The following is a 60,948-nucleotide window of genomic DNA, read 5'->3' on the forward strand; positions in this document are numbered from 1 at the left end:
CTGATTTCAGTGGTAAGTGCTTTGACAGTTCCACCCTGCTGTAAGATAGAGAGTGATGTGGGAGAGACTGTAGCAGCTATTTTCTACATGAAAAGGAAAGGGAAGATAAAGGCAAATTTTGGCTCAAATTCCAGGGGAAATTGAAGTGGGCAATGTGAGTGTAGCATTGGATAACTCAGGTCAATAAGGGCACTGTACAAGTCTCTGAATTATTTTTCCCACATTGTTAAATATGCAAGTCCAATTAAAACCTGCAGTTATCAAGGCTTGGCCATGTTAAAATGTGACTTGATTCAACCCCGTGTCTTCAGTAGAAGTTGTGTACCAGACTATGTAAGAAATGTTCATTTAAATGCTTTCTACCACCTCACAGCACAACACATGTGAATTAAGGACATAACCTGTGTTTTCAGGAATGCTTTTAATTCTCCTAAATATCTCTCATTATGAAGGAAGGGGCTCTATCTCACCTGTGGCTGAAACAGTTTCTCTGGTATCTTTTTATACATGCAGTAATAGATCTGAGCTTAAATATGTTCACTTTTGGATCAGACAAATTTTTCCCTAGAAGCTAGTATCTTTCCTTGAAGTATAAACAGAGCTAGAGTAAATGGTTCCAATGTGGATGTATATATTTCGTGGGACTGTATCTGATTATATGAAATGATGTCCCAGTTGTGTCCCATAAAAGTAGACCTCTGTTTCTTTGTTTTCTGAAGATCTTTCAAAAAGATGTAATGAGGTTGCTATTTTTCATGAAAAATGAATCATTTCAGCTTCCTTTTAAAACTAGAAATCCTTACAAGGTTTTGTACCTATAACTGGCAAAACCAGCTTGTTTGTACATCATTTATTCATTTTACATCCTGCCTATGACAATACAATATCTACAGGCTATTTAGAAACAAAATGTGAATGGGAACCTAAGTTTCTACTGAATATAAATATAGCAGTTGGACTCAATGATCTTAAAGGCCTTTTCCAACCAAAATGGTTCTATGATTCTATAACTTCATTTCCAAAATCATTCCCTATACTTAAATATAGGAAAAGTGACTAAATATGAAATCAGGAACTTAACAAGCTTCCAAATACTGTACAGTCTTAACCTTGTGACTACAGAATAGGTCCACACAGTCAAAAGAGGCAGTTCTGTCACTTTTTTGTTACATTACTTTAACCTGGCAGTGCAGAGGCTGTATGCTGAAGAAAATAATGCCTGATTGCTGTAATCATAAAAACCCAAATGATCTGATGATCAGGGGAATGGAACATCTTTCATACAAGGAAAGGCTGTGGGAACTGGGGCTGTTTAGTCTGGAGAAGAGGAGATTGAGGGAAGATCTTATTAATATGTACGAATATCTAAAGGGTGGGTGTCAGGAGGTTGAGACATCCCTTTTTCTATAGTAGCTAGCATCAGGACAAGGGGTGATGGGATGAAGCTGGAACACAAAAAGTTCCACTTAAATATAAGAAAAACTATTTCACTGTTTCAGTGAGGGAGCCCTGGCACAGGCTGCCCAGAGGGGTTGTGGAGGCTCCTTCCTTGGAGGTCTTCAACACCCACCTGGACATGTTCCTATGCAACCTGATCTAGGTGAACCTGCTTCTGCAGGGGGGTTGGACTAGATGATCTCTAAAGGTCCCCTCCAACCCCTACCATTCTATGATTCTATGATCCTCATCTGCCCACCCCACAGCTCATTCAGTGCTTCTTCACCCAAAGCCTAGGGAACACACAGCTCCCTTCCCTGCTGTCCGCTCCAACAGCTGCCATGGGACATGGTTAGGATGATGCCTTCTGTGGGAGAAAACAAGTGGGCAGCTCAAAGCACTGCCACTCATTTCAAACCATGCTCAGGATCACAGCCCACTGGTGTCCAGGGCTTAGATTTGCACTGGGGCCCTACCAGCACAATTCTCCCTGCTCCACTGACAGCGCCCTGGCTCACCCCTCTTCCCGGGTTTCCCGTAGCACATCTGGCAGCACCTTCTCGCCACACATTGGGAGGTTACTCCCATAGTCACGTGTTCTTGCTTTTATTGAGCCTGAAGTATTCCTGGGTTTATTAAGTGTGCTGCACTCTTTATGAGTCTAGATAAAATATGTGCTCATTAAATGTAACATGTCAGGAAAGGGTAAAATGGTATTTGTAACTAGGCTACTGAGCAGTCCTTAAAGAGTAAAACATTGAGTTACAGTGTTGTGGCTTTACAAATGACACAGTGTCTGAACAAAGAAATCAATGTGTCACAATTCTGAATTATCTGGCACCCTTTAATTTTCAGAGATCATCTTGCTTCAGATCTTGACGTGCATCACTGGGTCGGACACAAAACAGGCCCCGTGACGGCCACTGGTTCCTGCCTCACACGGCTCAGTACACCACATGCAAATATCCTGTACAGCAGTTCTTTCAGATACCTGCCACTGTGTGTTATTCATCCACAGCTAGATGCTAACTTGCCACGGAAACAGAAACATTCAATTCAGTGCTGATAATTTGGTTTTCAGAGGTTGAGAGAGAGAGCTAGTTCCAACTTCTCCAGTGTGGGCTGGATTTGTGGTCTCAGTCTCATCTGTAGTGGAAAGATATGGGGTTTTTTTACTTTGTTTTTTTCCCCCCAAAATTGTTCTGCCATGTACAATACTGAAGAGTGAGTCACACAAGAAGGAAAAAAGCAGTGCAGAGGCTGAAGCAGCATCTCTCCCAGAGGAAGATCAAAGCAGCGTGGTTTAGGGCAGCAGCGAGAGGTGCTGCTGCATCTCCTTGCTGCCGTCTGTGTGACCTGCTGGTCAGCTGTCAGCGGGCTTCATTCAGTTTTCACCACCACACCCAACAGTTATCAATAAAATATTACTTCTTAAATTCTCAATTTGCTTTTAAGCACAGCCAAACATCTGGAAAGCCTGAATACATTTTCTCCAGCTGCAGGTTTGAAGTGATGGTTCCTTGCTTTAGAATTGCCTTTTGCACGTGCTCAGCTGTTCGGTCAAATGCATACTCATGCAATATGCAAACACACCATTAAAGGAGAAGGATTTTAAAGGCTGGTATTTAAAATGAACATCTCTCCAGCATATGATAATGGTACTTTAAGCATCAGCATTCCCCTCTGTTGAAAGTGCTTTCATCCTCCCTCTCCTTAGCCCTTGGGGCTCCACAGGCCCTTGCCTGCCAGTGGGCTGTCCCCTACAGCTGAGCACCTTCTTGCTGCCCAGGGCTTCTGTCCTCCCCCACTCACTCCTGCTCTCCCCTTTGGGTCCTCCTCCCAAACACTGATACATTTTTAGATTCCTTCAGATCCTATGGCATGCCAAGACTGCTGTATAAAGAAGACTCATAAATGCTGTATGTAAATCACACATTTATAAGCTTAGACTGTACAGCTGGACTTGTTAGCTTTGGAGTCCTTCTAACAGCTCCTCACATAGTGGGTCTCTAAATAAATACTATGGGTGTTACAGCTCTCAAGGTTAAAAATAAGGTTAATCAATCTGTAAGATGAAAATGAGCAGGTGCTGCAGAAGTCTCACCTGGGAGCTAGGTACTGAACTGAAAATAATGCTAAATATAAGTGCATGTATTGATCCCTTCTATTCAGATGGCACTCACCTTTCCTAGGCTATGTTTGGTTCTCCCCTTTGCTAGACCTCAGTTCTCTCCTGCCCAGCCTTTGAAAGCACTGGATGATAATAAACCAAAATGTGCTTTCTCTGGAGGCACAGTAATTGAGGAGACAAATACATAAGTGGCTATTGTAAGAGAGATTCTTAGCTTAGCCAGCACATAGATTTTGCGACAATGGCAGTATATTTGCAGAGCCTAATGAAAGTGAGTCAGAAGTGTAATATGATCAGCAAGGCCTGTCACTGAGGCACAGGATATCAGCATATTTACTGACATGGAGAAGGCAACATTTAAAATAATTGTTATTTTTAATTAATGTGTGAATGACAATTATCCTTTGTGACTGCAGCAGGACAGTAATGCTGCTGTGCTGGCTGAGGTGGCTCTCTCAAACACTGGCACGAATCCTGCTGAGCTTTGGCCCATTTTTGACTCCAGTCTACGACTGGTATCATTCAGAGAGAAAACTACTTCAGAATGGATGAAAAAATAAAAGATATTTCAGTCACCTCAGTTCACAGAATCACAGAATCTTAAGGGTTGGAAGCCTTCCCAAAGACCTGTGTATCTTGCTAGCTCTTGAAGTACTTCTCTTTGGAGGTAAAGGTTTTTAATTCCAGTTTATAAATAGCTCAAGATGTTACTGTACAAACAGAAATAAAATGTCTGTAGATCACAGAATGTCAAGGGCTGGAAGGGACCTCAAGTGCTCATCCAGTCCAACCCCCCTGCCAGCGCAGGACCACCTAGGTCACACAGGAACTCGTCCAGGTGGGTTTTGAATGTCTCCAGAGGAGACGCCACAGCCCATCTGAGGAGCCCCTTCCAATGTGCTGTGATCCCAAGAAGCCAGTTTGGAGCCACCACCCTGGATCCAAATCAAAAAGTAATCTTCCCGTCTAATAATTAGGCCCTCATACAACAGTTCCTCTTTCGAGGTCCCTTCCAACCCTGTGATTTCTTCTTCCAAGTAATCCCTGCTGTTTGCTTACATCATCTATTTATTTGTTTTCTGTGGCTCTGATTTCCCACAGGCCTAAACAACGCTGGCCGGCCACTGCAGCCCGTCATGTGTATCACTGAGAACGGCTCTGAACTCCACTATGGCCCTTCAGTTATAGGCTGAGTATTTTACATGCAGACTTCAACAAACATGTGATCCCAAATCGGATTTTTTCTGCAGCTAAGCAGCTGGACACACTGTGGCACGCTCACTGATGGTAAGAAATGTTTAGCTTGACGTAATTACCTCAACCATTGACCGTAGTGCCTGATGAGAACCCTTGCAGTACGTGACATCCTGGAGGAATATTCCCCCTTCAGCTGTGCAGGCATTTTAAGAACCGCTGGGAGCTGCACTGTCAGTCTGCATCCTGATCTACGACAAGTAAATGTTGCTTGAACAGCTTTTGTTAACCCTGATTTACTTGCTTTGTTTGTTTGCTTGGCGGTTTTAATACTAGTATTAAAAGTCTTTGCTCCCGATGTCTTTGACACTGTGCCATTGGTCCATTAGGATTCGGCTGAGTGTTGTGCATTATTTTTAATTTGCATTCACAGTATGCTCTGTAATAACTCACACTGAGTTCTAGCAATGGATGCTGTGAATTTGTATTAACAGCAGCGCTGATTTGTGTGATGTGTAGTAAAATTCTCTGCAAAAGAATACTCAACCGCCTCATGTCCTTTAGCACAGGAGGCCGGAGTTTCCAAATAACACAGACTTTGCTTAGCAAATTATTCCTGGGCTAATCATAATGGGACAGATTTTGTTTTGGATGGAAAACATTGACAGAAGCTGCCATTGATGCCAAAGGTTTACATGATTTCAAAAAGCAATTAGACACAGCGATGAAAGAAAAATCCATGCAAAGCAGCTAAACACATAGATAGCTCTGCTTCAGCAGTTTCCTGGGAGCTGATTGCTGGACGCTGAGAAAGGATCCTGGGGAAGGATCACTGCACAGGTCTTCCCCAGGAGTCTGCTGCTGGGCACTGCCTGAAGAACACACTGTTCTAGTCTGACCCAGTATGGCCTTTCTTATGGTGTCACGTTAAGAAGTCACGCTGAGAGCATTTAGGAAGAAGAGTGAACGGAAGCAAATAATCTCTCCCTTTGGGTTAACAACTTGCAATTTTTTTTTTCAGGGTTTCTGCATTAAAAGCCTCTTTTGTATCTAATTAGAATTCAGATGCTCTTTCCCCCCTCAGCTTCCCCAGGCAGCACACACACCAGCCTGTGCTGCAATCAGGGGCACTGCAATGCCCACCGGGCCCTTAATTGGATGAAGCCCTGCGCGGTGCCTGGCGGCACAGCACTGATTGGCAGGAGACACTGGCCTCCAGCTTGCTTAATGCCACAAGATGCATTTTTGGCAACGAAAGTTTCTCTGCCATAGGGCAGGATCACAATACCTAAAGCAGAGAAGCTGGTTACCAGGTGAAACTAAACAGAGGAATATGGTGAAGCACACACAATGCATTACTCTGGCAAATAGAAATCAATTTTGTGCACAGGAGGTGAGTCCTACTCTAAGTGTGACATCTTGAAGACTCCTCCATGTGCCCTGATTTTTCCACCTAGACCTTCTCCAGAGATTAAACAGTGCCTTACAGGATGAGTTGTCACTGACACACTGGATAAACATCTCAAAACTGGGGTACACGTAACTGCTTTTGAACACCTAATACTTCAGTTAGTTTTATATAGTCCCCAACAGACTGTTTGCTGGCTGAATTTAGATATTCCATTATTTTGATCAAACCTAATTTGTAAGTTATAGGACACAAAATCCTGCAATGAAAAACGTTAAGGTAAGATTGTAAAAGCATAGATAGCACAACAGCCACACAAGGTGATTGCTGGGTTTGGCTTTGACTTCTTTTTTATTTTAATAGAGCATAGGAATGCACTGGTTTCTGCTATTTTTCTTTTGTCAAATGATCTGGACAATTTAATGTCTTGGAGTTTGGCACAGAGCACCTCAGTTCTTGCTGTTTATCATTATTTAAACCACATTGCCCAAGTCTGCGGGTGGAAATAAATGAAGAGGTTGTGAAACGCAACGAGCCACTGACTTTCTCCCAGTTTGAAACATATATGCTTCACTTTTGGAGGTCTGATGGATTTTATTTTTTCCCCAAAAGCACTCACATCAATGACTACACCAAAAATACCAAAACAGCGGTCTGACACCACCACCTCACTCTGGGGACTCTCACACTTTGCCACAACATGGGCCTCCAGTTTCACTGAATATCTTTAGCACCTTTTTCTTCTTCCTAATTGCACCAGCCGTCTCCCTTCCTATTTGCAATAACTAATATCTCTATGACAGTCATTGCTTAGACGAGAAGGCAGCATTAGGAAAGCATTTAATGAACATTAATTGCTCCTTAATATGATTTAGCTGCTGGAAATAAGAAGGCTAAGCTAGCTCCGTGTGACCAGCAGCCCTGCAGGCACCATCAGCAAGCTCCTTTCAAGATACAATCGTGCCAACCTGGGGGGCTGCAGCCATTCAGGGATGATACCCAAGGCTACATTCCACTTTTCCCCATTGGCAGCTAAGTAGGGTTGTAGGAACTCAGCAACAAAGCCATCGTGACAGCACCTGGCTGATTAGTGATCTCTTCCTTCTGTGTGAGCCAGCAACTATCAGCTCCCGCTGACTTCAGAAGCTAATGGGAATCAGAAGCCTGGGGGATGCTGCCAAGACACAGCACCTTCCAGCTGTCAGGAGGAAGGGTGGGACAGGACACTGTCTCCTTGTATGCTGTTTGGTCCTTGTCTTTTCCTCAGTGGCATCTTTGGCACCTGTACCTTTATCATTTTGTCCCTCTCCATTGTTACCTGACAGCATCGCTTCTGACATGGCAACACAATGGCAAGAGAAGCTTGATCTTTGAATCCAGCATTCCTAAATTTGAATCCTGATTTACCATCGATTCTCATCTCACCCTTTAGTTAGGTCACTTAGCCTCTCTACTAAGCTCCTCTGCCAGGAAATTAAGGCTCAGAACACCTAGTAATACTGTGATCTTTATCAATAAGAACAGTCAATAAATGTTTGTAAAGTTGCAGGTAAAAAACAAGTACCAAATGCCAAGTGTAATTTAAACAGATATGGTTTATAATTTTCTTTGCAAGAACTTTAAGATTAACCTCTTGATCTGGGAACAAAACCTCTACTGATATAGACTGGTGTTGGCAGCAGACCCCTAACTTAAAATACAGTTTCCTCACTAACATCACTAAATTTCCCATGGATTAGACGACAGTGATACTTTGGGACTCATGGAAAAAACTGTATTGCAGAAAGAACAGTGAGGGAAAAGCCCAAATAGTTTTCTGGGCTGTAACTCTTAGTCTTCTTTCATTCTGAGCTGAAACAGAATGCTTTCTAAAAATCAAAGATTTATTGTTTTATACAGAGTATTTAATGGAGGTTATCAAAGAGTTGACAGCATTTACTAACGTAAGCAGGAGCCTTCCAGATTTACAGAGGTAACAGTGGGACTGAAATTTCTACTCAGTGAACATACATGTACTAAGGTACAGAAGCTTGACTGTTAGCTCCTACACGTTCATACACAATGTCAACAGGATTTATAGGATAGGGCTGAAAGTATGTGTTTTGGAAACGGTGATGAAACACCTTCATGTCCAAGACATTCAAGATTCTTGACAACCTCAAAACGGCAAACTTCTTTAGGACTTTAGAAGTCTTAACAATGGCTTTGTTTCTCAGTTACAAATAAATACTTCAAAGCCAAGAGGATGACTGAGCTGTGCTCACAGGAGGACTGTGCAACGAGTCAGATAGCAGTGACACCAACCAGCAACTGCTTCCAGCTCGCTCCCCCCAGCACCCACAGCACTGCCTGCTAGTGAGCTAACAAATGCCTTAAAAATAATTAGATATTTCCTGGCATACCTCATCACAGCTGGTGCCCTGCTGTTCCGCTGATGCACTGGAGGCACGCTGCTTCTCATCATCATATCTAAACACTTATCAGTCACAGCACCAAGTTTCATGTTGCTTCATTTATATAGTTGCTGCAGAGCTCTTACTTTGAGGCTTTCCAGCCATTGTTTAAGAACGCAGCTCTAAGGTTTAAGGGAACGCTTGTGGATGCAGACACCAGAAAGGATAGGGAAGAATCTGCAAAACCAGTGTCAGCTGGCTGAGGACTGAAAGAGTGCTCTGAGGTGTAGCACTGCTGCTACCCCGCCTCAATAAAACGGGCCTAATTAACGGTACCTTGTCATCTTGCTGCATTTCTCATAGCTTTGGCCAGCCTTGCAAAAACAGCATTCAGAGCACAATCAGGTATGAAGGTTCAAACTTACTACAGAAACACTTTTTTACCAAAACCACTGAAAATATAATTTATTAAAACACCTAAGCACCACCGTGAACGCGATTTATAAATAAGATAAAGAGGTAATAACGCAGCAGCGACGTCTCAGCTCCAGGGAAGGGGCAGGGCAGGGCAGGCCGGGCTGTCCAGGCGTCCTCCGGCGGCTCCCTACGGGCTAACCCCTCGCACATGGGTCCTGCCGCCGCCTCCACCCACTCGCCGGTACCGCAGCCTTCCCCGAATTAAAGTTCCGACAGCATTTTAACCGGTCCTCTGCCCCCGGCTACCGAGAGCTGCCCCGAGCAGCCGTTAGCAGCGGCCGCCCGGGTCCTGCCCTCAGCGAGCCCGGCAGCCCCCGGCCCGGCAGCCCCCGGAACCCGCCCGGGGCGCGCCGCGCGCCTGAGGGGAAAGTTGGGCGGGAAGCGCGGCGTGCTCGCCGGCCGCCCCTCAGCGCCACCGGCGCCTCAGCGCTGCCAGCCCGGCCATCGGCCCCGCCGCCGGGCAGGGCCCCAGGCAGCTCCGTTGGTTGCAGGACTGATGGCGGCGCAGGGCTGCAGCCGCCAGAGCAGGCGAGGGGCGGAGCGCAGAGACCCTGTGGCTGCCATGGCCGCCTGCCCCTCCCCGCAGCCTCCCTTAAATACTATGGGGCGGCCGTAGCTGCGGCGGGCGCTGCTGCTGAGCGCACCATGCGGGCTGTCATCGCCTTGGCCGCGGCGCTGGGCAGCCTGCTGCTCGGCGGCTGCCTCCTGCGCCTGGGCGGCCAGCAGCCCCTCCGCGCCAGGTAAGGCGGCCGGGGGGCCTCGCCCGCCGCGGCGGAGCTGCGGGGCGGGAGAGCCTGGAGCCGGCTGGGGAGGAAGGAGCGGGACGCGGCCAGCCCCCCGCTGCCGGCAGAGGGGCGCGGCGGAGCGCGGTGCGGTGTCCCCCGACGCCGGCCGGCTCGGCTCGGTTGTTAGCGGCGTGTGAACGATTCGTGGGGAGGACACCGGCGCCGCTGACGCCCGGTGATGTCTAATCGTGGTTTTGACAACTTTGTTTTCCCGTCTTGCTTGCCAGGGGCTGGGAGGAGGACGCAGGAGTAGCTACTGTCACACCGAAAGTGGTGCGAGCCCTCAGGTCCCCCCTGCCGTCCCTTCCTCAAACCGAGAACAGGTACGGGCTGCCCGCCTTCAGTTACCGGTAGCGTGGGTCCGTGTGGAAGGGTCGACAGAAGCAGAAATTTGCCCGCACTCCAGTTCATTCTTCCTTTTGTTTTGGCAGCTTAATCCACGAGAGCGCTAGAAACTTACTAAGCTTGAGAAATTGACAATTCACGTTCACCGTAATAAATTGTTCTCTCATAGGCCCTCTCACTCTGCCGTTGGTTTTGAGCCCAATAAAATGTTGTGTATAGCAGCTTTGTTAACATACAATGCAAAAAGTCCTTGCTGAATGGCATGCTCCAGGTATCTTTTATTCTGCTTTCCAGGAAGGTGGAGCTGAGTGATGTCTTTACTATGTTTGTGATGTGTATTTAGCTAAAAAATATAGATTTTTTTCCCTTTAAAATCCATAGGATGAAGGCAAGACATATGAAGCCTTTTTTCATGTTGTGCAGCGTCTTATTTCTTGGGAACCTTTTCACTTGATCTCGTGTCTTGGTGTTTTAGATCAGTGTAGATCTTTGCTTTACAACCAGTTATTTTATACTGTGAAGTTTAATGTGAAAATAGTTGGTAAAAGTGGCTGTGAAATGAGTAGTGTCTTACTTGCAGGCTTCACTATTAACAGCTGTGGCTTTGTGCTCTTGAGTCTTCACACACTAGGAAAACTAATAGTGCAGAAGAGGGAGGTGGAATCCACACGAAATACTACTATGTAAGAAGTAGTTTGCAAACGTTTTTGCAATTCTCTTTTACTTTATATAATCTCATTAACATTGCAGTTCTGATGATTATTGTATGTTAATATGTATTGTGGTCAAAAACACATGAGAAAAATTAGAAAGAACTGGGGAATTGGGTCTTTAAGGGAGCCGTGGTGTCCTGGTTGTACTGAAGTCAGTGGTAACAATGCAGTTTACATTACTGAGGCTTCCATCTCACCCAATCTAGCTGAATTTGAGGCTGAAACAATGTATACTTTCCCTATGTGAATGCAAGTGATGTTAGTCATAGTAACCATTGCCGTGTCTATCAATAGGTTTCTTACAGGTTTCCTATGAGAGACCCTTGTGTTCCCTGCCCCAAAATTTAGACCTTTCACAAGGTGTGAGTTTATAACATCTGTCAAAATTAGAGTGAACAAAAGGAACGGGAACATTCGCAGATTGTGCAATTATGTGTTTCTAGCCTGCTTCTCTTTCCTGTGCTCATTTTTTCCCTTTCTGCCTTTTTTCTCTTCCTTCCCCCTCCTTACAATTTATTGGGTTTGCAGTATGTACTCTGTTCTACTTTGGGCTTTGTAGCTGTCACTCCATTATTCTCTCCACTCTGTTTTGTGTTATGTCTGTGGTTCCCCCCTGCCTTGTCTTCTCATACTCTTCCTTTTCCCTGCTAGTTTCTGAGCTGCAATCTCCTTCCACTCAGCTCTGTGTGCTAATCCATGGAGTCAAATTGACTAGAAATGCTGGCAGAGGGCACTTCAGAGAACAGTCTAGCTACTTCCCATCTGCTGTTAGTACACTCACAACTGGAGCAAAGAAAGTGGAAGCAACACAGACTAAAGAAGGCTGAAAATCCATGGCATGTATGGGCAGTTTTTAATCTCTGTAATAAGGCAAGCGAGCACGAGATTTTAAATACATCTTTTTCCTTAATCTACTCAGAGGATTTTGGCACCAATTTAGAGCTAGTGTTGATCAACCTGGAATTGTATTTCTGTGTGACTGAGCGCAAAAGTGTGACAAGTAAATTACTTGTCAAAGAAAGTTTCACTTCACACTTGCTCCTATGACCGTAGTATCTTTGGAAGGATGGCTTGCTGGCTGAACCCAGGAAAGGATGTTCTTTCTCACCTCAGTGACTATGCTTCTGACAGTTTATGGTGCATGTTTGGCCTATGAGGAAGGAGAGAGAGCTGCTGGTCTGACCGGGAGCTGTTACTTAATCCAGAGAGCAGCTGGAGTGGGCAAGGAGCCGTGCTGGGAGGGCTTTGATCCACGCAGCAGCTGGACTGGGCCTGTCAGAGGGCCATGCTGGAGAGATTTGATACAGAGAGCATCTGGACTCTTTGAGGAGGTTCAGACCCATCCCTCAGTGATGGAGATGGATGGTCTGGTCAATAGGAATTAGATTCTGGTTTGCAGTGGGGTTTTGCTGCAGTATCCATGAGGATAGCAAAAGCACAGAAGAGTCACTCATCGAAATAGGTTGTACAGGGGTGAGTGAATTTTTGAAACAGATGAGGCTGTGTTGTTTTGCTGATGCATAGAACTAGACTTCCCAAAGTATGGTTCTCCTCAAATACCCCGATGGTTTGAATAGCAGCACGTGTATAGTCAGGTGAGACTCTGATCTCTTCATCAGTCTGATACATTGTCAGGGTTTAGTGAGGAGCCACTTTTACTTGGAAAGAGGGGGAGGGGGTTGCAGTGCAGGCCTGGTAAAGGATTCTCAGACTTTACCCTGGCTCTGGGGTTTGGACCCACCTCTGGACCTTAAGGATGGGAATTGGAAGTGTGTAGAAGGGAGATGGAAGGAAAGGGCAAGATGGAGGTGACCACACAGACCCTGCAGCCAGGAACAGACCAAAAGAGCAATGCCAGACCAGAGACAGCCTTGCAGCCCACAATGAGAACCAGAGACCCCGTGACAGAGGGAATGAGAGCTGGAGATTCTGAGTACAGAGGGAGAGAGCAGTTTAGACCCCAACCTGGAGAAGATGAACTTGGGTTGCAGCGGCCCGTGCAGGGCTGCTTGATGTGTGGGAGACCCCGAGCTGGAGCAATTAAGCAGCATAAAGCAGCAATTAAGCCTTCCCTGTCCTTCAGGAGTTCTGAAGTCTGTGGCACTTGAGTCTAATCGTGGTCTTTTGTCCCTGGATGGGCCTAAACCATGACATACATTTGTCTGGAAAGCTAAGGTTTTCTCACCAACTCACCTCAGCAGGATGATCTGGGAAAGTAAAAAGCGCACTGTCCTTGAACTCTAAATAAAAGTCACCTAGACAATCTTTGGGATCGCAAGCTAATCTTTCTTCTTATCATGATTTCCTTTACTGTTAAAGGCATGTTTGTAACCAGACATCTCCTGAAGAACCTCTGAGGCCCTATTATTCTGTTGCCTCACAATATTGAGAGCTAATCTATTCTTTTACTTGGAGTAATTCTTTTAAAAGGATGAAACTGAAGGATGAAAGGATAAAAAGCAGGGGATTGGTTCAGACTGTCATAGATATTTAGGCAGCTATTATGTGCAGCAATGTTTAATTAGATGGTGACCAGACACCTAAAGTTCTCTGAAGATCAATGCCTTGGTAAATAACCTTGAAGAAGTGGTTTGTCTCTACATGACATTTCTTACCACTTTTTCTTGTTAAGCGTTAAATAACTCATACAACATGACTGCCTCTACAATGTACTTTTTGGGCTTTGTCCTGAGTTTATTTCAAAGCTTACCATGCCTGTTAGTAAGTTCCTACAAGGGAAGTGAAAATAGTTTTCTCAAGCATTATTTGTATATACTTCACATACAAGTACTAACAAGACAGGAGTACACTGAAGAACTGACCACCACTACTGTTACTGTTTGTGTCGACAAGTTTAAGGCATTTGCTTACTGTTTCCATAACTTACTCTCTGCCTTCTCAGGTCCAAGGCAGGCACAGTGTAGAGGCTGTTGGGGTAATTGGATGGTCGGTGGGAGGAAGTGATTGAGGAACTATGAGTAAACAACTTAGTATTAATACAGTGTTCTGTAGTGTTGGTTTCTCCAGCTCCTCTCTCTGCAGTAGATCTTTATCCAGGCCTAGGGAATAAACAACTGTACTTAATTAACTGTGCTACAGAGACCTGTACATTCTGTCTTCTGTCAAAATGTTGCATTCTGACAGGCAGAAGGGAAGAAGAGACAGGCTATTACCATGATTATGAACAGTAGCTTAGTATATTGCACAAATAATTCTCTATAGTTTCGATTAGTCAGCACTGGTGGCCACTTCACTAATTTTACTTCCCTCTTAGTCTTTTTTTTCCCTTCATTCCTGAGTGATCCATGCAGCCATATTCTAGGAGTACATTTCTAACACATGCCTCGTGTATTAGTTCTGCCTAAATGAATAGGTTTGCAGTTGAAAGCTGCTGCCAGGACACGTTTATGTTCTGACAGCAATGAAGGGTTTCCCAACCTCTTTCTGTTTACTTGGTCCAAGTGAAACTGCTCTGTCATTCTGTCTGTCGTGTACTATTGTAACATCATCTTAGTTTAAGTGCCTTATTCTTTTCACTTTACCCACCATGAGGCTTGGGATGTTGCCTACCATGTTACCTGTCATGCACTTGATGGAGTTCATAAATAAAAGGTATCCGATCTTACGTACCTCTGATGAACGTGCTGGAACATCTTCCAAATAATTTCAAAATGCAGCTTAAAGACCTGAATTAACATTCCTTAGATAAGCAAAACCTCCATGGAAACTTGAACAAGGATAGTAGGATTGGTGTCTTTCACAGTTTCTGTGATTAATGTTTCAAGACAAATTCTTACTCCTATGGTTTGATAAAGCCATTTTTATAGTCCATTTCACTAAGCATTTAAGTTGTGTATTGCCTTATTAATCAAAGTGTTTTGAACCTTAAAAATGTCACCACATTCTTATAATCTGATTCATTCAAAATAATGTCAAAGACAGCACTTGAAAGCACCCTTCCTAGGGAAGTATGGAGTACGTGTTTTAATAGTATTCAACTAACAGACAACGAGATTCAAGTATAAATTGGTCTCATCAAGGGAGAGATTAAGAAAGAAGGTATATGCAATCTGAATAGTGTCATTCAGTGCTGCTTTGGTAGGAGGATATAAATGTTCAGTTTTGCATGCAGATGTTACCTTTTAGCTGGAGATGCTCAGCTGGAACAAAGTTCAGAGATCCTGTGCTGCTTCAGGCAGACAAGACCAGAAAGCCACAGGAAAATTGCTGCTGGGTACAGAGTGAGTAAAGCCAATGAGTGGAATTTTTTGCTATGTTCAACTCTTGCTGAAGTTAGGGGTTAAATTCTTGTTAGTTTCAGTGCTGCCAGACAGTCCAGTTCTGAGCTCTTTTGAAAATCTCCCCCCTCATTCTTTCATTTGTTTCTACCTGATTGTGTGGGAATTCCAGAGGATCCTGATCTTTATGTTATGGTGTAATTCACTGCACTGTATTTCCTTTTTCCACATGCTTTATTTTTTTACCCACTGCCATTCATCCTTTTTTCACCCATCGTATGCCCATCCATTTTTCTACTCTCATTACTGTTTGGGATTGAGTTTGGCTTTGGTTTAAAAGGGCTTCCCTTTTCTTTCCCACCCTGTACCACCGCTCCCCTAGGACTCCGTGTTAACTGAGGTACCTTTCTGTCCAGTGATTCCCCTCACTAAGGTTCCCTCAGAACAGAATGTATAGATGCAGAAGAAAAGGACATGTGGGCTTTTCATATATTTCCTCTATTTCTTATTCTAAAAGTGGGTTCAATTCTTGTCATAAAGAATTTCACAGTTTAAAGAACTACTGAATTCCTCAGAGCAAGATATAGAATAACGACATGTTGATAAATATGGCACATGGTCTTAATCTACTGTGTATTTATTAAAGTACAGATGGTGTACTTTCTGAGTTCCTAGAATTACCATAGGAAGTATGTGGTCCTCAAGCTGTTCCTATATGATTAAAAAAACCCAACAGGGTGGGTTTTTTTCAGATTTTGGCCAGTGAGGTTGGCTTTGAGAACATCGAGACCCTGAGGGAAATGCAGCAAAAATGTCTTTGTTTCATCAGTTTTACAAGTTCAAGCCAACAGAACATAGCGATTTTTTCCACTTCAAGTTTTCGTCTAGCTTGAGAGTTAGCAAAAGTAGTTGAATGTAGCCTGGTATATGTGGTGTTAGACGTGTTATCTAATTTCATTGCAGATATTTTAGTGCAGTTCTAATTATTGGACAAAGACTGTCATCGACTAGGTCAGGTAAATTCATTTAGTGATAAATGTTGCCTTAAGCATAATTGTCTTAAGTGATCAGAAATGTAATCTGAGTCTAATGTCTGCTAAACTCTGCAATGAATAATGCAGTAGAAGTCTGGACTGTCCCTTGCACACCCTTTTTATCTGAATGCAAGGGTCTTTCACTTATGTGAAGCAGAGGCCACTCTGACAGTGAAACGGGTTCAGAAATTTAACTCTTAGTGGAATGAGTCATTGTTTTGCATGTCTTGCAAATAAACTGGTTTATTTTTCTTTCTTTTTGCACCATAGAAAGAGCATTGTATAAACTTTGTGTGGAAGAAGGCACAGAAAGAGCATTTTGGTGATGTGCCTTGTGCCTGCATTGTATAGATCAAGAAGTTGGATTAAAATTGGTGTCTGGTTTTCCCCACAGTTATGCCATTTTCACCAGCCTTTACACGTGTCATGAAAAAGCAGGGAAAGACTCTTTATTCCATTTTTTTCTCCCCTTGATGGCTGTAAAAGTGACTGTCAGGATTTAATGAACAAAACAGAACAGGGATTTCTTTTGCTCATTGTTTTAACTGACTTCTTCCTTTTTGAAATTTTCAAGTCTTCAAAATAAAAAGCAATTACATATTAAAGAATGAGGTGACTTGCTTCAGTTGATCTCACTGTTATGAATTTAAAAAGACTAAAAGTCTGTTGAGTGAAGCTTGTATTTGGTTGAGAGGATATTTATTCATTGCCCCACTGATCTCAGGACATAAATGAATAGGAAACTGTAAAGACCTTGGATTGATTCTCTGTCCAAATTTCAAACCTACTTGTGAAAGAATGTTGGCTCTGATGATGCCTGTAAATGCACCTCACATGAAGCTGATCAAACCTAACTGCCTCCTTTGACTTGGTCTTCCTGGCAGGCTCTGTGGATTAAAGAAGGTCTCCTCTGGCCAGCTGTAGCTCAGAAGGGCTAGGGCTACTTCTTAAATCTTGATTTTTAGTTGTAGTGACAGACTTATTTGCAGCAATTGCATGCACCTGACTTATAATATCAATAGTTTTGGTATTTAAGGTTCTGTTTATGCAGCTAGGCTTTGCCTGTAGCTATCTCTTTTACTGTAAGCTGCAGCTGCAGAAGTCATTTGAGCTTACTGAGTTAAAGACAAGGGAGACAGGAAACATGATTTAGTGCTAATTAAGTTTGTTTGGGAACTAGTGTTGGGTTCTTTTGTGAAAGGACCACCTGGTTCTTGGGTGCAGATGGTACTATTCAGACCAAGCTGCAATAAACCTGTAAATGGTGTAAGAAGAATATTTACTGGCACTTAACAATGTAAGATCTGGTATTTGCTCTGAACTATGTCCTCTGAGAGACTTCTGCCGTCATATTTGTGTGTCACTTGTTAAAAAAGAATGAGATAAGGAGCTGTATGCAATATCAGCCAAGGAGTTTTTGGTAGGTACTGCCGAGGTATCTATTAAAATCACTGCAGTACTGTAAGGACAGAGGTTTGCTTTCTATTGTCTTACCATTGCCCTCAACATGAGGCACACAGGCTGTGAACTTCCTAAGGGGCACTGAGTGTATATGGGGAAGAAGTTCCTGATGGTGGTAAGAAAGGAAGAGAGACCTGACTTCTGTCCTCTGCAGCCTATGTCCTGGGTGAATTGCTCCTACAGGATGACTGATTCACTAGATAATTCGTGGGTAATGGAAAGAGAAGGAAAAGCACTTTGTTCCTTTTCCCTCCCTGTCATAGCTACAAACATATCAGTCAGTTAAGTAGCAGCCATAAGCAAGGCTTCTTTTCTGCTCTTCTTGAATCAATATTCTTATTTGAGTTGCTTACAACTTTAGCTGTTTAAGAGGAGAAAGCTCAAGGGGGACCTTATCAACACCAGAAGTGAGGGTGCAAAGAGAGTGGAGCCCAGGGACAGGATCAGGGGCAACGGGCACAAACCGAAATACAGGAGGTTCCCTCTGAACATCAGGAAAGAATTTTCCTTTGTGAGGGTGATTGAGCAATGTCAAAGATTGTCCAGGGACGTTGTGGAGTCTCTGCTCTCAAAAGCCATCTGAATGCAGTCCTGAGCAACTGGCTGTAGGTGGCCCTGCGTGGGCAGGAGGCTGGACCAGATGACTTCCAGAGGCGCCTTCCAATCTCAGCCCCTCTGTGATTCTGTGAGTTAAAATGCCATCTTTCCCAAGTAAGAGCTTCTAAATCATTTTGTTGATAAGTGGTCTCTGTGGTTTAATGGATGAAGGCAATGGAGCTTTGAACTTTGTGAATGGAATGGTGGTTCAGGAGCAGAGCACATTGGGTACAAAGCAGGAAGACTCTTTGCATATGAATGCCTCTATAGTTGGTGGCTTGGCTGTTCTGTATTTCTAAGAACAGCATGAGTTCTGTTCACTGCGGCAGCTCACACCCAGGAGTGAATGACACAGCATCTATATCTTCTGTATTTCTGGTTTCTTTGGACAAATAGGTTGCAATGTATAAGTACTCCATAAGTAGTGAGTCAGTGAAAAGAACCCAAAAGGAATGGGATGGAGGGAGAGGAGATGGTGAGGAGCAAGGAAAATAAAAAAGCTATAGGAAAAAACCCCTTGATAGTAAATGGGAATATACACAGCAGAAGGTTGATAACAGAAGAGAGTGACTGTATGAGATTGAACCTAGAATCATGGTGAACCAAGGTGAACAGAATAAAACTTTGATTTCTCAGTCATTTACCAGTTTACAGCTCAATCTTCTACTGGGACTGTCAGGGCAAGGGAACCACACAGAAATCTGGTGAAAATAAGACAAGAGGAATTAAAGATCACTGTCTGGCACTTGTCTTGGTTCCTTTTGCAAATATTTATTCTCACTGTGTAAATAAAGAATAAACAAGGGAGGAAGTAGTAATCTCGAGTCAATACATTAAGATCCAAATAAAAAGATCCACTTCACCTGTGGTGTGTCCCTGTACATATTATCTTGGCTCTTAATATTGCATTTTATCAACAATGTGAGGAAACCACATCTGCTAAATAATTTTCTGGTGAATATTTTAAGTATCTTCAAAACATAATATTCAAGAGACTTGCCATTGATTTTCTTTTTAATTACATTTTCTGATTACCGTGGAAAGCAGAAAATATGATACAGACTATGAAATAACATCACTTTAAAGGATCAAATATTTTCTAGTCACTATCAGTAAACTCTTTTGTACAAGAGCTTTGCAATAGAAATCAATGAGATTTCTTTGGTAATGTTTTGAACCGTTATTAATCTTATTGTCACAGCAAAGTAAACACGACAGCATTGTCAGAATGTGTTCTCTTTTTAAAAGTTTGTTGCTTTTTTCTCCTTCCCACCCTTTTTAACAGAACAACTGTTAATAAAAATGGAATTTACCAGATTGAACAGGCTTCCAAATGTAAGGCAATTCAGGACAGCATTTTGTCATCATCGATCAAGAAGAAAAGGTAGGTGTTAGCTGTGCTTTCTGCTTTGTTTGTTTGAAATAGAAAGATTGTCCTCTTTTACATAATTCTCAGTTATATTAATGTAGAGCTATGGAACAGGAAACTGAAATTGTTCAGCCAATGTTTGCCTGCATTTTTTCTTTCCCGTGAATTTGATTTATCTGAGGTGGATTTGGGTGTTTTTTTATAAGGCAATGAGATTTCTGTTTGCCAGTTAGCAGCATTTTATTCCAAGGTTGAACAGAATCTGTGAGGTATCATTTCATTCTGGTCTTTTTTTCCTGATTGGTGAACATTCCTGCTACGAGCAACCTCAGTTAATGGATTCTTTTCAGCATATTCATTAGAGGGAGGGGGGAAATGCATCTGTATAAAAACTTGCCAATTAATTACACTCATTATAATAACTAGTCCACAGGAAAGTAATAATTCAATTTTACATACATTGAAAAACTCCCCAAATGAATTTTGGGTTTCAACCTGCTGTTCTGCAAAAAAAGATCTTTGATATCAGCTCTGCTAAAATTCCTTGCCACTTTTTAAAGTGAAAATGGGAGAAGCAGCCAATTGCTTTTGATGTGTAACATTTTGTTTGTATGACTACAGCAAGAAATAAAACATTGTAAATAGCATAGACTTTCCATTAGAACTGAGTTCCAGCTTGAAATTAATTATATGCCATGGTATCTTTTATTTTTTTACCCCCCTCCATTTGTGAAGAGAAATGGCATGAGAAACAAGAGCTCTGCTAAAAAGAATTGTGGTCCTTTCCCCATTCAAAGAACTGTAGCAAGTCAATTTTTTCCTTAACAACAAATTAACTCATGATTTTAAAACTTCTCCTGCCTTTGTTGAATTTTTTGAGCTGTCATCTGTTTTTAAGTCACCATATACTCAACATTCTTTCATCTTTGCTCTTTTGATTCTTCCTTTTGCTTCTCTATAACCTCTTGTCCCAGCAATATTCTACCTCATCAGCAACACTATCATTGAAGTTTTTACTTTAAGCGCTACGATACTGATGAGCTGCTAGTGAGAGCTGGAACAGAGAATGGCACACAGAGGTCATAGAATACAACTGACTGAAAACTTGAGTGATTGACACCAGTCACTGTATTGCCTCCAAAATCCAGTTACAGAAATAGAAATGCTGCTTTTTATCCCCTGTGTTGTGAAGTTGTACAGGCTGCAGCAATACAGATGTGCACTTCGTAGTTTTGGAGCTGAGATTGTAAGGAAACTGTATGAAGTGTGAGACCTTTATTCTGTGGCTAAAGGGAAAGGAGCTGTACCATTTAATGAGGCAGAAGATGAACTGTGCAGATGGGAAGATTAACTGTTGCTTGGAACAAAGGATTGTTTTGTACCACAAAATTTGCAACTCCTTGCCTTTTGCTAAGAGGAACTGCAGGGATCTGTGTTGCTTTTTCAAGGTGTGGTCCACAGACGTGGTGTATAAGGGCTTTATGTTGCAGTTGTAGACTTTCAGGGACATTCTGGACACTTACCTCTAAAGTTGGCAGAAAGGGAAGAAAATTACTAGTTTAAAGCTTGTCAAATGATCTGATAGTAAAAAATGCTATGTAAGTGGGAAGTTATTGTCATAGCAGGTATGTGCTGGTGGTGATAAAGAGCCTGGAATGCTGAGTCTTGTTGGCAGTTTGCCATTTTCATTCTAGAGCAAGCCCTGTACACACTCTCCTGAGGGCTTTAAAATCTGATACTTGCTTTCATAGTATTAAAGTGTCCAAAGGTGAAAGTGATCCTCCTTTTCTCTTGCATTTCCTGATACTGTTTTTCTTTTCTTTTCTTTGTTTGTTGGTTGAACATAAGCTGCCAAGTAGAAATATTGCCCTTTTTCACAAATGCTGCTCAATTTTCCTTCTAATTCAAATAGGGTTTTGTCCAGTGAGTGTTTAGTTTTAGCAAGTAAGCAGTGGGACTGCATCTTTCTCTCCCTTCTGACATTTTACTTATTGTCTCCCTACTATCTCAACACTTCTGTCCTTGCTCTTGTTCTTTAGATATCTGCCAAAAATTAGAAGATACTTATACTTTGCCTTGACTGTGCATAATGATTGCACCTTAGCCACTGCAGTTAATGTAGAAGGTCACTGTGTACCTGACAAGTACTATAGGAAAAAAACCCTCTTCCAGGTGTTATTTGTCATCAAGACTCATACAGTATAAGTGAGTTTCCTACAACAGCAAGTTGTTATAATGGCTGTGGTGCTGGTGGCAACCAAAACCAAGACAAAATGCATTTCATTCGTTGTTCTCAGCATTGTCATTATTATCTTGTCCACACATTTATATAGTTCAGTTTATTTGAGCTTTTTTTTCTAAATAATAAAACTCTTCTAGCATCAGTAACTATGTGCTGTGAGCTCCTGTGTGCCAGTGGAAATGTGTATTGTCCCAGCTCTTTAAAGCAGAACAGTGGAGGACTGTCTGTGTTACAGCAGTGCCATGAAATGATATCCTGATGGCCTTCTGGACTGATTCCATTGGAGAAGTGAGTCCCCAAGGCTCCTTTAAGCAGGAAATGCTAAAATAGGCTTTCTGAGAGGAAAACCAAGCTTTCTGGGCTATAAACCCAGCTGCAGCAAATCCCAGAGCTTCACTTTGAGTCTTTAAAAAAAAAAGTAATCTATGGGAATATTGTGTGTATTCAAGTAGAGTTCATTTCATGGAAGTCTTCTACCGGTGTGAGGAGATGTGGCAGCTGCCTTGCAGAGCCGCCGCAGTCGGGAGCTCCTGTCCCCCAGGACATTCTGTTGGGATGCCAGTGCCAGCGCTGGCAAAGAGAAGTTCTGACAGTCCCAAGAAGCTCTGTAAGTTGCAAGAGGAGCAAAACAGGATGCATAGGGTGAGCAGAGGTTTTGCCTTGTAAAGGCTTGTAAGTGATGCTTTTCTGGGTGAGCTGATGAGCTTAGACAGCTCCGAGCAAAGTGATTCCATCCAGTAGACCGCAGTGGAAAGGCAGCAGTTTTCTTGCATTGTGACTGGTGTTTTTACTCTAGGTGCAGCTTCTGTTATGTGTAGAAGAAGGGCTTTACAGTGAGTGCCTGTGTTTCTCAGGCCTGAGAACTAGCATTATGGAATGATGCTTTGATTTTTCTCCTTGCCACGTGATTCCCTGTAACTTGCTAATGACTTGTCAGTCCGTGCAATCTCTTTCTAAGCTGATGGTAATTTTTCTTTTCATTTACAACTCTGATCTTCATTTTATCAATGTCTTTATAGAAAAAGTAAATTCTAGCCTATTTTTTTCTCCTGGATAGTGATAGCCTAAGTAACTCATCATGCCTTGTTATGCTATTAAATTTTTTACTTTTTCCATAGGCCCCAGCATCTAAGAGGTTTTTATTGTTTAGCCATAAGGAGTAAAACTAGATAAGTGGTTCAACCTCAGCACAGGCTATTTTGGTCCTGTGCTTCTGTCCCATCCTCCTCCCAACACACATACTCCCTGGCCTGGCCTGTGCTCGTACTGACACTTGTCTGACCCCATGGTGAGCCAATTTAGGTAACAGCTTCAGCAAGAAAGTAGTTCCATTTTCTCTGGCTGCAGTTCCAAGGCTGCTAATACAGCATACTGACAGGCAGCTGCCAAAATAGGAAGACCTTGTTCCCAGTTTCTTGCTCCCATCACTCTACTTAGACTGTCTGCATCTGAATCTTTCCTGATCTGATTTAACACATTAAAGAGGAAGAAAATGCATATGCATATTTTTTTCCTCTGGGTTATCTTTTTCTCCATGGCAGCAAATTAAAATGGCCTATGAAGGCATTTGACAAGTGCTAAAGATGGTAAAAACAAAACAGATGTGCAGTCAAGTAAGTACCAGCAGTGGCTCAAGGGAGAGAATAGATTTGGAGTTGGATTGACAGAAGGAAGAATATACTGCATCAGGTCAAATGAGCTGCAGCTGCAATGAAACTAGTTTCAGTCTTCTTCCATTTCTACCAATTCATTCCTGATCTTGAGTTGTGCAAAGGCTCAATAAAATCCTTTAGGTTGCAATCATCTACGTCCTTTAAAAGTATAGAGAGAATAAAAATTGTACATGATGTCACAGGTGTAAACTTGAGCCAAAGAGCAGTTCTAATGCAGTATTCCTCTTGAAGGTTTCATTTTTTTTGACATGTAGATATGGGAGTAAATAAACAAGTTAATTTTAGCAGTTGCAGTACCTGTGTGAAGCAAAGAAAAAAGGGATCTGATTTTTTTCAAATGTTTATTATAAAGCTGTGGTACTAAAAGCATGTCAAACACAGAGAAGGGAGCTTTGGGGTTGATCTGCTGCTGCAAGCCACCACAGCCTTTTTTATATTCCTTTTTTTCCTTGTTTTGTTTGAAAACAAGTGAGATTTCTTGCTATCCCAACTCTTGTAAAACTGTTCAAAATACACACTTCTAAGTTTCAGCTTAAATAAACTCATGATCGTTTGGTTTTGGGCCAGTGCTAAAGCCATGTTTTCTAAAATAATACAAGGTAGATCTTTTCTGGAGACATGAATCCCATAGAATTTGAAGTCTCTTCTTCCCATTCCCATAATCCTCCTTACAAGTCAGAGTTACTTTTTTAAAAAGCCCTATACTAGGATGCAAGCACAAATGGGAGAAGTGTTACCATTGAACTTATAAGGGAAGAAGTATTGCCATTATTTTTCACTTACATGTTCTGAAGTATTTCACTTATCGTCAAATTTAAATCTCTTGAAAGGGTTTCAAAAGAGAAGAAACCTCTTTGGTTACATGTACCAATACAACCAAAGTGCTGGCTGAGGTAAAACAACAAACTGTTTCCTTTAGGAGATAATTTGAAGCAAAACTGCCATCTACAAATATTGACCTATGGTCTTAGATAATCGAATTAAGCTTTGGGGAATATGTAACGTAAATGAAAGAAAAGGTGTAAGAAAAATAGTGTTTCATCTTGGCTTGCAAGAGCCACATTTTAAAACATTTTTGAAGTTTAAAACAAGATAAAGGGTTTTTGTACTTGACTTTTGCACTTGTGGTGATTTCTAATGACTCCAAGTTATTTATGGTCAAAGAGTTAAGTTTCAAACCAGTGTACTTTCAAAAGTTCTGAGTTCATTAGGACATCACAGTTAAGAAGAGCTATTTAAGAGGTCATGCTAATTAAATGAGGATAGTGCTGTTACAAATTACAAAAATAAAATAGGTCATGGAATACTAAAAGCAATCCATTATACATGCACCATGCACATTATTATTAACACGTGCATCATTTGAATGTTTTAGAGACTGTTTCTAAATATACATATGTATATACTCCAGTATTTGATGTTGTTGCCTTTTTTAGATATTCAGAAGATTATTATCTTCACATAGTCACAAAACTGCAGAACTGCACCTGGGTAAGGAGAGCAGAAGAATCTATGAAATTCAGGTAATTTTCATCCTCTCATTTAGAAAAACTGTTTATGTGAGATTTGTCTATCAAACCGTACATTTCAGTCTTCCCTTTTGAAAAGAGAATGTTGTGTTGCTTTGAGGCTGCATTCATAGCTTAACATTTCTATTAATCTTTTGATGCTGGGGTGCTTGTTTATTTATATGAAACTGCACAACCTGAGTAGGATAAAAGAACTACAGAAACAAAGTAATTTCACCCACTTCCACTGTAATGGTTAACTAACTTAAATGGAATAGGTTAAAATATTCCTGACACAAAACCTACACTATTAAAAAAAGAAATAAATCAATAATGTGATTTTGTCCATCTGAACTGTCACTCTGCTAAGAGACTGTGTAATGAAGCAGTACATTTCTTGCACCAAGACTATTGCTTCCATTACAGAAGTGCCCAAGGCACTCGTTAGGCTGGAGGCTGCACGTCATGGCCCCCGAGTCCGTCAGCACGTGATTACATCTGTCCTTTCGGGATGGTGAGAAAGTACACAGGGACAATGATCCTTGAAAAGCTGCCACTCTCATTTGGAAATGCATCACACTGGTTTTAGAGAACAGCTTCTCTGTGCCAGCCTTATTTAATGCAGGGGGAAATACTCTCTTGAGCTATGTTGTTATGTGGATCAGAATTAAAGATCCTGTCATGATCATTAGAAATACTTACACTGACCTACCTTCCAACTCTATGGATTTACCTAGCAGTGAAGACTTACTATCTGCATGCTCAGCATGATACCCTTGGAAGAAGTTTGTTTTTTTGGGAGTAGAGCTTTTTGTGCAACATAAATTGCTCTGTTTGCTGTGTACCATAACAGACTAATGTTGCTTCCCAAAGCTGAGGTAGGAGAATACACAGAATTAAGGTTTAAGAAGCTTTAACTCAGGCAGGCTTTAGTTGTGCACAGAAGCATCAGAACATGATAAAGAGCTGCAGAAGTGGCCCATTCTGTTTCAGAACAGGCACATGTCTCCTATAGAGCTCATAAGAAGTGAGGCTTCTCTCATCTGCTTTTCACCCTGCTACATTTGGGCTTTTTGTTTTTAAATCTTTCTCAACTTCTCTTCCTTCTGAATGGACCAGCCACCACTTACCAGCAATTTGCCACTTCTTCTCCTGAGCGAGGTGTATGAGTGGCAGAGTAACCACTCCTTGTTCCAGCTTGACTTCATTTATTGCTTTGGCAATCTCCCTCCCACTAGGCCAATTTCTTCTACATATTCCTAGGCCTATGGAAATCAAACGTGACACCCTCTATCTAAATCACCATACAAGATTGTTGGGTTTTAAGTATGAGAATTTACTGTTCCTTTTGCTGTCTTTGCCTTCCAGAAAGGAGTATGGGTCATAAGAAGTCAAGGTGGGTCATGCAACCAATGATCAGACTGGAAATACTCAAAAGTGAAAACTATGGGGTGGGACTAAGACACCTAGAAAATATGGACTGTGTGTGCACTGAGGTGAGCTTACTAGTTTTAACTTAGCTCAAACATCAAGCAAAAGGTATCTTTTGAAACCCATAGTTCAGCACAGGCTGGACAAACTTGTTACTTAATTGACATTCAAGGTCTGTGTTGTTATGGTTTCATTGCTTTTTAGCATCCAAACTAGCTAGAATATTAGCTAGCTCATATCTACACATCCCATGCTGCAGTTCTGATGACAGTACTGGATATTCTTCTGTCCCTACAAAATTTGATCTGCGTTGATATCATACATTTTTCCATTGATATGACCAAGGACTGACACTTCAGTTTAGGGCACTGAGGATGATTATTTTACAAAGTATATGTACTTTTGCATAGGGCTTTTATTTCTTTTTCCATTCTCTTAAACTCCTCTCTGTCATTTGCTGGAAATACAATACTAAAATGTCAGAGTTGTCCTTGCTCCCAGATCGTACTGGAAACTTTCAAGGCTCTTAGCAGTTGGTCAATAGAGGCTTTAAAATATTGTTTTTAAAGAGAAAACAAAATTCAGTGTAAGATTTACTGACTAAATCTGTATGCACCCCATGCCTACAGCACTCTCAAACTTATATATCAGACTCAAACACGAGAGCCTGGAACTAGCTTTGAAAGGACACTCTAGCTGAGAAATGATGCATTGACAGAGCTCTGAGGAACAAAGCTTCTAGAAAAGTGGTGAAATAAATTAATAATCCTTTAGCAGTACCTTTCTTCATTTTTCTAATTTTGCCTGTTGTTGGTAACGCCTAATTATGTAGTAAAATATTATTCAGTTGTAAAAATCTTATCAAGCAGGTAAGCACACCCATTTAGCAGGAAAGGAGATTCATCTCAGAGGTGCTGTGCAGCAGGAATTGGATAATACAGCTAGCCACCTTCAAGAGGTGAGCTTAAACCTGCCTGTGTCGTATTATTCACCTGCCAGTGCTACCAGCAGTTTATCTGCTGACTAGACTACAGAGAAGCTGCTGGACTTCTTTCCCTGTTTGCCCTGTTAAATGGAGTGAACACTTACATCCTTCTCTAGTGTGGTGTCACTTGGGTGACATCTCTATATTAGCCTGAAGCTCTGAAGAACAGGCATGCATATTTTAAGGGATTTGATATCTTGTGCTTCAGGGCATAAACTAACCTCTAATTAATAAGGTTCAAAACCAGCTTCCCATGGGGTAGTGAATTCTCTCAGAGAAGCTTTCTTCTGTTTTCCTTTGTAGCTCTTGCTGTTGGCTGCCATCGTACTGGTGATGCAGTGAAGGAATATGTGATTTGAGACAGTATCTCTTATGTTCCTAGAAGACAGCACTGTGTCCCAAGGAGTACTCATTTCTGTTTGTGAGCCATACTCATAGAAGATCCAGGCCAAATAAAAGAATATGAATTAGATGTGCAATGCAGGAAATAAATACTCGTCTTAGAATTTGGCAAAAGGATTACAGCTGACAGCCATCTGTGGCACAAACCACAGTGTTTTTGCCAACTCATTGTGCAAAAGCAGAGTGCAGGATGCCAGGTTGACCCTCTGTTACCTGCCTCAGCTTTTCCATGCTGCTCTTGCAATCTAGTTAAGATTTATTGTGCCCCACAGTAGTGTTTGTCAGTCATTGCTAAAGAGGTTTTATCTAACTGCATGACAGAAGCTAGCAAAGGTGATATACCTACATCAGAAATGGTGTAAATGGCATCCTATTAACAGTGATTTAGGGAAGGCCTTCTCCAGTGTTTACTGCTACTCACATATAGAGAGCTATTTATTTTTAACTCATACCTTTCCTTTATGAAATTCAGCTCTGCATTTCTTGTTCTTTTTTATTTGTCTTGTTATTTTATGGCTCTACAATCATCTAGCATCTCCACATTATCCCTTTATTTCTAAGCCTGCCTGAATTCTTCCTCCCTTTTCAGATTTACATCAGCTCTCACTTGTTTTAGACAGAGCAAGTCCTCAAATTTCTTGTTTATAAGAGAGGATTGGTAGAAACCTGTAAAGGGAAGGGACATTATCTCACAGCTGCCTGGAAGTGTTGTTCTTAAAGCTCCAGGAAAAAAAAAAAAGCCATGCTGAGTAGCTTCCTCTGCAAAGCCTCTTCTAGCTACAGTCAGTAGAGTCTCAGGTTCCCTAGGTAACCTGAATATTAATTATTATATTGGTATTCTTCAAAGGTTTTCTGCTTTAAAGAAGTGTTTCATTAGTGCAACAAATTACAGAGCCCGATTGGGTGCAAGCTGTAATTGTTTTTTACACCTCCACGTCTCTGCTTTACAGGCTTTTAAGCCTGATTTATTCTCATTTGGTGGCAAATAATCTGCAGGTTTTCCAAATAGTTGCAATTCCTATTCTTCATAGAAGCTAACAAATAGCTCAAACAGCCCTCAAAATGACTGCAGGGGAGGGGAGGGAGGATATGGAGAAAGGCTGAGCAAATGCCATGTTTCAGAGAAGCCTCTGGGCATTGTATTGTCTGGGCTGTCTCACTGAGCTTGGAGCCTGGCAAAGCAATGCAGCAGTTCTTCGGGAGTGTGAACCCTGAGATACTGGGCCCCCTCCTCAGAAGGGAAAGGGAAATTCTTAGGTGTAAAATAGAGTTTTAACCCCTGTGGTGTTACATTGCAGTTCAGCTGTCAGTGTTCCAACCCACCAAAATGTTTAAAAAAAGTTACAAAAGAAAACATTAGTACTTTATAAAAAGAACCCTTTTGAAAAGAATAGTAAACTGATCAAGCCATTTCCCTGGTCCTGTAATTCCCCTCCTGCTTTTTATTCTCTTTGACCTCTATTATCCTTTTCCCACTTTAATATCTCTTCTGAAAAGTATGTTAAACATTCTTCCAGATTATAAATCCCACTCCTTTTTGAAGAGATTAGTTTGTAGTGTGCTACACTGTAACATACATAACAGTATTGCTTAACACATCCCTGAGCTACAATGAACCACAGTTGAAACCAATACCGTGCAAGGTCAATTTATGCTTACATAAGCTCACACCACCACATAATCAATAGCTTTCCAAACACTAAACAGATCAATAATTCCTCTGTACTCTCTGAAATCTTCCATTCCAGAATACAAGAAAATATGCAGAGCTCTGAAATGACAATGTGATTTGAGAGTACATTTGCTGCATAGATTTAATAGATAATATGTAAAATCAGGAGCCCACATTCCGGCACATATCTCTGTTTCAGAAGAGGAAAAGGCTGAGTGGAGAGAAAGTAATTGGTGACAGTTTGAAGAAGTGGTTGAACCTTTTAATTGCTCTACAGACTATATACTTTCCTAAAGGGTGGAGGATTCCTATAAGGGGAATCTAATTTTGGATCAGACTGAGTTAATTATGTCTTCATAGCAGAGTCTTTAAATAGTCTTTGGTTTGAAAATCTTATTACACTTTTTACATATTCAGCCTTGATTTCAAATTCAACCCCGTTGGCTTTCACTGTCTTAGACATTTCTGATGTGACTTCATTTACAGACAGTTCAAGGGCTGTCAGTGTAGCATTCTCCTCCAACATGTTCTGTCTCAGATACCAGATTTAACCACCCTTTTCTAAAAGACCGGAATATGTCATAATATGCACTTTGAAGCTATTGACTTGTATTGACAAGTCAATACAAGAAACCTGTATCATTGTCTAGAGCCCCCAGTGCAGTAGAATAAGATAATTGCTTGCTCATTATAAAATATTACATCAGTGGACATAGATAAAAGGTACTCTCACTCTTTGTAGTGGCACCCTTGAAATATTGCTGTTAGTGGAATTTTTCATGGCTTCCTTGTACTGTCACGACAGTCTCTTCAATATGAAACCTCAAAGCCTTTTTTGTCTTCACGTGTACAGTACAATAGCTCACATGAACTAATGATTACAAATACCCAAGCTAGATGAACTATTAAAACAAGCTGTTAGGCAAACATAGGCTTTTTCTGGTTATTAGTAATCCACAGACTTTGTCTCTTGGAACACTTTGCCCTTTACTCATGATATGATGAATTGTGCTGTGAAATACACTTAGTTTTGGGCTTACAGGAATTACAGCTTTAAATATTTACTAGTATAACTTTGTGTTTGTTTATCACTTTTAATGTGGTGTCTGTGTGTGTTGGGTAATGAGAGATCCACAAAGAGATATGTTTATTTAAGCATTACTGGTGTGTACAATGTGTAAGTGCTTTAAAACAAGACTGACACTGAATCATGGTGTTATTTAGGTCAGGAAAGACCTTTTAGATCATTGAGTCTAACTGCAATGATCTTGCCAAACCTACAACCTTCAAAACCTGAAGACCAACTTAGGCAAGAGACATTCCAGAAATTACAATTATCATAGAGGTACACTCGTATCTATCTTGTCCTGTCCTCGTCAGAACTGCTGGATGATTCTTCATCAGTCTCAGTGACTAACAGCAGGCAAGACTCTCTACTCTGGCTTAGCTGAGATGCAGTTCCTAGGAAAACAGTGATTTCTGAAAGTCCTGCCTTGTTTGTTTGGAAAGGGTTTCAAGGAAATGAGATTCTTTTTGCAAACAAACAATCACGTGTAGGGATGTTTGTAGAAGATGACTTAGAATCAAACAGACCATTACTGAAAGAAGTTTGGCCAGATATCTATTAAAAATCTCCAATCGTTCTGCACCTTACCTAGGCACAATGTTTGAGTGTGCTTCCTAATACTGAACTTGAGCTTTCTCCAGTGCAATTTAAGATGATTTTCCTTATCCTCCCTACTGTGGCCTTAGAGGACAGTTGAACATCCACTATTAGGAAGGATGTTTTGCATATATGGATACTTCTGCAATGCCTGTCCCCATCTACTTTCCTTCCCTCTGTCCCACTGCAGTGTAGTGCAATGTATAATGACAGTAAAATATTTCACACTGTCCTGTGAAAAATGGTAATGAAGAATGCCCCGTGCCCCTAGGTCTACAAGCACTGGCATCACACTGAAGTGTACTTTACACAAATGAAATACTATTAAGTTCACAGTTTCTGCAAGCTCACATCCCCCTGGGGTGCTGCGGCCCTTTGAGGATCACAGTTAACTGTGTTGGTCCAGAGGTCCAGCCCTAATCTGGAGCAGATGGTTCTAGTGTGTATATGAATAAAATATATTTTAAAATATAGAATACAATTACTTTAGCTGAGCATTTCTAATGAAAGAAGGTGTTATGGATAAAGCCATCCTGCTTACTGCCATCATGCTTACTGCAGGAGGTTGAACCAAAGGTCTTCCTAGTGCTTGTATCAGTACTTCAGAGGAGCGAGGAGTTTTTGCACTCTGCAGAAACCCTTTGCATAAAGATCAATTTCAGTCTTATTATAGATTCTTCACATTCCACTCGGGACAAGGGTAGTGTTGCCATTTGAACTAGCTGAGAAAATCTCCTAGGCCTTCACTAATGGTTTTAGCCCTTGTGGCTGGTTCGGATGGAGTTGTTGGAAGGAAGATGTTGAGACATTTATAGCCTCTTCAGGATATGTGCACACTGTGTTTTGTCAGCAGGTACATGTAGCCTGTACACAAGTGCTGAACCACCTAAGATGTGTGTATTCATATGAGGGCAGAACCCAGCTAAGCTAATGAACTTTGCTGCTAGGAAGGATACAATAGATTAGGCTGCAGTTCTTGGCTACAGAGCTACTACAGGAGCTGCAAAGAAAGTACATCAGCATATTTCGATCCTTCAGATTCTTACTAACTTCCATTAAACAGAGTGGACTATCCATGTGAAGTGCTTGTGTTATGCAGAGGGGTTTGGAAACCAGTACAATCGAGTCCCATTTTGCTGTTACTGCCCACAGCTCAGTATGGACTAACTGCATAAGAGTTGGAAAACAGTGATATTCCTTTGGCTTATCTCCAGACTTTGATCACTTGCTTCAGAAAGCAGGATTTTCTTAAGTTCTCAGCAGCCACAAACATGATGAAATTATGTGGATGCCATGTGGGTTCTGAATTCTATCCCAGCTGACCTCAATGAGTCCAGCATCCATGGTTCATAACGTGTCTACTGAGTAACAGAAAGCATTCTCCAGTGCAACAGTGACTCTGTTGTCTAACATGAACAAAACTTCACAGGCAAATGCAGCACATCACTCTGGTTGTTAATGATAAAGACTATCATGACTGTACTTCAGTTTTATGAGGTATGTATTACCAGACCAAATGGTGTTGTCTTTTTCCAGGTACTGATTTTGTTCCTTACTTGTTACAAGTGAGATTTCCATACAATGCAATCAACTCCCTTTCTGCTTATCTTGGCATAAGAAATATCTGTGATTGATGTTATGCCTCAGGATTTAAAAATAGCACTTAGGACTCCCTCCACTTCCAGCTGCTTGCAGGATAAATCTTGGAGATTGATAAATAAGAAACTGGCAGTACTAAGTTGTACTTCAGAGCTGAGACTTTCCCAGCCCAGGGCCCTACAAAACTTGGGTACTTTGCCTCCAGCTTCCTTCACTCTGGACTTCTAATACTGTGACTGGATTATAAGACCAGTTTGTTCTAGGGCAACCCCCAAGCCTAGCAGCTCTGATAACAAATAGAACTTAAACCTTCTTACCATAAGCTATATCCATGTTGTTGCATGTACCTGAGGTGGATGCTCAGCCTGTATAGCAACATCCAATCTTCCAAGAGCTGCCCCATATCTCAGTGTTTTCTCCTGGTCAGAACAGACAACGTGCATCACTTACCATCCCTCCTAAGAAAATGCAGAGTCTGCTTTGAGGTAGTACTGTATGCCTGCTAAGATTCTGACCCTTGTCTCCTATCCCACCATCTGATTAGGAGCTTCTTTGTATAGTAGATTTTAACAATTAGTCTTTCTCCAGATGGTGTGATACACGAGTTAGAATGTTGTCTGGGCTTTGCAACACCTTACATGTAGTGCTTGTTTAAAAACTTGGCTTGTACAATACATGTTGTGATTTTACGAAGTATATGCTATTTAGGATGTGATTATCTCATGACAGAGACCACATATGACATGAATACTATGATTATTTCAGTAATAGATTGCTTGAACTGCTCAGTTTTTACCCATCCTTCATTGTTCACTGTCAGTTGTAGAGGTGTCATGTGTCACAGCTGGTACAAAATCCTATATGAACAGACTGCTAAATATATTGCCAGTGGGTATCACTGCCTGCAGGTTACAGACATTCCTACTGGAGCTCTGTATATGGATGCTTGGGCATGGTGGGATTCTGCATCATGATTTGATCCAAGTAAGAGGTTTCTGTTATTACCTCCAAATTTTTAGCACATATGCTCCTAGGTACACATAAGAATATATGTCTTTAATCAGTATGTATTCTCTTGTTCTCACTGCCTTTCTGAACTAGCCTGGCTCTGTTTTACTTCCTCAGTGTATCTATAATGTTAATTTAAGCTATTACTTTCTTATTAATTCAGATATCTGTTTTTCTTCCAGACAGTTTCTGCTTTCATTGAAGCACTTGTTCTTGTGGAATGGGCAATAAAAAGCAAAAATGCATCATCTGTATTAATGAATGTTATCTATCATCAGTTTGGTTTGTCAGGTTCTGGGAGCCATCATACACAAAACAGCTGTTTTGCTAAAGCTGGGCAAAAATATTCTGGCATTATTCCTTCTCTCAACATCCTGTGGTTGAAGCAGATAATATTTAGCCCTGCTTCATCAAAACTGTAGGGTTAGTGATTCCCCAGCTCCATGTGATTGCCAGTGAGCACTGAGAGATGGCTGTTCCCTAAGGGACAGGGACTGGGATCCCAGTGCCATAGGCTGTCAGCAGAGAGGGACTGGCAGCCAGGAGAGGGGCAGCCCTGGCCCTGGGCACGAGCTCCTGCCTGAGGACAAGATGGGCCCAGCTGTTACTGCAGTACCTATTAAAGTTAAAAAGAATTGGTGACAGGAAAAGCGTACAAGAAAGAAAAGCAACTGGATTCTAGTCTAGAGTGGTTCAATAGCACCCAGTGTGCCACACCTAATCATTTGACCCTCCTGCCTCATTCCTCCATTGTTATTTTTCCATATGTTTAAAATAGGACACTATATGCTCAGAGCAATTGTTTTCACCATGTGTTCACCTCCTGACCCACAATAGCATAGTCTCAGTTCCATCCCCACCCTTGTACCTGGTGATTTTCATTGCCTGCCCCTTAAGACTTTGAGCAAAACAGTGGGAATCACTTTGTTCAAGGAGTGGAGCCTAATATGGCTTGGGCAAATCTGATCCTGCTGTTTCCTCCCTCAGGAGTAACATTTCCCATTAACATTGCCTGGTAACTCTCCTAGTGTCATTATTTCAGATCTGTGCCATCCCAGCATTCAGTCATTCCCATCATTCACATCTGGAAACTTTGTCTTTGAGGAGTTTCAGAGCTCAAGATTCAAAATAGGTGAATACATTTCCATTAAGCCATCTGACAATAGATTTCCTTTGGTATTTTAGGTATGAATCAAACCATCCTTCCCAACTTTCCCCCCCCCCCCCCCCATTTTGATCATTGTTTCAAGAGAAGTGGGATTGGGAGTTATCCCAGACTTGTTCATTCTCTTCCTTGACTTCCATCAAACATAATCCCTGAGTTCTTCCATGTGCTAGACTATGCTTCATCTCCATCAGAAATAAAACGGTTTCATTATTAGAGTATTTGCTCTCTGTACATTGTTGATAAAATTAAATGTTGATAAAGTTAAATGAAGCAACTTCTCTTACCTGTGTCTTACCCAATTAAAATCAGCTTACTTTCAGCCAGAATTAAGCCTGTGTTGTTTAACAAGCTCCAGCGGCTTGATTTGCCATACGAAGTAAAACTTTCATTCCTTTGACTCTAACTTTCACATTTAACCTTCAGTGTTAGGATAGGAATTATTCTTTTTACCTGCTGTGTTCTTCAAAATTCCAAGCAATTCTGCTACCAGTGAATTTTATTTCCTAAATGGTTAGTAATTCTCTTAGTATCTCACCTAATGAGATACCTGTGTCCTGCCAGTTGGTAGATAATGACCTGCCATGAATATTTCAGCCTTACAGTCTGAAAATCTGATCCAGTGGCAGCAGCGAGAACATTGTTCCCTTAAGAAAAATGAATTGTAGCATTTCAGGTCTGATGAGGCTTTTCATTGTGATTCACTAAGACAAGATGTTTACACAGCTAATATTTTTATAATATAATCTTTTTATAAGTTGGGAGGTAACAGGGATTGTGAGATGGGTGACAACTTTCACTCCTACAGAAAGACTGAGTGAATCCCTCATCTATTTAAGGATCTCTGCTAGATGTTTTGGGGAGCAGCCAGGTTGTCTGTCTCTACCACAAAGATATCCATCTTCTTTATTTGCAAGTTGTGATGTAATTTATTTAACATCTGTGATTCTGTGCACAGGAAAATCATGCTGAACAGTTGCAGGAATGAATTATTAATTAATTGGCTTGCAACCATCTAGCTGTTCACTAAGTGCTAGAGCCAGTGCTTCCCATCATCATTCTTTTCATCTCCTTTTCTTTCTTTAGCCTCCTAGTTTCTTACAGTCACTTCTTCTATGTTGATTGAAATCACCTTGTTAATTCCTTAGGGACTGAAGTCTTGCAGTGTTTCTATAATAGTAATTAATAAGGAAAAGATCAATTTCATTTTTTTCACTATAGAAAAGGGGAGACTATGAGAGAAAAACAGGAGAAGAAAAGGAGTTGTTGCTCTGATTTGCTGTAAAAATAAACTTGTTCTGCAAAGCAAGTCGAGGGAAATGACATTATAGAGCACTCATATAGCCTTTTGTTGTTTAACTAATGAAAACTAATTAGAACTGGTTTTCATTCATCTAGTTCCCTACCACTGCTCTCTTACTTATTTGCCAGTCTTTGAGCAGGTTTTGTTTGGGGGTTTTTTGCAGGTCAGAATTAGCTTCCTGCTGTGATGCGGTTCATAGTTTCATTGCTTCTCAAAACAACACCCCGCTGGGAAGTAACATGAGTTATGAAGTGGACAGCAAAAAGACCATCCTCATTACTGATGACATTTTTAAGATGCTGCCTGTGGTAAGAACTGTGTCTCTACCTCTTATAATAATTGCAATGTCATATATATTTGGGGTTAGTAATAGAGCTGCTTTATTTGACTCCTCTGGAAGAGACCTTTCACTTCCAGTATTCACTCCTTCATTCAGCTTGTAAGACCATTTTTTAGTCTTCCTTTGCAATGGTGGAGGCATGGACAGTGTGTCATAGATCAGATTGTAGGTAGAGTTGCTACAGAACACAAGTTGCAGCCTGGTTTGACAGCCAGCTGAATTCAGGAGTGACTTGCTTTTCTCATTCCCATTTCAGTCTGGAACAGTTTTTCATAGAATGGTAGGAGTTGGAAGTGATCTCTAGAGATCATCTATTCTACCCCCTCTGCTAAAACAGATTCACCTCAGTCAGGTCACACGGGAACACCTCCAAGCGAGTTTCGAAAACCTCCCAAGAAGGAGCCTCCACGCTCTCCCTGGGCAGCCTGGGCCGGAGCTCCCTCACCTTAACAGGAAAGAAAATTATCCTTATGTTTAAGAGGAACTTTTTGTGTTTCAGCTTACATCCATTACCCCTTGTCCTTGTATTCCCATGCTATTTCCAGTGCAGGCTTGGGCGTATAACTTATGAAAGTTGTTTTGGTTGTAAACCTGAGAATAGAATAGACTACTTCAATTGGAAGGGACTGACAATGACAGTCTTGTCAAACTACCTGACCAAATTGAAGCATGTTGTTAAGGGTATTGTCCAAATTCCTCTTAATCACTGACAGGATTGGGGCACTGACCAACTCTCTAGTAACCCTGTTCCAGTGTGTGACCACCCTCTTGGTAAAGAAATGCTTCCTAATGTCCAGCCTAAACCTCCCCTGTTTCAGCTTTGAAGCATTCCTGTCACTGGATACTGGGAATATGAACCCAGAACCTGCCTCTCCACTTCCTTCCTCAGGAAGCTACAGAGGGAAATGAGGTTACCCCTCAGCCTCCTTTTCTCCAAACTAGACAAGCCAAGTAGTCCTTAGTCACTTCTCATAAGATGTTCCTTCCAACCCTTTCACCAGCTTTGTTGCCCACTGGGGTGTGACCTTTGCAGCCAGCAACACCGGTGTTAAACAAAGGAATCAGATTCTGTAGCTCGGGACTTACAATAGACATCCAAGCTCTGGAGACCAGACAGAGAGGGGCACAGAGTTGTACTTATTTTCTCAAAAGATGAGAGTCCTCTTACGCATCTCTGACAGTCTTGATTTGTGAGATCCCAGCTACCATGGGTCTAGTCCTTTAAGTTAATGATTAAATACTTCCTTGCAATAGAGGTTGCAGTGGTTCCACATTTAAATAGAACAAAAGCAAAAAGCAGTGTGTTTTATATGCATATATACTTACTAAGCTAGCCAGAATTGTCTGGCCTTTGTGTTCTCCTACTGTTTTTTTAGGTTTGAACAAAATATATGTTGTTTTGTAAAAGATTGCCAGGCAACATGAGGTCTGCCACTTTCCCCACAATTTTTGCTGTGTTCATAAACGTGTCCCTTCCTGCTTTTCCATGGGCAAGCTGGTGAGACTGTAAGGAAGGGTAATACTTTGTGTAAGCAATTTTTAACTCGGTTTTACAAGTGAATTCAGTTTCTGCAGTCAAAGTATCCCAGCTGTTGGCCTCTCTGTTGAATGTCAATGCTTCCACAGCAGGAGAAGCTGAAAAAGATGTATGAGATGATTCTGAGACCCTGGGATAACAGCCAACTATATTAATGTCAACTGAAATAGCCAACCATTTACATTTATTTGCTAGGTTGTGATCTGTGCTGATTCACAAGTGGATGCACTTAGCTCCTATTCAGCTTCCCCACTGCAAGACAGCGACCTCTAATAAGGAGTAGAGAGGGTGAACAGCCAGAAACAGTAACCTCTTCAGTTCCCTGTCACAATCACCGTGAGTTAAACCAGGGCACATGATTATCCTCTACGGCATCATCAGGTTCCCTTAAAGTCATTAGTTTACATCAAATGTAATTGTGTGATGACAAAGTAATGAGCATTTACAAACATCTCCTAATATCTGGCCAAGTCAATGCCTGTGTGACAGCTCCTGGTCTGTTACAGTGCAAAGGCAAATGGGTAAAATCTTCAGTACAAGTTAGTTCCTAAGCTTGTCGAGGATTCAGTCCACTACTAGATATTTTTTATGTGTCATCCAGTTTTAACAATCCAGTGTTATTCCCTCAAAGTACTGACAACAGAAGTAGCAGTTCTCAGTCTATTGGTGCCTATTTTTGGCTCTTAGCTGTCCAGGCCTGGACCCCCTGTCTACTAAATGGTGAACACTTACACTGAGATTTAAGAGATTAAGCCCACAAGGACAGATGACTAAAGGCACAAAGAAAGAATGAAAAGATTTGTAAGGCATTGGCTGTATCTTTTTATTTGTTTGCAGTCCTCTCCTCTGTCAGCCTATCCCTTCAAGACCTGTGCCGTGGTTGGAAATGGAGGCATTCTGAAAAACTCCAGCTGCGGAGCTGAAATCGATCGTTCTGACTTTGTGTTTAGGTAAAAGCTGCTTCATCTTACTGAAGTATATCACTAAAAACTTGTCAGGCTTGGAAGTATGCCAGTGCCAGTTTGTAGCAATGAGGAAGAATCTTCACAATTCTTTATTTCTGCCTCTCTAAGGATGCACCTTCTGCTTTGTGTAAGACAGAACTGTATGATCTATGACTGCAGTTACCTTGCCAGTGATGTGACACGTGACTATCTGAGAACCTGAAACTTCTGTTCATTTGGCTTTCTTTAGGAGAACGTTTTTTTCTGTTTTTTGTTTTTAGTCAGGAGAAGAGAATGAAGAAAACTCTGAAATTTAAATAGGAAAGACTGGTATTGTATGTCACGTGCTTGCCTTTAACAAAAGCCTTAAGCCATAGGTTAGCTCACTAATGCAGTTATTTAACTGTCTTGATGTTTTTCTCACTGTTAGCCACCTAAAAAAACAAGGCATCTAATCTAAGTAGGTTTTATCAACTTCCTCTTTAGATTGTGGTGTAAACCAGACTTACTCTGGTTGAGCCCACGTGCTCAGTATGAGTCACATTTTGTAGTTCCTGTGAAGGAACAGAGTAACAGAGTGAAGCTTCTTTTCTCAGTGGTGTCCAATCAGAGTCTGCTGGATATTATTTCCTTTGCTACTTTTGAATAGTACTTGGGATTTTCTGTTTTGTTTTAAAAGTGATCTTTCCAGATAGATAATAAAAGTAGGAAATCTGCATACTAAGATGCTAAACTTCTTACCAAGTTTAAAAACAGGTTTTCTTTACCTTTCTCAGAAACCACTGTTCCTGCAGTTGAGCAAGTTATGCTGTTGTTAGGAGATATAATAGAAGACTTTCAGAAGAAATGCATTGTTTAGGCAAGAGAGGCAATATTTCCCAGGAGCCAAACATAGGGCATTCATAGACTGTCTCCTTCTGGGATTTTAACTTTGCTTCTGATTTGTGAGATGATTTATGAAAATGAGCACTCTGTGCCCTATTTTAACCATCTGTACAGTAGATTAAATATTTTCACTACAAGTGCTGTAAGCCTTATTTAATATTTGTAAAGTGCTTAGAAATCCCTGGGAGCTGACGTGAAAGCATCATGACACAAGAGAGGAATTTGCAAACAGTAACTGTAAAGCATTTCTGGTGCACATCTGTTGAAGTAAATGCTTCTCAATTTCAGGTGTAACCTCCCTCCAACCACAGGAAGCATTAGCAAAGATGTTGGCAATAAAACAAACCTGGTGACAGTTAATCCGAGCATCATAGCTCAGAAGTAAGTACTACTGCAAATCGGGTTTTGCATAATATTGTATAATTGTTTGACATGATTTAGATTCCGTTGGAAACCCATTGGGATACTAGCATAGAGAGCAGGGCATGCAGATTACTTCATTAAGCCTCAGTTCCCATGTAAAACTATGTACTGTTCTAAGTGGAAATGTGATAAACCTGGCCTTTTTTGTAGCAGAAGGGAGTCAGCAGTACCCAGCTTAGCAAGTGCCTCTGTTGGCACCACTCCACAACTTATGACAGAGTAAAACTGAAGTTTGCTAGCCCAAGCCTCTTCTTTCCCCACCATGAACCTCATGACCCCCAGCATAAGAAAAGAATTGTAATAATAAAGAACTTGGAAATCTATGTCCAACTCTATCAGTAGGACTGTAAGCACATAGAATCATTTTGGTTGGAAAAGACCTTCAAGATCATAAAAAACAACCCCTAACCTCTGCCAAACCCATCACTAACCCCTGTTCGTTGTTTGAATTTCTCTAGGGATGGTGGCTCCACCCCCTCCCTGGGCAGCCCGTTCCAATGTTTAACAACCCTCTCAGGGAAAAAGATCTTCCTAATTTCCAATCTAAACTTCCCCTGGTGCAACTTGAGCTTGTTTCCTCATGTCTTATCATTCATTACTAGAGATTGACCCCCACCTCACTACAACCTCCTTTCAGGTAGTTGTAGAGAGTGATCATGTTATCTCTCCTCTCAGGCTTCTCTTCTCCAGGCTAAACATCCCCAGCTCCCTCAGCTGCTCCTCGTAAGGCTTGTTCTCTAGATCCTTCACCAGCTTCATTGCCTGTCTCTAGACACACTCCAACACCTCAGTGTCGTTGTAGTGAGGGGCCTAAAACTGAACACAGTACTCAAGGTATGGCCTCAGCAACACCCAATACAAGGAGACAATCACTTCCCTGGCCCTACTGGTCACACTATTTCTGATACAAGCCAGGATGCCATTGGCCTTCTTGGCCACCTGGGCACACTACTGGCTCATGTGGAGCTGTTGATTAACACCCTCACATCCTTTTCTGCCAGGTAGCTCTCAAGCCCCTCTGCCCCAAGCCGGTATCATTCTATGGGGTGCAGGACCCAGCACCTGGCCTTGTTTAAACCTCGTGCAATTGGCCTCAGCTCATCACTCCAGCTTCTCCAGCTCCCTCTGAAGAGCCTTCCTGTCCTCAAGCAGATCTACACACTCACCCAGCTTCATATCATCTGCAAATTTACTGAGGGTGCACTTGATCCTCTCATCTAGATTGTTGATAAAGATGTTAAACAGGTGCTAAACACATTCTGAGGTGATGTGCTTAGAGGCTGTTCTGATGAAGACCATTTCCTGTAATCCATTTCCTCAATCCATATGAAAGCTGCTCACACACTTTTTTTCTCATCAAAGTTTGTTTCTTTCACCTTCTTGATGAAAAGGAAAATCTAATAAGGCAAGGCCAACTAATCTGGCATCTTCAGCAGGCTGGAACTGCATCTTATCTATGAAAAAGACTGCTGTGGCATGTCATTTACTGCTTACTGATCTTACTGTATCTTATTATCTGTCATACCTGTATTTATCAAACAGATAACATCAGGGAAAGCTTTCCTACCCAGCCCCTAGTTTAAAGGAAGAAAGAAAAAGTACAGTGAGCACAGAAATGACTAACAGGCCTTTGTCATTGACTCAGGGATAGAGTTGATTTTTTGCAATGAGTATTAACTACTTTGCTGCTTACCCAGCCTTTTTTGACTCAAAGAAAGATGAATTATTGCTTCCACAAAAAGAGATTAAGCTCACTGATGTTAGTGGGGCTGCAAAAGAGTATTAGGAGGGAAAATTGTCTGGTGACTCAGCATCATTGGTGACTACTTTCCTTATGCATGATTTCTCTGGGCTTGATCAAAATGTTCTGCCACTGCTCCATCCATTTTTAGCCAAATTAAGCCACCCCAGGTTTAATAGGAGTTACACTGAAGTAAATAGGAGCTAAGCCTGTGTGAAGATGAAATGAGACTATGAGAGGACTTTAGGATTTTAAAACAATTAATTATTTGAATATTCAGAGAACACTGTAAATGCTTCTGAAGGAGAAGCAGGAAGCAACTTGGCACCATTTAGCAGAACTGTGTTTCTTCTCTCAGAAGGCTTATTCAGCCTTTATTCACTTCAGTTTATAACTCTGTGTTTGGGTACTGGGTTAGTCTGATGTTATTATTGTTAAGGTTAATCAGCCTTTGAACTGTGTCTGTCAGGATGTACAATGTAGGTGAACTCTTGGAAAGCAGCACAGTTCCTGTGTGTTAATGGTGCTGGGCTACACTGCATCTTACGGTGGCCTCTGGATCTTCTCCAGCACCTCAATGTCCTTCTTGCAGAACGGGGCTCAAAACTGGACACAGTTTTGTTTGAGGTGCTGCCTCACCAAAACTGAGTACAGGGCAACGATCACCTCCCTACTCCTGCTGACAACACTGTTCCTGGTCCAGGTCAGGATGCCCTTGGCCTTCTTGGCCACCTGGGCACGCTACTGCCTCATGTTCAGCCCGTGTCAACCAACACTCCCAGTTCCGTCTCTGCCTGGCAGCTTTCAAGCCACTCCTCCCCAAGCCTGTAGTGCTGCTGGGGGTTGTTGTGGCCCAAGTGCAGGAGCCAGCACTTGGCCTTATTGAAACTCATGCAATTGCCCTTGGCCCAGCCATCCAGCCTGTCTAGATCTCTCTGTAGAGCTTCTCTACCCCCAAGCAGATCCTTCCTCCCAGCTTGGTGTCATCTGCAAACTTACTATGGGTGCAGTCTCTATCCACTCATCCAGATCATTAATAAAGATGTTAAACAGGAGTGGCCCCAGTACTGAGCTCTGGGGACACCACCTGTGACCAGCTGTCAATTGGATTTAACTCCATTGACCACGACTCTTGGACCCAACCACCTAACCAGTTTTTCACCCAGGAAAGTGAATGCCCATCCAAGCCAAGAACAGCCAATCTCTCTAAGAGAATGCTGTGGGAAACAGTGTCAAATGCCTTACTAAAGTCGAGGTAGACAACAACCACAGCCTTTCCTTCATCCAGCAAGTGGGTCACCTTGTCATAGAAGGAGATCAGGTTTGTTAAACAGGACTTGCCTTTCATAAACCCATGCTGACTGGGTCTGATCACCTGGTTGTCCTACATGTGCTGCATAGCAGAACTTAGAATAATCTGCTCCATCAGCTTCCCGGGCACTGAAGGCAAACTGAAAGGCCTGTCATTTCCCAATCCATCCCTTCTTCTATATGGGTGGTTACACTGGCTAACTTCCAATCTGACTGGACCTCCCCAGTCAACCAGGACTGCTGATAAATGATGGAGAGTGGCTTGGTGAGCACCCCTGCCAGTTCCCTCAGCACTCTAGGATGTACACCATCTGGCCCCATAGATTTGTGCACATCAATGTGGAGCAGCAGGTCACTGACCATCTCCTCCTGAATTGTAGGGGGGACATTTTGCTCCTCACTCCTGTCTCTTGGTTTGGGGGGCTGACTTTCCCCAGTGGAAATACTGCTATTACTAAAGACTGAGGCAAAGAAGGCATTAAGCACCTCGGCCTTATCCTTGTCTTTTAATACCAAATTTCCTTCTGGATCTAATATTGGATGGAGGCTCTCCCTGCTCTTTCTTTCATTGTTAATGTATTTATAGGAACTTTTCTTATTACCCTTTGCCTCTAAAGCCAGTTTGACTTCTAGCTGGGCTTTTGACCTTGAATTATCTCCCTGCATAACATAACAGCATTCCTGTACTCACTGTGAGTGGTCTGCTGCTTCTTCCAGAGACCATAAACTCTTCTTTTTTTTCCCCTGATTTTAAGCCAAATCTGTCTATTCAGCCAGGCTGGTCTTCTCTGCCTCTGGCTCTTCTTAGGAGCACATGTGCTACATGTCATAATGCATTTGCTTTTAAACAGAGAAAGTATAAATATGATGGTTTTTTTGCATTCTACTTTGAAATTTCTTGAATCAATCAATTCTGTAAACAGGTCCTGGTCTCATTAGCAGTGAATTTGATCTGCTTCAGTAGCTCCTGCGTTACTAATTCAATCCTACGTGTTCTTGTTATACAATAAAGCCAGATTTTCATAACTGCACACATGACAACACATAACAGGTTGGTATAAGTCTGCAATGTAGAGAGGCTGAGCTGGTGCAGCAGAGTTCATAACTCATATGCCAGTGCAGTTATGCTGCTTTGATCTTTAATATTTATCTCAGTAAACATTCCATTCATTCTTTTCCTAAAATGTTGTACTTTGCAGATACAACAAACTAAATGAGAAGAAGGCAGAATTTCTGGAGAACATTGCAGTCTATGGAGATGCTTTCCTTTTATTGCCAGCATTTTCCTTCAGGAGCAACACAGCCACTTCTTTTAAAGTGTATCACACTCTGCAGGAGTTCAAAGCGACCCAAAGGGCAATATTTTTTCACCCTACTTACCTGAAAAGCCTTGCCCAGTTTTGGAGAACTAAGGGTGTGAAAGCCTACCGGTTGTCCTCTGGTTTTATGATCACTAGTGCTGCTCTTGAGCTGTGTGAGAATGTGAAGCTCTATGGCTTCTGGCCTTTCTCAAAATCCACAGAGAAGATGCCAATCAGTCACCACTATTATGACAACCAGCTGCCTAAACCAGGTTTCCATGCAATGCCCAAAGAATACAACCAGATCCTTCAGCTTCATGGCAAAGGCATTTTGAAGTTGCAGTTTGGTAAATGTGAATCAGACTAAAAAGGTAGGTCACGTTCTTACCACATAAAATGTCCTAATTTAATTAACGTGTCAAGGGAAAACTTGTTTTGTGAACAGTGTGGGTCTGTTCTTCCTTAGAGAGATGTTTCTACCTTATACCTAATGAAAATTGTGTTCATAAATAAGGAAAAATTGTAGTTTTCTGAATAAATATGACATATCACAGAGTTGAGAAATGTTTCCTATTTGTGAACTTTAGATGGGGAGCAGAGCTAGATACACATTGTCACCAAAAGTCACTGTCAGTGAGTAGTGTCTCTGGATCTCTAACAACCTATGTTTGATATCAATTCCCATGAACCCAGCCCCCTTTGTGAATTGCTTTATTAAAGGCAATCACATACTATGATCTACAAGAGAAGACACCTAATACTGTCTCAGCCTTTCCAGAGGCATACAGAGGCCAAAATATTAAGATTACCCCATGAAGACATATACACCATTATTCCCTCTTGGTAGGCAAAGATAAGTTCAGAGCAATGTGTTCTCAAAGCCCTGGGCTAGAGAACAGCTTGTGGACTGCGGTGAGGAAGCTGCCATATACCACAGCAGATCTTTCTGAGGATTTTACTTCAAGGCAACTTAGAATCTGGAAGTTACAAATACAGAATAAGGTGTCATTCCCTTTCCTATGTCTTAACTGTCCCAACCCCTTGAACCTCTACCTCGGAGAAATTGAGCACAGAGTCTGGCCTCTGACCTTGAGCCAGTTTCCCGTGTCCAGATTACAGATGACTTTTTTATCTGCATGTTTGCAATCTGGATTCACCCTGTTGACAAAATGACAACAATTTGTGTAAATACTTCTTCATCTTTTAAGCTAACTCAGAAATTCCTCAGCTCACAATACTGTTGTCAGATTTGCCTTTCACAGAACTCTGTTTTTCCAAGGGGGTTCAAGTTAATATAACAGTAGAAATACCATAGTATACAGTATGCTTTAATTGGACTGAAGTAATCTCACAACTGTATTGCTCAGGTTAAATAGATTAAGATAGCATCATCTTGTTCAAGCCAGACATTTTAAGTTCAAAAGTGAAGGGCTTTTCTTCTGGCTAGGTTCTGAAATGTCTTTGAAAATACGCTTTGATGGTGTTTAGAAAACAAGCTATTCACACTTGGTTCATCATCAGAGACTGCTAAGTTTTAAACTAGAAGATTGCTAGTACCAAGAAAGCACAACTTTATTTAGTTTCAAATTATTTGAAGGAATAGAAAAATAATCTGCTTTCATATATTGTTAGGATAATGTAAAACATGTGAAAAGGGACCTAGAAGCCATCTAGTGAAGCCACTCTCCTAGTCCATAGCAGGAGATAACCTAGGAGGAGGTGTATGTGTGTGCAGTTTCACGTGGCTGAGGTATGCTTTTTTTGCTTGTAAAAAGTTGCAACATATTGGAAAGGTTAAGAAATGCATAACGTATTTTTCTTAGTGGCTAAGCTGTTTATACCCTTCAGTTTCCATTGTATTTATTCTTTCTGTAATAGAAATCGCTGGAGACATACCATGTAATTTTAATTGTAGTAACTACACTGGCTAAGAAAATGAAAGGCAGCTCTTTATGCATATTTAATCTAGAGAGAAGCAGATAGAAGCTACAAAAAATGTTTAAGCATCTGTATGGGTTAATTAAATGCTGTCTATGCCTGACAGGCTGAAAATTGCTCCAGCAAAATAAGCTGTAAAGAAAAAAAGCACCAGAAGGATAAATTACACTGCCCTAATTTATAGTTATGTTTACAAACAGAAAAGTTAGCCCCTTAAAACCAAGAGAATTAAATGCTTTCAGTAGGAGCTACCATTCTGCTACTATTATCAACTATTAGAGGTAATGGAAATCCTCTAATGGGTATATTTGGCTGAAGATGACCTTTTGTAAAAATTGAACAACCTCCTTTCTCTTTTCATTTTCTTTTTTACATTCTTCTCACTGCTCTGCATTCCACACTCTTCACTGTTACTGGGTAGCTGAAGGTTCTGGATGCCCACAGAAGTCTCAGGCAGGACTTCCCTCACACATCACTGGGACAAAAAGGTCTGCTGCTGTAAATAAGAGGTGAAGGAAGCTGTTCTACCACAGGCAGCTATATTGCAAGCAGGTAGCATGTTCTCAAACAGTACAGGGAGAGTACATAGAATTGTTAAATATAAGAGCCCCACAGAGCTGATGCTGAACAATGTAGGGAACTCCATCTGCCTTAATATCCATTCCTGCACCTTTATGATGATGTTCAACAGTCATGTACTTGTCTTTGCTAAAGTAGATGCATACCCATCACAGATGGTAAAATGGAAAATGAGACATCAGCAAAATCTTGAAATGTGATTAAAATAACGATCTTTATTATTTTGTATTAAATTATCAAATCATTTTGTTCTGGCCCTGCAGCTGAAGGAAGTCTTGTTTATTCACTGGTTTAGCCTGATAAGCCTGAAGGGCATGTCATGAGCTTCAAGTAAACGTAGGTTCAAGGAGAAGAAATGGCCTGATTCATGTTTAAAAATAGACAGAAAAATCTGATTAGGAAATAATCAGACTGACAAAAATTAGATTGCCCAGAAGCCTGGTTAAAATGCAAATTTGGCCTGGCCAAGAACCCATCAGGTTTTCTGTTTGCTAGAAAGAGACAGCAAGGGAGATGACTCTGTGTTGTTTTGACATATAGCACAGTAACATCAAGCAGCAGCTCATGGTAGTTGGTCAACAGAAAAAAACATAGAAAGACAGGATGAAACTGGGAGTCCCTGAGCCTGGAGGAGAGAATAGTGCTCAGTTGTCCAAGCAGAACAACTGAAGGAGGAGAGGTTGAGCAGAAGTGTGCTGGTGGTTATGGAGTAAGAACTGTTGAACCTTTGACCTAAGTGTGAGCATATCTTACCTGGCAAGCAAAAACTGGGACTGGGCTTTTTAATTCCAACCAGATGATTAAAAAATCATCTGTTTCTGACAGAGAGAGCAGCAGTGCAGCTCTCTACTCAATGTGGAGCTAGCAGGGCAGCAGCACCCTGTAAAGCAGAGGGCTGCCTGCTTTCTTGCTCAGGAATTAACATCAAAGAGAATCATATTTATTATTCTGAACTCTGTCAGTGTGTCATCTTTTTTTCCTTTAATCTTGAAACTTGCTGCAATCCAAATAAGTGATAAAAACTGTTCTAAGTAACCTATATATAATTGCTATAAATAACCTATGTATAACAGTAGGATACCATCATGAGCTTAAATTCTGCTGGAATTCTTCAGTGCTTGTGGTCTCTTAATGTAGCTAGGGAAATATGAACTGCCCCACAGTCATTGTGAAAGTAAGGATACCTCTGGATTCCTATCAGACAGTCAAATTCCAGCCTATCCTTGACTTGGGCCAGGGAGATGTCATGGTAGGAGTCTGCTATAGACCACCCAGCTAGGATAAGGAGGTAGATGAGATGCTCTTTAGGCAGTTGGGAGAAGTCTGGAGATCACTGGCTCTCATACTAATCGGGGTTTCAGCTTACCAGACATCTACTGGGAATACAGCACAGCAGAGAGGAGACAGTCCAGGAGGTTCCTGGAGTGGGTGAGGGAAAGGCTATGGATGGCTTCCTGGACTTTTAGTAAAGCCCTCAACACAGTCTCCCACAGAATCCTCATGGAGAAACTGGCTTGGATGGATGTACTCTGAGGTGGGTTAGAAACTAACTGGATGGGCAGGCCCAGAGAGTGGTGATGAATGGAGTTAAATCCATTTGGTGGCTGGTCACCAGTGGTGTTCCTCAGGGCTCAGTGTTGGGGTCAGTTCTTTTTTAACAACTTTATCAACAATCTGGATGAGGGGATTTAGTGCACCCTCAATAAATTTGCTGATGACACCAAGCTGACTGGGTGTGTAGGTCTTCATGAGGACAGGAAGGCTCTTCAGAGAGACCTGGACAGACTGGAGTGATGGGCCGAGATCAACTGTATGAGGTTTAAACAAGGCCAAGTGCTGGGTCCTGCACTTGGGCCACAACAACCCCCAGCAGTGCTACAGGCTTGGGGCAGAGTGGCTGGAAAGCTGCCTGGTGGAAAAGGATCTGAGGATGTTAATGCTGAACCAGTGTTAACCTGCTGAACATGAGCCAGCAGTGTGCTCAGGGGGCCAAGAAGGCCAATGGCATCCTGACCTGTATCACAAACAGTGCAATCAGCAGGACCAGGGCCGTGATTGACCCCTTGTATTGGGTGCTGGTGAGGCCGAATATCAAGTACTGTGTTCAGTTCTGGGCCACTCACTAGAAGGACACTGAGGTGCTGGAGCATGTCTAGAGACGAGCAATGAAGCTGGTGAAGGGTCTGAAGAACAGGTCTTAATGAGGAGCAGCTGAGGGAGCTGGGGTTTTTTAGCCTGGAGAAGAGGGGGTTGAGAGGAGTTGTGATCACTCTCTACAACTACCTGAAGGATAGGGGTTGATCTCTTCTTTCTGGTAATGAATGGCAGGACACAAGGAAATTGGTTCAAGTTGTGCCAGGGAAGGTTTAGACTGGACATTAGGGGAACTTTTTCACTAAGAGGCTTGTTAAGCATTGGAATGGGCTGCCCAGGGAGGTGGTGGAGTCACCATCCCTAGAGATGTTCACAAGATGCATAGATGAGGTGCTGAGGGATGTGGTTTAGTTTAGTGATGGGCCTGGCAATATGGGGTTAGTGGTTGGACTCGATGATCTTAAAGGTCTTTTCCAATCAAAGTGATTCTATGATTCTATGAAATATTATCCAGTGTGAAACTATTAGGTATACACAACATTGAATGAAGTATCTTCTGCTTTAATACCCTGCAGTATAACTTTTAAGCACACACTTTGCTTATGTGGTCTGCCACTAAGTTTGAGTGTTAGAAGTAATGTCAGTAATGAAACTAATGGAGATAAGTTGCTTCTAGTTTAGTTAAAACCTGCCAGAATACAAAAATACAGATTAAACCAAATTAGAATATATGGTAGATTTTAAATCAAGTGGAAAAGTGTTTACCCATCTAAAAGGGTTTTGGTTTGTTGTTCCACAGCTGAACTAGCCTGTTGAGGAAACAGGATAATTTCAATCTCTAGCTGTTTCCAAATATGATTGAGATAATATAATTTAGAACACGACTATATTCAACTTAGCAGTGGATGTGTCCCACAGAGATGCTGGTTAGACCCAGCCTTGGTTAGCTTAGAGAGCTTGATCAGGATGGTGCTGATGAGGTAAGTTTGAGCAGTTCTGGGGCTATTCAAGTGGAGGAGTCCTTCAAAAAGAACAGCTGCTCAAGCTAGATCAGGCACTAGCAGTCCAGCTTACCCAGGAGACTTTTGTGAGCCTGTGATGCTGTGTGATAAATGTCACAGACTCCCAGTCTGAAATAAGGATGAAAAAGCAGATGCAGAAGGTGAAATGCATACACAGAAAACTTACCTATTAGCTTGTTTTGAATGTAACAACCAGTTTTCCTACTATAGAAGAAATATCAATAACATGTTTTATTGTTTTAATTCCAGGGTGATGATCCTAAGGAGACAATTTTTATGTATCTCAGCAGTTTGGTGTCGGATTTTATCTGATGTTATTTTGTGAGCGTTATACTGCAATATACGATAGGGAATTCCTTTACACTTGGGGAGAGAAGGAAGTGAATTTTTCACACAGTGACTGCTACACTTCTGAATTCTGAGCAATCAGTTTTTTAAAAGGACAAAGTTACATTTATTTGGGAAAGTCTGAAATTCCTGACTATTAGCTTCATTGTAGCAAAGCACAATCTCAGGATGGTGGCAATATGTGTGACATTTATCATATTTTGCTTCTTAATGTATCATTAAAATAGTTTGACATGAGATCTCTGGTTCTGTTAATGTCCCTTAATAACAGGCAATAGTCTCTGCATGGTAGCTGCACGAATTGGCAGTGAACATTTTCAATTGATAGCTTGACCCTGTAAACACTACCATTTGTCCACATGAGAAAGGTGGTGAGAAGAGATACAGAGGAGTAAATTCTGAGCTGCATCACTCTTAGTTTGCCCCAGAGTGCACAGATGAGAAACCCCCTCAGGTTACACATAGTCAAGTGGTTTATGGGCTTTTGTTTTGTGGACAATATATAATGCTGTGGATTTAATGGCATCATTCACGTGAATGATGTTCGTTTTGTGAACAAGTGTTTGAAGGACTGGAGTTCTAGAACTGTTTTTAAACCCCTCTTCTTGCCTGTGGGCCTGCCTAAGGTCCAACTCATCTCCAAATGAGGACAGTAAATTCCATGATGCAATCCCCAGAGTGCTGATAGGGCATGACTTGTACATGTTCCTGCAATCCCAGCTCTGGATCTTGGGTCACATACAAGATGGAATATTCACTAGAAGAAAAACGATAGGCACCAAACCTGTGATTTCTTCTATTTCTTTTTCACCCAGCATAGCTCATATCGAGATGTGACTCCAGATAAGAAAACTGCATTAAACGTTATTAGGAGAGTGTTTCTCTTATATACCCCAAGCTCCCTCTCCTATACCAGGACACATGAGAAAAGAACCTCCAGTTGCTTAATTTAAAGCCCACACAGTTCTTGTGCTTGGAGTTTCCATTTGGTCCAGGAATGCCTGTGGAGCAAGATACTGTGACAAAAGAAAGTAAAATATCTGCCCAGTGGAAAGAATCACTTTAACATTTACAGGAGCTATGACAAGCAGTTTTTGGCTTAACTATGGCTGCTTGATTGTTGTTGCCTATATGTTTTACTGCAGGAAAAAAACCCAACAATCCCTTCCCCCCCTAAACCTACCAAAAAAATTGTAATCACCAGTTTCTGTTAAAAGACAGGGTTCAGTGGCCCTTTTGAGAGTTTATTAAATGAACAGTTCATTCTTTTACAGTCAGATACTGTCTGACTGGTATGTTGGTATCTTGGTATCTATCTGGTATCTTGTTTACTAAAACTCCCTTTGCCACTATAACATTAAATCCCCGGTCAACTGATTTAAAGAGCATTCAATATTCTAGCTGTTGGGGATTATATCTGTAAAAAAAATCCTGCTTAAATGAATTGAACCTTATAAAATAGAGTTTAAAAACCCCTTTAAACTGATACTTCATAAGAACATTTCTATATTGAGTAATTGAGTATTGAAAGCTTACCTTGCAGCAGCTTTATAATCACATAAATAATCATGAAAGTCTTAAAATCAGTAATTATGGTTCCAGGTCTGTTAGTTAAGGCACATTCAGCATCTTGATCCATTTCTGAGGTAATGATATCAGAATCCAGTGCTGCTCCTGCCCAGGCAGAAGTGTCCATAAATCCTGCCTGCATATATCAGCAATAAAGTCAATTTTGAAAATAAGGATTTTAAAAGAACAGACAGTACTTTGGGGCATTGAATGGAACTGCTGATACTCTGAATATCACTAGAGCTTTTAACAGAAACAAAGACATCAGAATTGAGTCGATGGGTACATCTGCATTACCAACTGGTGACTGAAAGAGGAAAGCACAAGGGGTTAATTTACTGTGATCTCTTATGGTTCCAGCACTCCACATCCACATTTTGTCTTCACCAGCAGTGGAATTTGTGCCAGTCTCTGGCCACAGGCATCTGCTGTTCATATTCAAAGCCCTGCATCCACGTTACAATTGCTATGGCTGATTGCCTACTGCAAGACCCTAGTTAAAGATCAAAGACAAATTTGCTCCCCAAAGAGCTTCTCCTATGCCATAAATCCCTCATGCAGGCTGTCCCTGAGTGTCCATAGCTAGAAGCTGTGCAAGGTGACGTAGTTGTCCTTTGGATGATGCAAACAGCCTAGATTGAAGAGAACCATGTGGTATTTCATGCAGAGACAGGCACACCAGCGTTCAGGTAAGGACTGTAACTTATTCCAGTCTAGTATAGTGCAGTGAGATGAACTTGGCCATGTAGCAGCTACAGGATTTGACTGGGAAAAAATTTATACATCTTTTAGAGATTGAGAGGATCTTGCATTGTAGTTAGAACAATTGCAAGTGCTTTATTTATACCTAGAGATGATGCAAAGGGTATCATTCATTGCTCGGATTAAGCTCAATGAGCTACTCAGCATGAGTTAAGTGGTAAAACCTGGTTGTGTGTAAGTAGAAGATGTGGAGAGGATAAAATGAAATGTATTTGCTGCAGTGGAGAAGCAAATTCTTTTCAAAAGTGTCCATTAGTTAGCACTGTATTGCATTATCTCAGTGAATACATTTATACAGTATACCATGGCACACTATAAGGAGATGAAGCTACTATTTGTCTGGTCTATTTGCAGCTGTGTTATTTATAACACACATGTATTCATAACAGGAGAGATTACTCAGATACATTTTAAGAGAGGTTTTGCCCAAAAGTAGAAATCTATTCTAGAGATCTTTCAAAAGAGGTCTTACCTGAAGGAGTGTGATGCAGCACTCACAAACGAGAGCAAATGGAAAGCTCTGTAACATGGACAGACACTTTGACTTTTTAGCACTGTTTCAGTGAAGTTTAAACTTGCTGTTGACCTGAAGACCCGATCCTCTCTGCTGTCAAAGCTCTCAGTGACCTGTGTCAAGCACAGGACTGGCAAGGAGTGCATGGAGGAGTTGTTAACCTTTCCTACCTGTTCCTTCAAATACTTTTTAACTCCTCATAGGATAAAATTATGCCCTATTTTTAACATAGTTTTCTCAAGCCTTGCTCCAGACATGAAATTATTATGAGATATTAGTTGCATCCCCTTCATTCCACTGGAGTGCAGACCTTGTACTTGGCTTTGTTATAGCTACTGCTACTGTGTGCTTGGTGACTAATTTGTGCACAGGCTTGGCAAGGTAATAGTGATGTTTCTGTGTGACAGGGTGCAGTTAGATTGATCAGGACTTGCTGAAGTACACTCACTGTGTTTTCTCAGGTAAAAAACCTGAGATGTTTTCTCAGGTAGTCAATTATTTCTCATTTATTTTACATCTGTGATTTCTTGTTTATTTTACATCTGTGCCGGGTTAATGATGAATAAATGGATTTTGTAGCTGGCTGGGAATGTTTATGACAATTTTGCAAGACTGAGCCAAGTGCAATTTTGATTAAGGATACTTGACCAAAGGTTAGGAAGGACCTTTCAGTTCTCACATAAGGAATAATCATTTTTAGGGTTTCTGGGCCTCCAGTACTGTCACATGCTGTGGAGTGAATATTGAGATTAAATAGTTTTCTAAAGATAGGGACACTGGCAACTTGCTACTGGTTCCACTGTACCTTTGCAGAGGCTGACAGTGTCCTTGCACATGACTGCTTCACGACATCTTTAGATTAAAGCCTGCTTGACTGCTTTTTCTCCTTTGCATGTTTAATGTTGGGTCTTCCTTTAGGATCCAATGCCGCCTCAAGTGGGTTATTTCTCTTCCCCACGGTGAGTGTTATGAAGTCCTGTTTAGTGTCTGTTAGGGAGTTTGTATGGCTGTGAATCAAACACTGCTATGCTTGCAGCATAGTAAAATGTACCTTAAATGGCTTTGCTTACATCTCAAGGAAGACAGCGTGGTGGGATATTCACATTGCCTAACTGGAAGTGCTAGATTTGGGCTGTAGCTCCTTGGTGATGTAAGCTGCAATGACTGGCTACCCAGTCCGGTCCTCATTCTTGCTCTCCATCCCATCCTTCGTGCCATCTCTGGTTCCTGTCTGATCCTACACTGAGCTGTTTTGGCATACTCAGCTGGCAAAAACCTAATATGGCAACAGAAAGAGGCAAGTAGTTCATGCCAGCAGAGCCAGGGGAATTTTGGAGTCAAAGCAAATGGAAACCATGCAGGTGGGACTGTAGGGATACAGCTTGTTATCTGATGGCTGTTGTACAGGCCCAGCAGTCACCCAAAACCTTAGTTGAGTCAAGAAGGGAACATCTTTGGGGACCTTGCTGCTCAGAGGGGAGAGATGGGCTCTTGAAAGGGGAGACTGCAGCATGGCAGCTGTTCTGGTGGGCAGGTGCCCATCTCTCCCCATGGTGACAGAAGTGCTTAAGGACACTACACTCCTGCATTACGGACCTTAAGTCCCTGTGATGGGTGATTATTGCTCCTCCTTCTCTCTTTCTCATTGCAGTCATTTTAACAAGCTGTTCACCACCAGCAGGTTCAGAAATTATAACTATATAAAAAGACCTTTGCCTGTAAATGTTTCTCAGTTCACAGACAGTAAACTTGCATAAACTTGCTCATTGTTCAGCATACCTATGCTTTCAGTCTCTGCCAATCTCAGCATCTCAGACAGCATCTGCAGAGCACAGAGCTGCACAAGGTCTGGCAGTTTTGATACCAGTTAATCTCACTTTAATTCTCTTTTCTTTGTACACTAGTGAGATGTCTGACATATTGCCATGCCTGAGTCACGATGAGATTTTGTGTCCTATGTGAGTCTGGAAAAGAAACTAAGTGGTCTAGGTGACCTTGCACCTTCTGTGGGCTCCCCAAATTACTAGCAAAATATTCCTATTGGTGTGTGTTATTTGATTTTATCCAGTGCAGATATTGGGATTGGTTAATTGATCTGGGTTCATTGATCACCTAGACCTGGAGCATGCACAGACTCCATGGTAGAGCTACAGCCTGACAAGGCAATCTAGGTTTAAAAAACATTTGACCTGAAGATCTTTGTCTGTCCTGTCATGTGTCATGTGACAAATCTATGGAATGAGATCTGGAACATTCATGCAGTAGCTCCTCCATGGACTTAAAGAGCACACATCCTCTTGTGTATAGGAGTCTGTGTGAGATCAAGCCCATGGAATATTCCGTGGAGTGCTTTATTCTGAAGTGCTTTATTTTGAGCTTTATTTCAAACAGCTGATATCCACTTGTGCTCCTTGAACCAGTTAATTCTTACACATGAGCTTGTTAGTTAAATATCTCTTATTTTGAAGAATTCACAGACAGGTAACCCTTCATCTTGTGGTACTTGAGCAGCTGATTGCTTTCATCTCTACATCTGCTACCCAAGGGTGGTGACGAAAAGATGTGTATTTACCATATAAAGCCTGGCTGTCTTGCTTTTGAATTCTGTCATCTTATGCAGGAACATCATCCTTCTCTGAGTTTCTGGACAGCTGAGTTTCAAAGGCTGCTGATCTCTCATGGTAGTCTGGAGAAATCATTTGGGCCTTTCAGCTAGAGCGCACAAGTGGGCAGATTTATATTTGCAAAGGTTTGTTCCAGATTTTCAGAAAGGGTTTCTTAATTGGCTCCAAATTATCATAATGGTCAAGTAGAGCATGAAATGATTTGCAGCATGCCACTAAACAAAGGAACTCTTGCTATTATTTAGTGGTCTTCTTTCATAAAGTTGCATTTCAGAGTACCTTCCTATTCTGGGAATGAGGGCTCACCAGGGGAGCCACCCCAGGTTACTGGGTTGCATCCTCATGTCACCATCATATAAAGAGTCAAATTTGTCTTTCACTGAATCCTGAGGTAGCTCTAGTTGTGCCTCAGTGTTTGTTGCTGCACTTGGTTGTGCTGAGTCTTGCCTTTTTTTCATCCCTTTTTTCTCCAGTGAGGGAGAAAACTCAAACAATTGCATGCTGGAAGTATTTAGTGATCCCACCATGAATTCATGGTGTCATGGCAAGAGGCCATCAGAATGAATCATGCAAAGGGTTGTGACAGTATAGCCCAGTCTAAGACAACATTGCTGGTTTTAATTTCCTCACTATTAGCCCCTGACAACAGGAGATCCTTCACAGCAAGTCTATAGTTCCATAACCTGCTGGGCTTCTCAGCTCTTGGCTCAGCTGTGAGGTGGTTCCCTAAAAACACCTCCTTCTCAGTCTATTTCTTGTTAGTGCTTGTAATTCAAACCTATTCTTGAATTCTCATGAAACTGAAGGATAACAGCTGACATTTCTGCATGTTTTACATGCACATTTTATATAGTAGCTTCATATGTATTCTTCATGTTAGTATTCTTAATATCCTTTGCTTTGAGTATCTAATTGCAATTATTTAAAGTACTCATTTATTTTATGATACCAGAGCAAACTGTGGGGGCAGTTACATAATGTCACACCTGAAAAACCAGCGATACAACCCCAAATGATTTTTAAGGGTATCTATCAGACTGATTTCAGGAAGGGTATTTTTATTACTCACTTAGACTCTTGCTTCTTAGCTTCACGTTTCTAAAGACAGTGTTAGAGGCCACCTCTGCTTCTGATTTAGTTCAAGATCTGCAAGTGGAGAGACTACATGGGGCTGCTCCCAGGGGATGGCAAGTGGGTGCTTTTCTTTTTCAGACACTGTTCTGTGTCGAAATGTAATTCCACACAGTTCCCATGACAGCTTTTGCCCACAGGTTTCATTGTCCCTTAAAATGTGTATTATTTGCACTCATTTTGGTTCCACTCTCTTCAGTGCAATTGTCCAAGCAGAGCTTGGAGCTGGTGTAATTGTGCTCCCCTACACGTGCCAAGCTCTGTGTGAAGCTGCTAGCGTAGGCTCTGCTTCCAAAAAGGCTCTCTCATGTTCTCTCGATGCTGAACTTATGTTTTCAGATGTGAACTTGATATTGTCCGAGTAGAGTGTGTGCAGCATAACATAGAAGTGTCTCTGTGCAGGATTTAGGAGGAGGCACAGAAAGCCCCTCAACCATGTATGTGTGCGCTTTTCTTACAGAAACCCAAGATCAACTGGTATTGTTGAGTCATCTGTTATAGCTGGTTTAATTTGTACTTTGCTTTCATGTTTTAAGTGCCTAATGATTTTTTTTTGTCAAGGAGGCGATGGTTTCACTGTTCTAATGTATACTTAGAATTCTGCACTTGTTCCCTGCTCTGTAATAGAATATTTTTGCAGTTTTATGTTTGGAAATAAAAGCTTCTTAGGCAGAATTGTGATTTATTTTTTCTTTTCTTTTTTTTTATGTCCAAAAAGTGTGGCTTCTGAGGCACAGCAGCACAGAAACTGCATTCATCTGATTCCTCTGCAGTATTAGCAACCTACAGTAGGAATATGAGCAGTTCCTTAAAGTTGAACATGGAAAAAGCAAGCTGTGCTTAAAAACAGATATTGGGGTGGGGCATGGGTGTATGTATCAATATATATTGCTTAAATAATACCATCAGAACTAGTAGGTGCATATTTAGTAGACTTAATGGCTTCTGTGGATTTTTTGCTTAACATAGGTTTTGGTCATGTGCACAGACACTTGCAGTGAACAAATTTCAAACAGGCGATTTTCAGAGAAAGCATTTTCTCTCAAAGCATTTACTTTTTCACTTTTGGCCAGAAGAAGGCTCTGTAGCTTCTGTGCAGCTTACTGTGACATCTCCAAATACAAGCTGACTGTCTCATCAAATCAAGTCAAATATGTACATGCAGATGTTTTGTGATGTGGACTATTATCCTTTAGAGCCCTCTAGGGACTGAACTGCCATTGTCCAAATTATATTGCTGCCAGAACAGAGGATTAGAATGGAAAGGTTTTGTTTGGCCTCGTGGACTACTAAGTGGCTTCTGCCCAAAAATTAAGATCCTGATCTTTATGGCCTCCCACCTTCCCATAGTATGTGAGTCTTTCCTGGAGGATCAACGCCAGAAGGGTTTTTTTGTTTGCTGTGCTGACAGCTGGAATTGCATATATGAGTGATGCAGATGCAAATGTGTCCTCATCAACAGGGCAGTTCCTAAAGCTGAAGTGTGATTTCTGCTGTAGGAAGTAGGTGTCATAGAATGAGCTTAGCCATCCCAAATATATAGCTGATGAACAGCTAAGTGTGAAAGAGCAGCACTGCCTGGTGATTAGGAGTGCTTGGTCCATTCTGGTATCTGAATGTGCCTGAGTTTTGAGATACATGGCTATGTTTTCACTCGCCTCTTCCATTCAGTATGAAGTCTCTGTGTCACCCTCACACCGCAGCCAGAGCCAATTAATAGGGAATAGGAGTGTTAAGGTCTCATGGACTGTGCAGACTGATAGATGGAACCATCTGGTTAATAGAGATACCATAATGAAAGCATTAACTCTTAAGTATATAAATGCAGATGAAACTCTTTTATCATGTAAGTGAAAAAAAGGGAGCCCAGGGAGGACTGAGTTTAAGCTACCATCTGTTTTCTGCAGCACAGAGAATCAAAGCTGAATGAGTCTAGAAGCTCATAGAATCATACTGGTGATGGAGGGCAAAATGCTGGATGTACTGGGAAAAAAAGAGATATAAGTATTAGAGATGGAATAACTTTCATCTTCAGAATTACTTTATTAGGTATTTTGAAACACTTTTAGGGCAAAAATAGTCCGACTGAGTTCTAAGTGCAGCACTGCTTGTGCAACTTCTAACCTGCAGGGGCATTAGTTCTTTTTGTTTAGCTTTTAATCTCCTTTATAAGGATGAAAATTGCTTTTGTATTATGTGTGGAGTTTTAACAGAGTAAAAACACCCAGTAACAGTTCCACAATTCAAACTACTCCTCTAAAACTGATACATCTCCTTGAGTGACACACAAGTGCAGAGCCTGCTGTGAGTGAGCCCAGGCAGGGCCCTGGATGCAGGCAGCAGCCCCAGGCCTCCTCTGCCCCCTCACGGGTCACCAGCAGCTCCCACCCAGCCCCCCTCCAGCTGGGTGCCCAGAGCTCCTGCCAGGGAGGTGGGAACCACAGGTCTGAATCCTGTGCACGAGAGGAAGGAGTTGAGCAATGTGGCATGAAGCCTTGGGAAATACCCCCAAACTGGATTATGATTTGAAAGAGGAGGAATAAATACTCCTGTGCTAGCTGGATTTTAAATGAATTGGTTATACTTCCCAAATACAGAGCTGTAGACTCTGAGGAAATGTTTCAAAGCTGAATCCAAAGAAGACAATGCTGTTTTCTGAGGCACTGGAATAGAAGAGACAAGATGCTCTGGATATGCTCATATTTGATACACCACAGATAAATGTGATGAAGGAAGGATGAGGTGAGTGTGATTATTAAGTGCAGAGGCAGTGACCTAAAATGGGAGACTACAGTTCTCTGTCAATTGCTGGGGTAATTTCCTTTTAAAAAGCCAGACACCTTGAAGCACTGGATGGACTGGGGTGGGAGGCAGATGTGGCAGCGGAGACACAGATCTACCACTGTCTTTGGGCCTCTCACCTTGCTGTTAAGCTGACAAGTGTCCTGTAAAGCTGTTAAGTGTCCTGGTTTAGGCACATCCAGGGACAAAAGACCATGATCAGACTCAAGTACCACAGACTTGAGAGTTCCAAAAGGGCAGGGAGTGCTTAATTGCTGCTTGTGGTCCCAGACAAAACAGGCCAGGCTACTCAGCTTGGGGAAGGAAACAGTCTCAAGTCCAGCACTCCTCCTTCCTTCCTCCTCTGACTGTGGGGCCTACATGATCGCCTCCATCTTGTACCACTCCTACACCTCCTCCCAAGCACTTCAAATTTCCATCCTTAAATAGTGATGGCAGAGATGCCACATTGGCTCAGCCAGGCTGGAGGTGGATCTGAACCCAAGAGCCGACTCTTTACCAGATCTACACTGCAGCCCCCTCCCCGTTACCAAGCAAAAAGCAGCTCCTCACAAACCCATGGCAGCAAGGCAGCAAAAGGAAATAGCCCAAGATTCATCTCTACCAGCCATAGCCTCTGCTGAAAGGTAAGGTGACTTGTATGCTAAGCTCCATGGTCCTTAAGCACATGATGCTACTTCCTAGTCAGGGTGACTACTTGACATAAATTTCTACAGCATCAACCCCTCCACTTACTAGACTGGTCCTGTCACTCTTGTCTTACCCTTTCCCTGTTTACACTGAACGATTTTTAATAGTACCTTAATCATAGAGCTCTGAACTCTGTTGGCCCTTTTTGCTCTGCTACAAT

At 41.7% G+C, this 60,948-nt stretch overlaps 1 protein-coding gene across 1 annotated transcript; it reads left to right on the forward strand.

Annotated features, from left to right (window-relative positions):
- Nucleotides 1-9,672: 9,672 nt before the first annotated feature.
- Nucleotides 9,673-57,971, forward strand: ST8SIA6 (ST8 alpha-N-acetyl-neuraminide alpha-2,8-sialyltransferase 6). The gene is made up of 9 exons (XM_061997066.1): nucleotides 9,673-9,780; nucleotides 10,053-10,148; nucleotides 19,499-19,597; nucleotides 24,934-25,020; nucleotides 36,397-36,541; nucleotides 38,948-39,060; nucleotides 40,228-40,320; nucleotides 44,614-45,086; nucleotides 50,598-57,971. Exons 1-8 carry the CDS (start codon nucleotides 9,686-9,688, stop codon nucleotides 45,080-45,082), a joined length of 1,197 nt encoding a protein of 398 aa, XP_061853050.1. The 5' UTR covers nucleotides 9,673-9,685; the 3' UTR covers nucleotides 45,083-45,086; nucleotides 50,598-57,971.
- Nucleotides 57,972-60,948: the final 2,977 nt, after the last annotated feature.

Source organism: Colius striatus, chromosome 5, assembly GCF_028858725.1.
Source record: "Colius striatus isolate bColStr4 chromosome 5, bColStr4.1.hap1, whole genome shotgun sequence".
In the NCBI taxonomy this organism is placed as follows: domain Eukaryota; kingdom Metazoa; phylum Chordata; class Aves; order Coliiformes; family Coliidae; genus Colius; species Colius striatus.

Bases quoted from the DNA above. Each gene is read 5' to 3' on its own strand.
- ST8SIA6 (XM_061997066.1), top strand. From the start codon at position 9,686: ATGCGGGCTGTCATCGCCTTGGCCGCGGCGCTGGGCAGCCTGCTGCTC. The intron at 9,781-10,052 runs GTAAGGCGGCCG...CTTGCTTGCCAG, and splicing joins CAGCAGCCCCTCCGCGCCAG to GGGCTGGGAGGAGGACGCAG. The intron at 25,021-36,396 runs GTAATTTTCATC...GGTTTTTTGCAG, and splicing joins GAAGAATCTATGAAATTCAG to GTCAGAATTAGCTTCCTGCT.